The sequence below is a fragment of the Camelus dromedarius genome, chromosome 20 (genome assembly GCF_036321535.1).
Source record: "Camelus dromedarius isolate mCamDro1 chromosome 20, mCamDro1.pat, whole genome shotgun sequence".
Lineage (NCBI taxonomy): Eukaryota > Metazoa > Chordata > Mammalia > Artiodactyla > Camelidae > Camelus > Camelus dromedarius.
This window is the reverse complement of record NC_087455.1, coordinates 6,994,177-7,051,655: the sequence shown is the minus strand read 5'-3', so window position 1 is coordinate 7,051,655 and position 57,479 is coordinate 6,994,177. Positions and strand designations below refer to the sequence as shown.

Here is a 57,479-nt window from a genome sequence, read left to right as displayed (position 1 = left end):
ACCCCCGTTTGAGAAACGAATCTGTCCTATGCAAGCCCCAGAGGGCAAGTCTCAGCTCTGTGCTTGGAAGTCACAGAGAAGGAGACATGGGCCCAATGTAAGGAAGCTCTTGCTGGCAGTCAGAATTATCCAGCACGGGTGTGACCTGCTTCAATAAAAGTTAAGAATAATAATCATATCTAATTCTATGACCTAGCTTAAGCAACTCTTCCCTGTATTTTCATGGAAACTCTGAGATGCAAAGAGGCTGAGAAATCAGTCCGAAAAAATGGAAGCCCAAATCCTGGCTCATTCCACTCTGCCTTGTCCTCAGGGAGGCCTCCAGGCAGAGCTCGAATGAACCCTATTGGAGTGCCACATTGGCAAGGGGACCAAATAGAGCCGAAAGATCGCCTCTCTAGTCCCTGGTAACTCCAAGTTCAGGGATAAGGGAGGGTGCGCCAAAGATTAGTCAACCTTTGGTGAAGAAATCCACGCAAGTGCTTAAAGTGAATTTCTCTTGCGTGTTTCAGTGTGGGAGAAAAAGGAAACCTGAATTTACCAAACCACTAATGTTTGCTAAATCTTATCATTAGCATTTAATGAGCACTTACCAGGCCTTATGCTAGGTGCTTCACTGCCATATCTTATTTAATCCTCAGAGCAAACCTATGAGATGTTATTTCCCCATTTTAGAGATAAGATAGCTGAGGCTCATAGAGGTTACATTATTTGCTCAATGTCTTACCAGTTAATGAACTGCAGACCAGGATTGCAAACTAAGGTTAGTCTGACACCTGAGCCATCTCTCCTCACCCCAAGCCCGGTCAGCCTGCCTCCCCAAAATCAGAAGGTAGAAGAGATGCTTTACTGATAACAGCTTCAATTTTAACTTTGAAAGTGAGTCAGACTGTGATCAAAGCAGGTAGATTCAAATGCTATGATTGCCTATAATCTCGTTAACATGGTACGTACTTTGTATAGATAGAATTGTGGGACATAATGCTGCCCGTGATTATTAGATTGACTTGGGTCACTGATTTATAAAGACCTTTGATCCAAAGCAACTGCAGTGAAAACCTTGCACAGCTGGGAATCACGGATGGCGAGAATGGTCAGCTGTGTAGCTCTGCACATACACATATGCATGTGTTCGTATATACATAGGTATATATCTATTTTCAAACTGTGACTCAATATTTAAGTATTCCTACTGCCATTTTTGTAAGCAACTAAAAATGCATATGAAGAAATGTCTTGGAATTTCCCAACAGAGGAAGAATAGCGCTTGGGCAATCTGTCATGTTTTACAGCGTTCCTCATTTTTCTCATGATTTGTGTAGCGTGGAACGTGTTTATTCAAAGTGAACGGTTTTCATTGCTCAGATTCCCTGTTTATAGCCTTTTTGCCTTAAAGCAATAAATCATCAGTAAAGTGACTTACTGGATTTGATGAGTTTTCTTGTAGATTCAGTTATGAGGAAATGATGGAACATTGAACACACTCAATAAATGTGCGGATGGTGGAAATTAGTTCCCGGATATTTTATATATGGCAATAAAAATAGCTGAAAGTTTGGAAATGCACCAAGAAATATGATTTCTGGCATTCAGAAAAGACCAGGGGTACACCATGTGTCCAAGCTGGAAGTCATCTCACGTAAATCTAAAATGAACATTTTGGCATTCATTCATTCACTCACTTACTCATTTACTCAGTGCCTTTATATATCCCCAGCTACCCTGTGGGTACCTAGAGGTCAGGGACCTTGAGTGCATCCTCTGAGCCCAGCACATGTAAGGGAATGGGGAGCAGGGGTTTGATGGATGGAGAGATGGGTAGATAGAGTAACTGTTGCCAGCTGCCTTAGGAACCAAAAGGAATAAAATGAAGTATAAGGGAGGTTGCATCATACAATGGGAACAGTTCTGACCATGGGAGTCAAGAGGGTCTTTATATACTTTATTCTTTACTGGAATTCCTCACTTACCCTATCTATGCCTCTGTTTCCTCAGCTGTGAAATGCAAAAAACCAAATGATAGTATTTTCCTTACTGAGGGTGATGACGTGATGACGAGAATGCATATGGCAGGCAGAGTTTTAGACTAGAGCTTGGCACATGGTGAGCACTTAGCAAACATGTCTATTATTAGCTGAGTCTCAGTTTCCTCACGAGCCAGGGATAATCCACAAGGCTATAGTAAGAATTCAACTCAATATATTTTGTGTCTGTATATTTTACTGATTTAGTCAGATAGTAAATATAAAGAACAAATGTCACCAATAGTTGAATGCTTTTGTACTTTAATCATAGGCCGCTTGATCCCTTGATTTTTTATCTTTATCTTTTCATATTATGCTGTAATTTGATTAAACACCCAGTTTCTTTAAGGCAGGAAGGATGACATGCTTTTCTGTGTCTCCCAAATCCAGCACAAATCATGGCACACACTCAACTACTTGAACAGATATGCAGATGACTGAGTAAATGAAGTGAATGACACATTCGATACCTTTCGGCTAAGTCCACCTCATCCAAATGCCCCCCCAAAGCACATTATGCTGTTATAATAAACTGCAGGAGAGAATCGATTCCAATACAAAAATGATTGTCACATGAATTATTTCCAAGAACACATCCATCCTGGAGCATCCTTCTTTTTCAAAATTGAAAGTTAGATTGTGGAGTCCAATGGATGCCTCAGATGAAGGTGAATGTGTAGACTTGGGGAGAAATTTCTGATGCTATCATGTGGTTGAAGTTTTGGGAAAATGGGATTCAGGGAAAATGGCCAAAGCATTTGATTATAAAAGTAAGAAAGCAGATAGCAGAGAAGCCATGCTCTCTTCCGCCCCAAATATGAAATAAAAAAGCCAAAGTGTCCTCTGTGTTCAGAGGTCCAGGTTCCAGCCACAGCTGGGTTCTTTCCAACATAGAACTGAGCAAAAATAGATTCCTAAAGAGATGAAAAAGCCAGCACCAAGCCCCTGTACAGTTTCATATATTACATTCTGTAAAGAATGCTTCCAGATCTCTGTGCTAAATCTTGTTTTTCACACAACGCTAACAAAAGTGGGTTTCTTAGTCCAGCCCATAAAGAGGAAGATGCTGAAGTCAGGCTAATTGATAGCAATGAGAACAATGTCCTCCTGCCAGCAGAGACAGAACTAAGAAGCCATAGAAAATGTGGTAAAAGCAGGTCACCTGAGCCCTGGTGGGACTATTTAATGGAGGGACATATACCCCCTCAGGCAATAAAAGGCTTAAATTCCTCCACGTTGTCGGTCCCAGGAACTAACCAGTGTTCTAGGATCCCAAGACATCAGCAGGTGGTTGCATAGCTCTGTGCTCGGCCACTGGTTGGATTCATTTACTTATTATTTACTATTTATTTATTACTGAAGTACAGGTGATATAAAATGTGTTCATTTCTAGTGTACAGCATAGAGATTCATTTATACCTATATATTTATATATTCCTTTTCACATTCTTTTTATTTCCCCCTGGTAACCATAAGTTTGTTTTCTGTGTCTGTGAGTCTGTTTCTGTTTTGTAAGTTTGTACGTGCCTTTTTTTTTTTTAAGATTCCATTTATAAGTGATATATGGTATTTTTCTTTCTCTCTCTGGCTCACTTCCCTTAGAATGACGATCTCCAGGTCCATTCATGTTGCTGCAAATGGCATTTTATTCTTTTTTATGGCTGAGTAGAATTCCATTGTGTGTGTGTGTGTGTGTGTGTGTGTGTGTGTGTGTGTGTTTATACATACACTACATCTTTATCCAGTCATCTGCTGATGGACATTTAAGTTGCTTCCATGTCTTGGCTATTGTAAATAGTGCTGCTATGAACATTGGGGTGCAGGTGTCTTTTCAAATTAGAGTTTCCTCTGGATGTAGGCCCAGGAGTGGGATTGTTGGATCATAGTGTAAGTCTATTTTTAACTTTTTTAAGGAATCTCCATACTATTCTCCATAGTAGCTGCACCAAACTACATTCCCACCAACAGTGTAGGAGGGTTCCCTTCTCTCCACACCCTCTCCCACATTTATCATTTATGGATTTTTAATGATTCAGCTATGTGTTACAAAAGGCAGCAGGGATGTGTTCCATTTTAGAAATAGCTGGACAAACCATTTCTTCTCTGCAAGACTTCGCTTCCTCATCTATAGAGCAAGGATAACGCATCCTCACAGGTAAAGATAAAAAGGGAAAAGAAACTATAATATATGTTAAATAGAACTATTATTCCATCTCTGCAGGGTGCCCCTGTCATGAGGTCACATAGTCAGTGCTTCCTGGGGAAGGCTGGCCATTCAGGAAACATTTCTCAGGGCGGAGATGAGGAAGGGCTTTTCCTGCAACAGTCTGGCTGTCAATAGATTTAATTGCAAAGGACATAGAAATTCACTTGCTTCAACTACATCAATTGCCAGGAGCCATGTGTATGTGGGGGAGGGGCGGGAGTAGTATGAACCCTGTCACAGTTGATTGGACAGCAAATGGACCCCTGAATCAAGCTGAGCCAATGCAATTCTTCCCCTTTAGAGACACAAGACCTGATTGGTTCCAGATCCAAGAACCAGAAGGGTAAGTAGCCTTTGGGTCGGGACCACCGACTTGTGCTTTGGAGAAGCGGGGAAATCTGATCTTAGAAAGCAGGAGGCTGATCTGCTCCCTGGGTTTCCTCCCTAATCCCATCTCCAATCCCATAAAGCCAAGCTTCTCCTTTTGCCCTTGAATTCCATTTGGAACACAGTTGAAGGGTTTCCTCGCAGCCTGAGAAGCCCAAGATGGATTTAGGCCACATTTAGGGGCCAATGAATGACCAATAGTGAGACTGTGTCTGAGAAAGGGAATGAGGAAGGTGGCAGACGGGGGTCTTAGTTGTTCCTGCATCGCTTGCACATGGTTGATGCTGGTGCACACTTGGTCTCTCAGCTGCCACTAAAACCCAAGGGTTCGGGGATCGAAACCAAAACAAGCAGCTAGGAGAACAGAAATAGATCCCCAGCTGGCACAACAGCCTCTGGGCATGGCTTCTCTAAATAGCATCCCGTCCATGCAAACACCTGCAGCAGTTCATTGCCCTCAGTGGAAGCCTGAGCTCCACAGAGCCCACTGCAGCAGATCCGGGGGGTCTCTGTGCCACGTATGCACCCACAGCTAGGATGATTACTTGCTGGCCCTTCTATGCCTGCCTTTCCTTTTATTTCAGACCCTCACACAGATCCTCACACAGAAAAGCACTTACTGTGAATGTAGAAATAAGGATGAGCCTGCCTGCTTCTCCTGCATCTAAAGCAGGGCTCCTTAACCTGGGGTCCTTGGGACCAGAGATCCACGGGTTAACGCAGGGGCCGTGTGCTTGGATGCGGCGAGGGCATGCATCTTTGTTCTTATTAACCTCTAATTGCAGCTTAGCATTTCGTCCTATCTAAACATGGGCCACAAACCCTAATCTCACCAGCTGACGTCACGTATAGTTTTCTTATCACCATTGCGGCAGTTACCTCGAGACGCTGTTATGCTGTCATGCTCAGCGCTACCTTGAAGTTATACTGAAACCTGCCCCTGCACTACTATTTAACGTATGAATAAAGAAGCACGTGCTATATGTCACATAGTTGTACCGTTTGGATAATTATTGTAAATGATCTCTTTCGCAGTATTATGTGTTGTATTTTATGCATTTAACACTCTTCCCGCCTCCCTTCCTGCTGTGCGAGGCACATGTGATCACCCTGCTCACCCTTCCCTGCCGTCAGCTCCTCCTCCGTATCCCAAACCTCTCCCTCAGATATCAGGGTCAGTGAGCTCGCAGATCCCCTCGCTCCCTTGCAGCATGGTGATGCAGACTGCAGAAGTCTTTACAGCCAATCACACACTCTAACCAACTCCTCAAGGTAAGCAAAAGAAAACCAAAAAAATGAAGCGGTGTGATAGCTAGGCGGCGGGTCTTAAGTGTGGGCTGCAGTTAGCAACTTGCTTCAAAAGGAGTCTGGAAAAGCAGAAAAAGTAACTTGACAATGGAGACACCTGGCAAACACTACCTCAGCCAGGGGCTCAAGGTCAACCGTATCCTTAAAAAACCACGTCGACCCATCACACTGATAGCACAAGGCAATAAGAATGACACTGAGCCTCTGTGGTCTTCATGCCGAAAACTCAGAACCCCAATTGAACCGTGAGAAAAACATCCACACAAACCTCAGAGGAGGGCCATTCTACAAAACGCCTCCCCAGGGCTTCTCAAACCTGCCAAGGTCGTCAAAAGCAAGGAACATCTGAGAAACTGTTCTAGACCATAGGAAGCTAAGGAGCCAGGAGACCAAATATAACACGGTACGTGGATGGGATCCTGGGGCAGAAAAAGGACAACGGGGAAAAACCAGTGAAATCCCAAGAAAGTATGGAGCTTAGTCAATGGTAATGCAGCAATGCTGACTTCTTAGTTGTGACCAATGTGCCACAGAAACATGATGCCAATAATAATAGGGGAAACTAGGTGTAAGGTATACGGAAACTCTCTGTACTATCTTTGCTATTGTTTTGTAAATTTTAAACTAATCTTAAAGAAAGACAGGAAGTTATACTGAAACCTATTGTGTTTACATTTTTTTTTTTAAGTACAAAAGCAGAAAGCATGGCTGTGGTTGTCAACCGGTGGACTTTCCACATGCTTTTCTATAATGGAAATAAAATACAAAAAAAGATATTTTCTTCTAAATTATAGGCTGAAAAGCCTTGTCCCTTCGTCACTGTATTATTCAGCTACCGAGCACTTGAAACGGAACTGGTCTGAATTGAGATGCGCTGTGATGTGAAATATGTACTGGATTTTTTAGTAGGAAGATGAAAAGAATGCAAAATAACAATAATTATCATACTGATTCTATGTTGAAATGGTAATATTTTGGATATGCTGGGTTAAATGTATGATAAAAATTAGTCCCACGTGTTTCTTTCCACCTTTATTGATGTGGCTACTTCAAAACTGAGAGCTGCATCTGTGGTTCGCAGTACATTTTTGTCGGACAGCGATGCTCTAAAGCAAAGAATTCCAAAGGTGAGGGGCTTGTGGCAGGAGGCCCCCCCGGCAAGGTAGGACCCATCCCAGTGGACCATCTCTCAGGTAGAGGAAAAAGACACAAACCACTGCAAAGTTACAAATTTATTGGTCTGGAAATAAATACAAATATCTCATTAAGAAACTCCTCTGGAAAGACTTGTACACAATGGATTCTTGTTCTGATTCAGCCACTCCTGTCTCCCAGGTGGTAGGTGGCAGGTAAACTGAGTCAAGACCCCTCGAGGTACCTAGAAGGCTTGACTACATCCTCCCAGTGACCACTAGACCCCAGCGGCTGATTCACAATGTTCCATTCTCTCAACTCAAACTTCCTATAAGGAGATCCATGGTTAGCCAAAATGAAAATCAAAAGGCAGAGTAGTACAGGAACTTGACAGCAACGCTGACGTTGCCCAGAAATGTCAGTGGTGCCACCCCATCCAGCGGAAGGTTAGAGGGGCCAGGAAGAGGGAAAGGCAGGAGAGGGAAGGAAATCCCATGGACTCCACATCCCAGAGTCCTTACATCTTCCAGGCCACTGCTCCCCATGCGAATCCCCACCCCACCAAGAGCAAACAGTTCTATCTGAAGATCCGGGAAGGTCACTAAGTCAGAAACGTTTGGCCGTCAAGTTCAGACTCAACCCCGGTTGCCAAAGATTGGAAGCTGGATTTAACTCAATTGGACATGATTTCTGGGAACCAGATGGGATCAAGCGAAATCACGACTGCTTTGGATTCCATCACAACCACAAGGAATCCTTTACATCTAATCACCAAAACGCCACCCACCCCGATGCCCCTGCCCCCGCTGCACAGAGCTGCATCCCCGCCAGGCACAGCTGTTTGCAATCTTTCCCTCCACGTCAAGGAAAGCAACTGCGAATCTCAGTGATCTTCCCCATGAATGAAAGAATCACTCATTCATGTTTTGGGGGTGGGATGTAGGGGCCGTGGAGGAGGCAGGCAGGCAGCAGAGCCAAAGCCTTAAACCACGATGCCAAACGTCTGCCAAGACCATTTCTTTGAAAAACTGGGAGATGTGGTTGCCTGCTTTTATTGTCCTTAAAAAAAAAAAAAGCCAGAAAAACAGGCTTGTAGGTTTCAACAATAAAAAATGTATATATGCACAAATGTTAAAAATCTATTTCTTCAAGTGAACTACGTAGGTTTGCTTTTCCAAACTCTCTCGGGCCTCCGCACAAATCCCACCTCACTCCCCCACTTCCTGTTTGGCCTGGTTAAATGAGCTTCCCGCAGTTCGCTGCTCTCCCCCTCCCCAAATCAGAAAAGGGGTTGGTTTCCAGAAACTGAGTCTGTTTCATCTTTCCTTGGAGAGGAGACAGGAAGTAGGTGGGCTGGGCTTCCAATCAAATGTCCCTTCGAACCAGGATGCTCAGGTCAGTCTAAGCTTGGATTTACGAAGTGTTTACTGCTGCGTTTCTTGTTTTTGGCAGTTTGGCGTCTCGGAGGGAAGGTAAGAGAGTGGCCACTAGGCACCTCGTTAGTGGAAACAGAACAATGAGATGCTTCTTTCCCTCTGGTCCAGCCCATCCCTCCCTCGGCCAAAAGGGTACCCTCCACAAACCCAATCTAACTTTGTTGTCACCAGAGCTCACTTGTCCAAAATAAGCTTTGGATTAATACCGAGTTACGTGCGGTCGGCAGGCAGGGGTGGGGAGGGGCCGGAGGAGGGACAGCTACAGCGACTGATCCCAGAGTCCAGGGGGCGGCCATCCCCGCAGTGCAGGCCGCCTAGCAGGACACTTCTGTGGAGTTGGGCCCGGCGCTGTTCCCAGTGCCGCCCGAGTTGGGGATGATGTCCAGGCGGGTACCCTCGCTGGTGTGGGAGCGGCTGCGGGTGCCCTCGCTGGTGTGGGAGCGGCTGCGGGCGCCCTCCAGGGATGTGACGCTGGAGCCTGAGGCCGTACGGGACCTCATCAAGCGGGTCATGCTGGCCGAGGGCACTGGGGAGAGGAGAGAGAGGCCGGTGAGGGACGGGAGAACACTGGAGGCACCTGCACGCCGGCAATGGTGGCTGCTGCATGCCCGACCTGGCCGGACACATTTGTTCCTGTCCATCCTCGTGGTGATCCAGCTGTCGGGCTCCCCATCACTTCTGTATCCACTCCCAGAGGTGGAGAGCGAGGTGCAGATGGGGTAAGGACTTTCTGCAACCCCACAGCGGCTGGAACCCACAGCTGGGTCTGAATCCCAGCTCTGTTACTTGCTTAATAGCTGTGTGACTTTGGGAGTGTCCCTCTGGCCCCACCTGTAAAATGAGAATCCTAACACTGACCCCCTGGTGTCAGCACCCGAATGTGTGCCCACCACCCAGTACGGTCAGCAGTCCTAGAGCATGGAGGATGTTAAGGGTCAGCCAGGCTAATCCCTGCAGATCACAGGCCAGAAACCCCGGCCACACAGAAGTGTCAGCTGTCACCTCTTCCCTTGAGAAGCCTGTGAGCTCCCAGGAATGCTCCATGGCATTGTCCAGTCCAAAGGACTTCAAATGCCCTTGAACACAGCAGGTGGCTAGTAAGGTGGAATAAAGAGAAAAATCCCCCCCAACTGTCCTGGGTTGAATAGCATCTCCACCCTCCCCCCCAAACTCATGTCCACTGGAACCACAGACTGTAACCTTATTTGGAAATAGGGTCTTTGCTGACCTATTTAGTTAAGATGAGGTCATCCTGGGTTAGGGTGGGCACCAATGCAATGGCTGGTTTCCTCATAAGAAGAGGAGACAGACACACACCCAGAAGAAGCCAGGTGAAGACAGGGCAGAGACCAGAGTGACGCAGCTACAAGCCAAGGAACACCAAGGGCTGTCGGCAACCACAGAAGCTGGGGTGAGGCAAGGAAGGATTTTTCTAGAACCTCCAGAGGTGTATGCCCCTGCCTACACCTTGATTTAGCCTTGAGAACTGTAGTTCTGTGAGAGAATACATTTCCGCTGTTTTAAGCCACTCAGTTGGTGGGGATTTGTTACGGCGGCCACAGGAAGCTACTGCACCACCCAGGTGAAGCATCACTGCCAAGGCCATGTTGAAAAACGGACGTCACGCAATGAGGCAGCTACATGGAAGCGTTACATTATTTGCTCAGTGAGCATATGTGTCGGCTTTCTTCAGCAGACACCCACAAACAGAATTAATTCTTGCCGTATGGACTCCCTTTCTTAAAGAGCTAGTTATTAGATGTAGAAAAAATCGGGATCGAGTCCACCTCTGTTGCTCAGATATTTTTTCTGAGCCCCTATTTCTTGAGCCCCGATCTGGTGTCTAACCGACCTTGCAGGGTGACTACAGCATGCTGTCGCAGATGCTAAGGGCTCCACCACGGGGAGCAGGCATTCAGTAAACGGCCACTCTCCTTGTCTTTGGTTGATGCCTGAAGGACAACAGCTCTGCCTGTTGTCTTTCCTACAACCTGCAGGACTCTGCTGATGGGGGGAAAAATACAAGGCCTGCCTTCCACCTCCTTTCTCCCCAGAATGCACTTTCAAAGCAGAAATCCAAGCCCAGGGCAGGTCCAAGACAAACGAATCACAATTCATGCCTGCCAGGTGAACGATGGCTTTCTCTGGTTACCACCTTCGCCCACACACTTCCCCAGAGAGAAAGAGGCTTGAAAGGCAGGAGCCCCACAGGCAGAAGTTTCCTGTTGGAAGAGGGCAGTTTGGGACACGGATCTTGCCCAAAGCATGTAAATCAGGCTTACAGGCTCTCAGCCGCACTAGAAGTCAAACGCCTGAGGCCAATCTTAAGACTGCGGTCAGTTTACTAAACATAACATGACTATTTTAAACGAGCAAACACTTGGAAGTCTCAGAGAAAACAAAAATGGAAGTGGTTAGATGTTCAGACTTCCTACTTAAGATGGGCACATGAATTATAACTCCAGGCAGGAGGCAGAAAGAGCCAAAGGAACCACATCAGGGCCAGAACCGTGGCCGACACCACCGTGTAGCAGCGGCGGCTGCCGCCCAACAGGGCGCTTAAACTGGGTGTTGTCTGTCCTGGTCATGGGACTGCAGCTCTGAAAAGGGCTGCATGTGTCTATGAATAAACTATAACCATAACGGAAGAGGCTTCAAGTTCTCTAATAGTGCTTCTTTTTATCTTTCAATTCCCAGTCTAATGATTTAGCAAAGACATGCCCTGTCTTGAATATAAAGCTACTTTATCACCCACCTACTCAGAGCTTCACAGTTTCCAAAGAACTTTCACACATCCCCACTCTGCTCCTTGCTTAATATCTCAAAGTTTCAGTTTCATCATTTGTAAAATGAGGTTAAGAGTCTCTCATAGGATTATTGTGAAGATTAAATGAGCAAAACACAAAGGATTTATTAATCTTTCACCATTACCACCATCATCACCGCCATCACTGCCACCACCATCATCACCGCCATCACCGCCACCACCATCATCACCATCATCACCATCATCACCACCACCACCACCATCATCACCAGCACCACCACCATCATCACCACTACGAGGGGAAATCTCTTAGAAAGCATGTAATCAAAATTAAAAAGATTTTCGTGGTTTCACTGTTTGTTGCCTTCTTGGTGTTTAAAAGGACAGTCCTCACCTAAACCTTACAACAATTCCCTGGTGTGAAACAGCTTCTGCTCAGCCATGGAGGGAGAAGGAGCCACTATGCTGTGAGGAGATACCGGAACCTCTGCACTGCTGCCCACCCTTCATGCACCTAAACCCTTCTTCCCTGACCTGCTCAATTTGCAAAAAGCTGAAGCTGGCCAAGGTGAGACAGAATACTCATCCGAACCTGGTTCCAATCCCCATACCTGCCCCTCGACCCACCGCCTGCTGGGAAAGGCCGTACTCACTGTAGCCCATGCCCTGCACGAAGTACTTGAAGGCCTCGGCAAGCTTGGCTGGCTGCAAGAAAGAAAAGGGAACACGCAGTCAGTCACTGCAGGTCCAGACCACGCGTGGCCACGTGGAGCTGTGCCCGAGGTCACCTTCATTAAAGAGCTTGGCCCAAGACAGAAAGCCATCATGGGTTGATAGGACCAAGAAAAAAAGTAAAGAAAGACTATGGGATAATTCTGGAGACCAAAATTAGCTTTGGCCAGGAAGAAAAGGTTCAAATTCATTTCATAGCTGGGGGACCTTACCCAAGTTACAGGACCAGTCTGAGTAACAGGTCCACAAAGTGTCATCAAATGTCATAGTGAGGTGGGGGGTGAGCAGGCAGTGAAGGAAAAGGGGTCACAGGCCCCAGAGGCCCAGGCCCTCCACCTGGGGAGTGGGGACAGGTGTGACTCACCTGAGAGATCTGTGGGAGGCCGCCGCAATCTGCCATCTGGGAGAGAGAAAAGGTGGTTAACGTCAAATGCCTTGGCGGGGAGATCCCAGCTCCATGGACCAGCTCCCCATGGGCATGCACTCTGCCCACTGCCCTGCCCCGGCCAGGCCCTGTTGAGGGGGCGTGGCCATATTACAGGAGGGAAACGCCCACCCCACCTAGCAAGGCTGCTCTGATTACTGTCTGTCTTGGCATTAAACTCAGTCTTCTCGGCAACTGATACTTGCAGCTTATGATAGACCAGGCGCTGTGATAGGCCCTGTAGATGGTTTCAATCCATTCCCCAAGAATGCTGGAAGGTTCTTATTTTAGAGGCAGAAACTGGGCCAGGGAGAACTTGAGGAATTTGTGAAGTTCTGTCCAGGGTCTCTCTGGCCAGAGAACATTCACTGCATGAGGCCCTGTATACACCATCTGTTCAAAGACCCCTTAGAAGAAAACTGCTAGATTCAAGGCTACAGGTCTGATGGGGTTGGCCACCCTTGGTAAATGCTGCAACTTCCGAAGTTCCTACTAAATCACCAAACCCAAAGCCATTACTGCTTAAAGCCATTCCAGGCAGGTGTGAATATCAAAGCCCAGGGCCCCGGAGCACTTGGGCAGCAGGGTGTGGATGGGGTGAGGATGAAGGAAAAGAACTGGGAGGTCTTGGTAAGGGTGGGTGAGGCTGTGGCCATCCTACAGCCCAGTCTCAAGACTAAATCCCAGAGGCCAGCCTCAAGGTCAGCTAACCTGGGGCAGTCCTCAGCCCCACGAGAATGCAGAGACAAGATACTGGAATTGAACTCCGGGGGCCCATTCAGCAGGGCTGGGGGTGCAGGGGGGAGAGTCTGTTTAGAATCAGGCCCCGCCCACACGATTCCTGTCCATCTCTTTCAGAGTGCTGTAGCCAGCAGCCCATAAACTCCTGGGGTCCCAGAAGAGGGATCCCCTCATCTCTATAGCCTTAGATTATCAGTCAGCGAGCACTCAATAGATGTTTGTAAACAGATACATTAAATACTCATGTCTGTGGTTTCTGACCACCAGCTTCACCTTAATCAGGCACAATGCAAGTTAGCAGAAAACTCAAGGGTTTCTAAGAACAAATGCAAATCCCCATCAATTTCCCTGTACCTTGAGGAGAGTGGTCTTCGTCGGGTCCAGCTTAGAGTTGCACTCCACCTGCACAAGGAGAACGAGAAGAAATTTGCTAATTTTCTACCTGGTGCCAAAGTCATAACCTTTCCCCACTCCTGCCACTATCATCGGAAACTCCAATGTTCCTACGGGCACAGAAGAAAGAATGTAGGCTTTGAGATCAAATATAAGTGGCTTTAAATTCCAGCCCCGCCATTACTAGCTGGGTGACCTTGGACTAGTTACTTAACTTCTCTGAGCCTTGATTTCCTCATTAATGAAATAGGGATAATCTCTTTTTCAAAGTGTGGTGATGAAGATTAGCTAAAATGTAAAAGATGCTCCAGAAATAGTTGCTAAATGAATGGCCTTGTTTAACCAGCTGCTGCCAGTGATTCTATGGATTCAACATCCTCAGTCCCAACAGTTATTCTTCATATGAAATCACATCCACCAAGATGGTTTCTTTCTTCAGTTTGTCAATGGCCCTCTTAAAAGTACATCCAGAAGTGAGTAAAATACCCATATATAACCTGTGATGTTCAACATGCCTACAGTAGAACTGTCACCTCCCCTAATGTGAACAATATATCTTTATTGATGCATCCTATGATTGTGTCCAGTGGGTTAGATTACAAGAAATTCATGTTTCATTAAGACACTCCAGGTCTTTACTAAATGAACTTTTGCAGACCCTGCTCTAGCCCACTGCACAAGACATGTCACCACTCTAGGACTCTGCTCAATAGCCCCCAAGTCTCCCATGTCCCCAGCTATGGCAATATTGGAAAGATGGAGGCCTTGTTTTGCCCCCACAATATCACAGGTGGGAATTAAGGGGTGAAATGAGCCAGAAAGTCTTTCCTAAGCCCTGCTCCCCAGGTGCCTCTCTGCCCTGCCAGATGATCAGGCACCAAGCAGGTCTGAAAGCTCCACCTGATTCCCAAATGGTCTCCTCGCCAGGAAGTCAAGTGGCAACACGCCCATATAAACAAGCCAATGGGAGGCAGATGGGCAGGTGAGGGGGCCTGGGAGAGGAGATAAAGGGCCCACTGCCAAGAAACTAGGGCTGGCAGTCACCAGGGAAAGAAGCTGGCAGCTGGGGACTCTGCCCAAAGGCTAATATGGCATCGAGAAGATGTCACCTGTCCTGATGAGAGCAGAGTTGGGAAGCAGGGTGAACAGGGAGACTTCCTACAAAGTCAGCAAGATTTGGACTGTTGCATTTAGCCCAGAAGCCAGTGGGTGATTTCTACATACCACAGCGTCCACAGCAGGAGAACTGTCCCCAACCACCAACAAAGCAGGACACCTGGGGGCAGGGAGAGAAGAGGGAGTTAACGCAATGTTCACTGAAAGATTCTCACACTCCTGGGCCTGCCAGGCTGGGATCAGAATGCTAAAAAAAATTTATTTTGTTTTCCCCAGTACCATTTGCTTTTTTTTACTTCCTTTTTTTCTCTTTCCTCTGCTATGTTCTTAGGATAAAATGGCTTAAGTAGTCATTTACACCTTAGTATAAATTATGGCCAGAGAATTTCTGCTCCCTGGTGTTTTATTTTCAAGAACTCTCTCCTCAAAGAAGGATGAGTAGGACTTCACCAGCAATCAAGATCAGAGACAAAAAGGACATGCCTGACAAAGGACATGGCATGTGCCAAGATCAGGTGTTAAACATTACAGTTCAATTAAGGAACGGAAAAAAAAAAATCCAGTTGATGTATCCCTGACTGTCTTTTCCTTCTAGCTTTCTATAGCACTTTACGGTGGGTCCTGTGTCTTACTCATCTCCAAGTTCAATGAAGCAAAGCCATAGAGTAGGTGCTTCATGAATTCTGTCTCATGTGGTTAGCATTCCTTGTCTGAGATCCGAGTCACCCCTCTGGATCCTGGGGGCATCCTACAAACCAAACTCCTATATGAGGAGATGAACGAGGCTGTGCCTAATTCCTGGGCGGAATCCATCCAGTTCTCACTGACTGCGCTGTCCTAGGGCAAGGGGGGCAGTCCTGCCAAACTCAGAGCCAAGGTGCTGCCGGCATCTGTGAGCCAGGCTAAAGGGACAGGGCGGGAGGGAAGGAAGAGCACTCACTGCAGGGTGACTGTGTGGGCTCCGGGCATCGGCCGCTCAATCTCCAGGTCCCGCCGGCTATGGACAAGCGACAAACAAATGCATCAGCAGAGCCTCCCCTGGAGGAAGGCCCCTCCCACCGAGCCAATCCCAGGAGGTCCTGCCATTGGCCGTTCTGGCAGACACCCACATCCAGCCTCTTAGGGTCCATACAAGTGGTTTCAGGGAGAGCAGGACTCACGCATTTCCGGTGGAGCCGCTTCACTGTCCCCAAAGTGTGTGTGTGTGTGTATGTTTCTTTTTATTGGAGTAGAAATCACACCTTCATCTACAGAGGATCCGTACCTCCCGTCCCGTTGTCACCACCTCCCACATGGTCTCCAGCCTCTACTCTTAGTCTCAGTCTCACTCTCGCCTCCAACTCTGAGTCCTCTATTTAGTAAACAAGACCATCTTTTTAGAACTCAGACCGGATCCTTTCACTTCCTCATTTTAAATCCTCCTACAGTTCCCCACTGTCCTGTAAGGCCCAGTGTGGCCCCCAGCACTCTTACCTGGAGATGTACCCCAGCCTCTCACTGCCTGGCAGCTCTCATCGTGAGATACCCTTTCCCGGCTCACAGCCTGGAGCCAGACCAGCTGGATTCAAATCACCTTCCTCTGCTCCCTAGCTGTGTGACCTTGGGCAGAATGCTGAACCTCTCTGTGCCTTTGCTTCCTCAGCAGGAAACAATGGTGACAGCACCCTAGTCATAGGGTGTTTCAGAGGAATCAGTCCATTCCTGCAGTATGTGGGGCCGTGGGGGTTGCTGCTGGTCTCCTCTGGGTGCCCACTGCCAGGACGAAAGCCCACCCACTCCAGTTCTCATTTAGTGCTGGCTGAATAAGCAAACAGCTCAGCCTCTGTCTTCAGTTACACCCTGGGGATGTCACCAGTCCCTCCTGCACTGAGAGGCGGGGAGGAGAGGAAGAGGGAACAGACTCCAGCGCCCTTCATGAAGTCAGGTGATTAACATGTGGGGAGACAGAGCCCAGGAGGCTCCTCCCTGTCCTCTGTGGGAGCACAGCGGGCGGAGTTCACTGGGCACTCCAGGTCCTCATCCCTCGCCTCCCAGCAGCCTCCCTGGATTCCCCCCCGCCCTCCCCCAGCGCCCTGCAGCTCTCCCTCTCAGCTTTCCTCACATCTGGCCTCTCCTGAGAGTCAGCCACAGCACAGGCATTTCCTGGAAACCCTCTGAGGTGTGACTGTGTCCCACTCAAGCCTGCACCCCTGGTGGGCTGGAGTGGAAGTTCAGCTCCTTGCAAAATTCTGGGAGGCAACTTACTTCCCCGGGGTCCTTACCGGGCACTCCTGTTCTGGTCATCTATTTCCTCAGGGGCTGCATTTTCTACTAATTTTGTCATCCCCCCTCTCTTGCCCCATGTTCGCTCCAGGCCTACAGAAGGAGCCGGACGTGTGGCCCCCGCGTGGCCCCGCAGCGTCCCGGTACCTGTTGTAGGCGTTGATGAACAGGTGCAGGTTGCCGGGGTTCATGTCGTTCACGATGTGCTGGCGGTAGGTGTGGACCACCTCCACGTTATTCTGCATCTCCTCCTGCGTGGAGAGAGGGGGAAAGGTCATTGTGGGGACTGTGTCCCCGGGCCAGTCTCTACCCTCACCATTCTTCAGGTGATTCAGAGACAACAGACTAATGCCTTCTCCACGAGCCTGCTCTGGAGCCTAAGGGCACCTCTGGGAAAGCGGAAACCGCTGCCCAGGTGCAGACTGATGTCTGGGTATCAGCCAGGAGCAGAAGGAACGCAGATCTGGAGAGACAAGCCCGCCCTGCTGGGCTCAGACTTCAGGCATCTTAATGTGAGGTCAGTCAGATCGGGAGCTTGGCTCCATCACTGCCCCTTTACTGGGCAAGTACTTCACCTCCCTGAGCCTCTGTTCCCTTAAAAAAAAAAAAAAAAAAAAAGACTGTGGATGATATTACCCACCTCACCAACGGTGGGATTTAATAGCGTTTGAGCACTCTGGAAAGCCCACTGTAAACCGTAAAAAATTGATGCAACTGTTAGCAATTATTATGCTTTTAATGGGAAGAGTTGAAAAGAAGTCCATGTTTGAAAAACAAAACCAATTCATGCAATGGGAAATTTCTAGAAAAAAGGGCGATCTTGAATCCCATGAGGGCCAACGAGACCCATGCAGAAGGCCAGCCTCAGCCTTCCCTCTCGCTGGCTCCTTCCAGAATGTGATTTGGGACACAGACAAGTTATTGGGGTGCTCTGTTTCTCATCTGTGCAACATCAGAGGCTGTAGGTTTCACAGAATGGCCTGATGTGATCCAGGCCAAGAAGAGCAGGAGTGGGAGGGAGCTAAGGGGGCCCAGGGTCAGCCCTGAGCTGTGTCAAAAGAGTCCACGATCCTTGAAGCAACAGAGACTAAACAGCTATTCAAAAAAAAAAAAAAATCAGGAAAAAAATAGTCCGAGGAATCGTGCTGGGGTTACAGATCACTGAAACACAACCGCAGAAACTGAGAGGCACCAACAGATACCCTGAGTAATGTGGGGTACAGTCAGGCCAGACTCACCCTGTGCCTGACACCCCTCTTCCAAGAAAATACAGACAGACATCGGTTCTGATCTTTCCCATATTCCTATCAGGTTCAGATTAGACACTCAGAGTGGAGAAAATATGCTGCAGACTGTGAAATGAAGCATACGAAAGGAAGGAGGACTAGTGGACTGAAAGGCCACCCTAAAAGGTATGCCCACATCAAATTCCTGGACCCCTGAAGTGTTTACTTATTTGGAAAAAAGGTCTTTGCAGACGTAATTTAGAATCCAGAGACGAGGTCATCCTGAATCATCCTGGTGAATCCTAAACCCAACGACAAGCGTCCTTGTAAGAGACAGGCAGAAAGAGATTTGAAACAAAGATGGAGGCAGTGATGAGCATGAGTGGGACAAGCCAAGGGGCGCTGCAGCTACCAGAAGTCGGAAGAAGCACGGAAGGAGGACCCTCCCCTAGAGCTGCTGGGGGGAGTGTGGCCCAGCCAGCACATGATTTCAGACCTGGGAAAGAACATATTTCTGTTGTTTTAAGCCACCCAGCTGGCCTTGCTTTGTTACAGCATCCACAGGAAACTAATACAGAGACCAAATATGGTGGGCACAGTTCATCAACTCCAGCGGAACATCTGTTTCCCTGGGAATCATACAATCACATGCCAGATGGCCCCACTCTTCTCAGGAGCAAACCGTGGTGTGTGGACTACACACAGTAAACAGAGCAAGACACTTCGAGCTGGGCAGCTGAGGGGTACTTCAGACCCTAGAGTTGCAGGAGAGCCCCCAGCACATCCTCCAGCCCAGCAGGAGGCGCAAAGCCAGGGCGAGGGGCCACGCTGGCCGGCTGCCAGGGCAGGGCCACACACCACTTGCAGGCTGCACAGGGCTTGGCTTGGCCCGTCCTCTGTGGGGCACCTGCGGGATAATCCATCTGAGAGCCAGGCGCCGGCAGAAGCACAGATGGCCAGCATCCTGCATAACTTACAGGAACCACAATGGAACCAGAGTCATGGGTTCCAATCCCAGCCTTCTCTCCCTGGCTGTGAGACTCACACTTGTCCCTCAACCTCTCTGGCCTCAGTCTCCTTAGCCACAACGTCAAATAAAAACTATTTCTCACATGGCTCATAGAGTTCTTAGGACCAAGCCTGACACACAGCAAACTCCGTGGATATGTTTGCCGTAGGTGTGATGTGTCAGAGTGCAGAACTGGAAATAATCCAAGTGTCCATCAACAGGTGAATGTAGAGGTGAACTGCAGTACATCCATCCCACAGAACATCACTCAGCACTAAAAAGGGATGAACTCCTCATATACCCCAAACAAAGACAGATCACAAAATAATTATCTGAATGAAAGAAACCAGATTAAAAAAACCCCAGCGCATACTGTATGATGCTGTTTACGTAAACACCAATGAATCAACAGTGACTGAAGGCAGAGGAGGGAGAGAAGGCTTGCCCCGCAGCACAGGGGAAGACCTGGGGGTGATGGTATGTTGTTCATTATCTGGGTTATTGGTGTCCATGTATGTCAAAATGTATCAGATTTTCTACTTTCACTATGTGCAGTGTATCGTGCATCAATAAAGCTGTCAAAAGAGACCTCTATTACAGGGAGAGGGAGAGAGAAGGAATGACTTGACGATCGTGGATGAATGATGACGCAGGATTTGGGGAGGGTCAAATGGGGCACCCCCTTGCCGCGTCTGGTTCGTGTCTGAGCCCTGCGTGCCAGGCAGCACATGACTGCTCGATGTCAACAACAGAAGGCCAGGCCATGCTGCTCACCTTTCCGAAGAAGTGGGATATCACCATGTCTGGAAGGGCTTGGGTCCATCCGGAGATCTGAGGGGACAGAGGCAGGCGGGATTAGAAAGCGGGTGTTTGCAGTCATGACCCCACTGCCCTGGGCTGTAGCAGCAGTGCTGGGCGCCCCAGCACCCAGGTCTGAGGACACCCCCTTGACGGGGATGCCGTTACCTGGTAGACCTGGGGCTGCGGGAGGCAGGGCCTGGCCCTCCATCAGTTTCTTACTCTCAGAGCCCCGTGCACAGGAGATGCACGGAAATGTGTGTGAACAAAGGCCCCACGTGCTCCCAGCTTTCGCCATGCCACAGCTCACCAAGTCCTCAGCAAGGGGACCCGTCTGTTGCCTGTAAACACACACTGAGCTCTCCCGGCCTATGTGACAAGAGCTGCTTACTTCGAATTATTCTTTCTGTGTCCTCCTCGAGATGGTCCCTTTCAAGCCAGTTTTCTCTCGGAATATACTGAAGTCACTAAAGATACTGGCGACCTTCTCTTCTCTACCTCTCCCCCCGAATAATGCTCGGTATACAGCAGGAACTCTGCAAATGCTCGGCATACAGCAGGAGCTCCATAAATGTGTGTTGACCAACTTCAGTCTCAGGCAGGGACTGGTAGGGGAGAGAAGCTCTAGATGCAGGGCTCCTAGGCTGACCCGACTGCCACCTCCGAGCTGTGTGGCCCTGGAAGAGCTGTGTGGCAGAGCTGCTGGACCTGAGACCTATCATCTGTAACCAGGGTGCCAGGAATTTCAGAGTCGCAAGGCCAAGGTGAAGGTCACACAAGGTAACTACACATGTCCCAGGGTCTGACCCCAGTGCCTGACACACACTAGACCCCTGAGAGAGGCCTTTTCCTACCAGGGCTGGGGTTGAAAAGAAAGGATACGATGTAGATACCAAAGCCCCACAAACAGTCCTCAGGCTCCATGGTAGCCAGTGGTCAGCACCCCAGGCCCCCACATTTGGCTCAGAAGCCAACTGGCCAACTGCAACACCATTCCCTTTACTGGAAAATAATATAAAAAACAGGGAGTGTGTTCTGCCCCTGAATATCAGGCCAGCAGGAGGAAAGGGCTCCCGCGCATTCTGGCGGGGTGCTCCAGGAAGAAATGCAGTATCAGAGTGGCCGGGATGGGGTGGGGGGAGGAGCACGACTCCTGCGAACCCCTTGTCCCCAGCAGCCACCCCAAGCTTGGGAAAAACACTTTCAAAATGAGAAGCCAGAATCACCCCCAGCTTGAAAGTCTTTGTCCTGTTTCCATTGGAATGGTTTCTCCTCTCCTTGGCAAAGACTAGGGACTTTATGAAAAAAAAATCATTTTTAAAAGATAAACAAGGAACCCGAGGACACCAGCCAGAGCAGAGCTTCCTGAGACAGCTCGGGCCGCCTTTCCAGGCAGGGGTGTGTCCTACTCGCTCTGCGCTCCCAGACCTGCGCTGCTGAGGTCAAAGCGGGCATTCGATGCCTGCTGGAGAGACGGGGCAGGCAATGAGTCCAGCTCGGAGGTGATGTCATGGAGCACAGAGTCCAAGGAAACTGCATTCACCCCCAGTTCTCCCACTGTCTGGCCTTGTGCCACCCTGGATCCCTGGATTCCTAATCCCTGCAACTCTCAGTTTTCCTCCTCTGTAAAATGGGTATAACAATCTCCACCTCCTACAGTGACCGTGAGTATTGAATGAAGTCACACACACATAGCCACAGAGAGCACAAAGGGAAACTGATCAACGTCAGTACATATTAGTTATTATTGTCTTAAAACTAAGTGGCATAGAGTCAGTGCCTAATACATATTTCTTTTTCAGTAGTAATATGTAGGTAACCGGGGTGAGAGGCATCTGTCTTGTTCATCTTTTTATTCTCAGCATCATGATCTAAGCCCAGCATATGCTAAGTCCCTGGTAAATACCTCTTAACCCAGGCTGTGCTGATCAAAGCGGGCTGGGGACCCAAGTCCCACTGGTATTGCCGGCTTGGGCAAGGATGTCCTATTGGAAACTGAATGGCACACGGCTGAGGTCACTTTCACTATTCAAAGCCAAGCAGAGCCAAGCAATCTGCTTTCTTTGCTGGGGGTGATGGAAGGGTAGGGCTTGGAGAGGTCTCTTGACTGTGTCCTCCAGGAAGGGTGGGGCACACCTGTCCCTCTGCAGGCTGGGACAATCCCTGCCCAATCCAAGCCCCCAGCCTCACCTTGGAGGCGGCCCAGTCCATCCAGCCTTCCGCACAAGGGTTCACGTTGATGAGGACGAGGCCTTCCACCATCTCAGGGTTGTTCAGCTGCAATTCAAGATACAGAATGAGAGAGACAACCCTGCCATCTGAGATACTGCAAACTTTAAAAGTCAAACCGAAGATTGAGAAAAGCACCAGAAGAGAGCCCCTGTGGTCCCCAGAGCAGGCCGCTGCTTTCAGCGCCCCGGCCCTGCCGGGTGAGGCTCCCACTTAGCAGACACTACACTGTCCCTAGGGAAATGGGAAGAGAACATCGTAGAAGTAGAGCATGTGCGTTTGGCAGACTTGTGGGACAAGTCACTTCACTCCACTGTCCCTCAGCTTCCCCAGCTGTGAACTGGGTGTGCCATACCATTGACCTCGTAAATCAGACGGGGCACTCAGATGTCCCTCAGTCATCAGTAAGAATTCTATTACTTCTCGGAGACTGAGGGATAGAAATCTGAGATACAGCTGAGAGCTGATTTCATCTGCTCAGAGCCTAGAGAGCCAGACCATTTTGGGTTCACGTCGGCATTGCTAACCTCTAGCAAAGTCCCGCAAGTAACAGGCAGTCGGAATACAAAGTTGAGCATCACTGCATTTTTAAACAATTGTTTGGTAAGGATACAAAGGGCCTGGCAGCACCCACTGGGACCTACAGTGATCATGTTACCACGTGGATCTCTGATTCTAGTTTGGGATCAGCCAGGGTCCAAGAGTTCCCTGACTACAACAACGGGGCGGCTATCACGAGGAAGTAGCAGAGTAGAACAGTCAGCGACGTGAGGACCCGGCCACAATCACCATGAAGTGAGCAAAGACGATGATAAAAATATGTATGGAACAGCATCTCAGTGAAGGAAAAAGAGTCCACTGGTGAGTATGGCACCCCCGCACCCCCATGTGCGTGTGGAACTCCGGACCACACACCCCAATGTGAACTGCGGTTCTCCTTTGAGAAATGGAATTATGGGTCATTTTTTTCCCTTTTGGGATTTTGGGGTGCTTTTTCCAAATTCCTTCCTTAATCTTGAATTAATTTTATTTAAAACCTATTTTTTTTAATGCCAAAGAACTCACAGCGAATCGAGTGAGGATGTAGGCTCCTGCTCCAGTTCCCATGCCGATAATGCTTTTCAGCCTGGAAGCAGAAATAAAAAAGATTCATGTCTTAGAAGGAGAGAATGAGGGGAGCCCGCACAACCCTTTGAGAACCTAGCTCCCCCTTGCTCTGAGGAACCTTGCCTGCCCCAGCGTCTGTCTTGGGCCTCACTGGGGGTGCTGGCAGGCTAGCCAAAGGGGAACCCACTGCCGTACATGCCCTGGAGGACCTGCAGTGCACCATGCTTTATAAGGCTTGACAGAAGCCCATGACCTTGGAGAGACTCGCCCCTTTCCACACTGCTCTCCCGACCGCGGCCAGGCTCTGAGAGCCCGGCTGTCATTTACGAGAAGGCCTATTTCCTGCACTGCTTCTTCCTGCTCCTGAGCTTTAGTTTGGATTCTAGAACTTGGAATGCTAACATATAGCACAGGGAACAACATTCCATATCTTGTAATTGCCTACAATGAAAAAGAATATGAAAAAGAATATATATATGTACACCAGAAACTAACACAACATTGTAAATCAACTAAACTTCAATTAAAAAAACAAAAAAAAATTTTTTTTAATTTAAATTAAAATAAATAAATAAATTGGGCAAGAACTCTGAGGTGTTATCATCATACAAAAGCCTTGAGAAAGAAGGAAATGAGCACTAAAGAAATAAGGGCCTGGATGGAGAAGTTGAGGGCTCACGCAACCCTATTCCAGAATGTTCCATGGGAAAAAGAAAGCAATGAAAGAAGAGAGGGGAGGAAAGGATGGGTGGGGTGGCTGTCATAAGGCGATGGAGTCACCTAGGAGAAAAACTCAACTTGCAAGAGGCAGACGGGAGTAAAGCGGCTGCGGGAGAAAGTGTTTGCAGAGCGTGACAAGCTGATTTCTTCCCTGATCCTTAAACGTTAACCGAAATTGCAGCGGGTGGGGCCAGGGCAAGGCCGCAGGAGAGGCAGCAGCTAGAGGTCACCCTTGTCTGCAAGCTGGTGGGGAAGGGGATCCCAACTCTTACCCAAACTGGTGAAGGACTCCAGGGAGCATTTCGGCCAGCTGATCCATGGAGGGGTACATGTACCTTGGGAGAGGCCAGGGGGAGGCAGTTAGTGAGAGCCCGGACCCCAGGGGAATGAACGGCGCAAACAGGAATGTGCTTGGAGGGCAGGGCCTGTGCAGCAACCAGCCCCGAGCGCCCAGACTCCCCAGTCTCATCTCCGTGGCCCCTGTTCCCAGCACCCCGCCCCACAGGCTACACGGCCTGCTCCCCTGAGCAAGGATGCTCTCCATCCTGATTCCCCCACCTTTTGTTTGTAGAGTGACCCTTTACAAACTGCTTGTGCCATGTTCCAGGCCCAACCCTAGGCCTCCATTAGCATTATAGGCTCATTTAATCTTCACAACAACTCTGTGAGGCTTCGAGGATGTCCCCCTTGGAAAAGTTGCAAACATCACCTATCACATAGGCTAAGGATAAGCAACTTGGCTTCAGGGGACAGGCAGGACTTGGAGCTCTTGGGATTTCAAGGCCCACGCACTCACTTACGACCCCAAAGGAGGTCTCCTGGCAGCCCTCCCGTGGAGCATTTCTGACCTTCAGGAAGCCCTTCCCTCTCTTATCTCCTCTCCCCAAGAGATGCTTAGGAAGGAGCTTGGGAGAGGAGATAGAAAAGGCCAGCCACCCTGATCTGCTGGACCCGGTGGGCTGCTGGGCTTTGGGAAACGGATTCCCAGGGGGATTTTAAGGCACAAGGATGCCTCGACTCACACATCCTCCGGGACCACAGCTCCTGTTATCAGAGGGCTGAGGGAGCTCCCCTCGGCTCAAAACTGGTCCATGACAGCAGGTACAGAGGAGGGTGATCGCAGTGAGGACACACATATGGGTGATTAGGGAGCTGGCAGGTGGCCTGGGTGCACATTAAGGTGAGAGCTTCCCCTTTGCTGGATGCAGGACACAACAGAGTCTCCAACCACCACTCCTTAGCAGGGCCGGGAAAGGGTCTCTTGCTCCCACGGTGCCCGCCTTTCCAACGCGGACGCCAGTGGCCAACCCCCGGCAGCATATGGAGCCACTTTCCACACTGGCTCCTCCCCCTGGGCCAGCAGCAACCGCACCCACCGTGTCTCTCCGAACCCAGGTTTCTCCTTCCCGATTATCTACTGTGTCTAAGCTGGCTGTCCTCTTGGCCTTTGTACCTGCTGTTCCCTCTGCCTCCCCATAAGCAAGTGTGCCTTCATCTCCCCTGAATTTCCAAAAAGGAGCCCAAGGACCTCTGCTCCACCAGGTGCCAACAACCCCAGCCAGCGTTCTTGCCATTTTTTTTTCTGTGTTCCCAGGAGGAACTCAAAGAATTGTCCCTTTCACCAAGGCTGTGGCTGTCATCAGGGAGCCTGGCCCTTTTCATCGAAAGCAGGTCCACCTGACATGCTGTGTGAGAAGCCAGCTCCTGCGAATGTCCCTGATCCAGCCGGCGGGTCCCTGGGAGAGCCGTCAAGATGCCTCACCAGACCAAGATGGTCCAGGTGCTGCGGGGAGCGGGGATGGCACTGACCAGAGGCATTCTCCAATGCCGACCTCGGGGCAGAGGACTCAGAGCGGGCAGGAAGGGTTCCCTTCTGGTCAACAAGGGAGTCATTGGCCTTTCCTCATGCCAGCCTCCTGGCGGGGCAACAGGAGGGCCCCCGTAAGCAAGGCAGACACAGTCCTGTGCAGGAGCCGGGCAGGGAGTCCGCAGAAGCAGGTGAGTGTGACTAATGACAACGGTGACCATGAGGGAGGCAAAGAGTCTGAGGGGGGGGAGATCGAAACAGGGAGATCTGATCACGTGGTCAGGGAGGGCTTCTTGGAAGAAGTGATGTTGAAGGGGACATGGCGGGGAGCTTGAGGACTGAAGAGCACAGGGAACACATTCTAGGCAGGGGGACCAATGTGTGCGAAAGGCAAGAGCCAGGAAGACCCTGGCTGGTGTGGCTGCACATAAATGGAGACATTTTCTTTCTGAAATGGCTATGGCTCGGGTGGGGCCAGCAGCCCCCAGAGAGTGATAGTGGGGGAGCCACCTGACTCTGCGACTTCTTTCCTCACTGCTCTTGGGGGTCAAGTTCACATTCTACTCACAAGATCCCCACTCATCCAAGCTGACTCCAGAGCTGAGAGGAACCCAGCCAGGGACCCCCACCCCTGCTCTGCCGTCTCAGCCTCTGGATGGAGAGAGAGAGTGCATCCTAGAGGGGCCAGGAGACCCTCAACCACGGGAGGCAGAGCAAGCCAGGCCCCATTCAGACAGCAGTTCCCACCAGCCATCCACTGAAGTCACCTGGAGACATGAGGGAACAAATACCCTGCACCAGGCCTCCAGGACGACTGAATAAAAGTCCCTGGGAATGGGACCCAGGTTTCAGAGTATTTTTTAAATTTCCCCTTGGGGAGCTAAGAGCCATAGGGTGACCTCCAGGTCTTTCAGACAATTGTTCCAACCAAAGATGGACACACTGACACATCTGTCTTAATCCACTGTTGTGCTAAGAAGCTTTCAACTCTTAACATAGGTCTCGGTGTCCCTTCCCTTCCTCTGATAAAGGTTAGTTATTAAAGATGATTCAGAACACTAACAAAAAAGGAGATCTCTTTGTGGATACCAGGAAGGCCCCTTGTAGGAGACTTGAAGCCCAAGAACCTGCTCCTACTTTGGTTTGATGGCAGCATGGCGGGGGGCCTCTGAGAGGTCTGCCTCCCCGACGTGACCCAGACTGTCCAGTGCACTCTGTAATTCTGGCCTCAGCCTTACAATGAGAACTGAAAGGCCACGCCAGCCACACGCTGCGGAGGAGCAGGCAGTGACAACACCCAAGAACAAGGCAGCCTGACATTCCAAAGAGAATACAAGTCAGAGTCCGCAGATGGGCTCAAACCCGACTCCCCCAGTTAAACTAGCCAGGCAACCCTGAGCAAGGTCGTGAACCCCTCCACGCCTCAGTCTCTCCATCTAGAGAATGGGCCAGCAGTACTAGCCACGTAAGGATTAAATGCAGATGACATTTGTAAATAAAGATTATTAAGCCTGGCCCACAGGACGTACCTCATCAATATGATTTTCAATCATGTCCTCCCTTTTTCTTTCCAACTTTTGAGATCTTTCTACTATTTAGTCTTGTCAAGGCCCTCTCCCACTTCGGTCCTGCCCGGGCTGTGTACACCTATTAAAAATCCAGCCCAGCCAGGTGGGCGTGGGGCGGAGTCTGAGGCAGGGGGCAGCAGGGAGGGGCGCGGAATGGGGAGTTGTTGTTTGATGAGCACAAAGTTTCAGTTTAGGCTAATGAGAAAGTCCTGGAAACAGATGGTGGGTTGCACCATAATGTGAACGTCCTTAATGTCACTGAACTGTACAATTAGAAACGGTTAAAATGGTAAAGCTCAGGTTATATATGTTTTACCACAATTTAAAAAAAAAAAAAGTATTAAAAGCCATCCACTGTGTCCCCCACCAGCTGTTTGCACCCTGCGTGGCTGTCCGACCCCTGCCCTGGGGCCCGAGGCTCCGTCCTCTTACCCCACGGGGAAGGAGGCAGCCCCGTCCTGCTGGCCGGGCGCGTCCACGTGGCAGACGGCGAAGTGCTGGGTGATCTCCTGCATGTCCTCGGAGTTGAAGAGGGGGTTGTAGCAGGTTTTGTCTGGAGAGCGGGCAGGCGGGAGAGAAGAGGAAGAAGTCAGGGAAGAACAGGCAGCAGCTCATCCTGTCTGCTTCAGGCCCACTCAGTAGGGGGACGGGACTTCCGAGAAAGAGACATCTTTTCTTTACCACTTTCCTCTGGAGATAAAAGGCAAGACTAAGTCACGGGGCAAGGGCGTGAGCATGGAGGTGGACACGGTCAACGACGCTGCTGCCCACGCTGGCGGATGTCCTTAAGCCTCCAGTCAGCACTGGCAGGGGATCCCGTCCCAGCCGCTTCCCCCTCTTCCTCCCGTCCGTCACGGCCTGATGGTCCTCCAGTGAGGTGGGGTCACTCCATTGACCCTCTCTTTCTCTCTGGGTCTCCTAAACCCTCACCTCAGGGATACTGGCCAGGGCACACATGACTTTCAAACAAGCAGGAGTATTCTTATGTGGCCGGGGATGAGTCTCCTAATTGCTAACGGCCTGAGGCAAAGATGGCCAGCTGGTCACCAAACCCTTTCTCTTTTCTTCCCAGACACACAGCTTGTCTACACTTCCCAGCCTCCCTTGTGATCAGAGGCCATCGGGTTCTGGACAATAGCAGGTGGGGCTCAGCGTTCCCTCAAGACACCTGCCACCCAGTCCTCTAGGTTTCGCGCCCTTCCCTTTCTGCCAGATGTGGAGGAGCCAACAGAGGCCTTAGTGACCCCAGGGGATGGCGGAGTCACAGCTAGAAGGAGCCTGGGTCCCCGAATCCCCACGTGGAAGGTGTCCCACAGAACGCTCACTGAGTTGTTCTACGAGTGGGAAGTGAACATATATTGTGTTAAGCCACAGAGGCCTTGGGTCCCTCATTACAGCACTGATGGCACTGTAACAGCGGGGCGTGATACGTTGACACTATCCATCACGCCACGTCCTCCCCAGAGCCCAGTGGAATGAGGTGGTGCACATCGAAGTACCTCACATGGCACCCGGTACGTAATGATCACAAGGGGGACACACAGGGCAAGAAGAGAGAGAAAAGTGAGACTGAAAGAGAAAAATAGTTTTCAGTGGCTGACATCATTCCCAACCTCAAGGAATTACAAGCTGTAGGGGGAAAAAAACAATGTAAATCAGCAGTCTGTCAATCAAAGTGCAAGCAAGCATCCAGCTTGCAATATTCACTGGACCAGGAAGGCAGTAAGTGCCTTCTGAATCATCACAGAATCATTTCTGTCCTGTGTAATTTTAATATTAAGAAGATCTTACTCCATTCCCATCTGTGAAAAATCTACATCTGGTAACACTTTCTGATAATCTTAAAAATCCGCAGTCTACACATTCACAGCGGCAGTGTTCAGCACAGTGGGGACGTGGGAGCAAGCCACACGCCCATTAACTGAGACGAGATAAACAGAATGTGGTGCATTCATACCATGGAATATCTGCCATTCAGCCAAAGAATGGAGGACAGATACATGGTGTGATGTGGATAAACCTTGAAAACATTCTGAAAGAAGCCAGTCACAAAAGACCACATATTGTGTGATTCCATTGATAAAAGAATGTCCAGAACAGGCATATCCTCAGAGACAGAAGGTAGACCAGTGGTTGCCAGGGGCTGAGGGGTGTGGGAGATTGGGGGGATGACAGATAAGAAGACAGGATTTCTTTTCAGTGTAAAAATGTTCTCAAATGGATTGTGCTGATGGTTGCACCACCCCGTGAACATACTAAAAACCATTGCAGGCATTCAGTAAAAGAAGCCCCTGTCACACAGACAGACGGCGGAGGAAGGCAGTGCATTCCAGGCTCTTCCAGTCTGTGGCAAGAGTTCTTCCCAGAACAGCTCCAGGAAGTCTCAGCAAAAAAAAGAACCAGACTCCCCACCACCCACCATCCTGGTCCTCCAGCCCGGCGGGAACCGGCTCCCCGGGGGCACCTCGGGACTTACGGTTCATGCCAATGTCGTGGTACGTGAGGATGACGGGCCGGTTTCCCTTGGGCGTCCCGCACAGTGTGACGTGAATGGAGCCATGCAAGGTCTCGATGTCCTGCTCCTGGGGGGAGACAGCAGACAGACGGGGCTGTCATGGGGGACGTACTGCTGCAGACCCCCAGCATGCATCCCACTGCGTTCCGAGGCAGCTTCTCATCCGGCGGTGGGAGCACTGAGTTTCGGGTGGCAGGCCTCTCTGGCTAGAGGAGCCACTCCGAGCAGCAGACACGGAAGGCGGGTGAGAGCTCAACCAGAGAAAGGGGGTTTAACCCACCAGGGGGCCTGCAGGGCCAGGGTAGGAGGGGACCGAGGTAGTCAGCCCCCCATCCCTTGATGTCAGTGGTTGTCAATCAAAAGAACTTGGCTCAGAAATAAAGAAATACACCCCAATTCTCAGGCTCTACCTCGAGAGTGGGAAAGTTCAGTATCTGTACTTTCAACGAAAACTGGCTCCCTTCTCCATCCCAGGCAGAGCGAGGCCAGGGCTTCCCAGGGCCCTGCTCTGAAGACCCCTGTAGCATCCCCCGGGATGCCTGGGGAACGGCAAGTGCTTTAGGCAGGATGGCGATGGGTAGAAACAGGCACGAGGATGGAGGGGGCTCTGCTCCCTGTCAGGGCCCTGGCCCACCCCAGCACACTGGTCCTCTTGGCCCACCTGCCTAATCACCCAGCACAATGAGTGCCCTGAACACAGAGCCTCCCGTCTCCCCCGGCCTCTCTCCTTCCTCCTCTCAGTGCCTGTTCGCTCCTGCCTATACAAGCGCTGGAAAAATCCACAGACGATGGAGCGACAGCCTGGCCCCCAGTGGGGGCCACAGATCATCTGCTGGGCCCAGCCTTGGCCCTGAAGCCGCTGTGGGAACAATGGTCCACTGTGGGGGCCACATTCTCTATTGTCTGCCCAGCTGACCCACACGGCGCCGTCTAAAAATAGGCCCGGCCAGGCAGTGTCCTGGAACTGGCCTGGGGCATCAGGGTTCAAATCCAAGCTCTGCCTTTCCTCAAGCCCTCTGAGCCCCCAGGCCCCACCTGTAAGATGGGGGCCAGCCACCTCCCCCGGGGTTCCTCTGCGGAGGAGACAAACCTGGTCAGAACACAGCCCCAGGAGGGATGGGCGTGCTCGGTGCACGGTGGCAGAGGGTTTAATGAGGTGCTTGGGCACCACGCTGGTGGCAGATATGGATGTCCATCCCTGGTTGGCATCAGGGTTGCGTCTGGCAGCCCCTAGGCATGGGGATGGGTAACAGATGTTGACTGATCTCTTTGGAGGCCTTAAAGTTACAAAGCTGCGGAACCAGAGCTAAATTTGTCCAAGAAAGAAGGGCTTGCCTCTGTCCTGTTTACTGTGATATCGTCGGGCCCCCGCACAGCTCAGGATCTGTTGGATAAAGACCTGAGGCTCGCACGATCACAGGAAACATAATGTCTCTAGAAAGTCTGTTGGCGCATTTTGGATTCTGGCTCCATTCTGCCCCTTAACTGGCTGTGAGAGTCTCAGCAAGCCCCCTCCACGTAAGTCCCAGGGTTGGTGTGAGACCTCCCAGGACTGGCACGAGCCTCACGGGGCACTGACACTTCACTCTCACGAGGCACCAGGGAAGTGCTGTGACCGTGGCCCTCTGCCTCGCATCACCTGGAACTTCAGCACCGTGGTTAGCCTTACTTGGAAGGGTAAAGAACCCAGTCTCAGAAAGTGGAAGTGGGTGCGGCACGGTCCCCTCCATGCAGGTGGGCTCAGGTAAGGGATACAATTTGCGAAGCACCCACCAAGAGTCAGGTGAGCAGTCCCATTTTATAGACTAAGAAATTGAGGTGAGTTCCCCCAGAGCACCCAGCTTGTCGAATGAACCAGGATTACAGTTCACTTCCTCTGGGTCCTCATACTGGTGTCGGCCCCCATCAGCTCTCCTCTGAGTTCTGTGCCCACCAGCCCTCACAGGGAGGGGGAGGGAAGGCAAGTGTGATCTCTCCCGGGCCCGAGACCCAGTCCTGAAGTCTCCTGCGCATGCACACAAGTTCTCAGCCCGCCCTGATGCTCTCTCCCTACTGGCCCAAACTAAGAAGACAGGCTCTAAGATTGGATGGAGGAATTAAAACACCCACAGACACATCCGTTTGTCCTCTTCAGTCCCTGAGGAACATTCTGTCCTGTCCCTGTGGGGATGAATCACCCAGTTTCGCAGGGGGAGGAATCCACCCTGCACCTCCCCACATTCCCCTAAAGAGCGGGCACCAAGGGACCCAGGACGTCAGAGCTGCACAGTGCACCTTGCGTCCTCTTGCATGGTGGGGAAAGGCCAGGCTCAGGGCTCATCGGGGTTCCTGGTCTGGCTAGGACAGTGGCTAGAAACACTGGTAAGACCCCTCCACCCTCCAGATAGCCAGCCTTGGCTCTTCCAAGTTCAGAGCCAGATCTCAGAAGGCCCTGCTCACAGAGTTTTGACCCAGTCAGGGGCCATGCAAAAGAGAGAGAAATCCAGGCTGCATGGGTTTTCCTCTCACCTCCTCTGGAAGAGTCTAGAAAGCCACTCTCTCAGGGTGCAGAGGGGAGGGCAGGAGGGTGGCAATAATCACTGTTTCAGACCCTGCTCCAACCTTTTTACACTCGCTCCCTCCTTGAATCCACACAACGACCCCACTGGTTAGGGATGGTCCACATCTCCCAGATGAGGAGACTGAGGCCGAGAGAGGGGAATTTGCTCAAGGTCGCACAGCTGGAACGGCGCAGCTGGATCTGAATCTGAAACTGCCCGAGTCCAAAGCCTGTGCTCTTTGATGTCTCCGTTTTAACACCCTGTGCCAGGTGTCCCGCGAAGAAAGAAAACCTTTAATGTGCAACGTGCGCTGTGACTCTCTAAAGAGGGATGCAGGAAGTCAGGTCCCCACTGATGTGACTGTAGGTTGCTTTCTATCTCTCCAGCTTCTCCAAAAACCAGCAATCCATGGGTCACATGCTGGGATATACTGGCCTGTAGACCAGAAAAATAATCTGCTCCTCTCATCCCCCTCAAGTTGCATCTGCCCCCACCAGCCGGAACGTACAGCAGTGCGTCACACTTGGAAAAGCCTCGGCACAAACATCACTTCCTGGGGGTGGCCCTTCCTGCCACCCACTGCACACGGGGCTCGTGGTTCTTGTTCCCTCGGCTGTAGCACCTGCCACAATGACATATCTCTGTCTCAGCTGCCTCCTCAACCTGACTGTGGATTCCCAGGGAGAAAGGCTGGCTCTGCCCTAAACGGTCTGATCTGCAGGAGATACATAGAGATGTACGCATTTCACACTACCTGTAAGCCAGCAAGTTGTGAAACGGCACCTATGCCGGCTGTCTGCATGCTTATAAGCTGCTGAAAACAGTACCTACCACTAAGTATTCCTCAAAGATTTCAGCCATTTGGCTGCCGGTTCTGGCTTGGAAGCTTTGTGAGCTATGTTGTGAGCAGACTATATTGGTGAGCTTTCCAGACATTTGTTTCCTTCTTTATGACAGGATTCCCAGCAATGCACCTCAGAAAAGTCTCCACTTCTCCATCTCCCTTGTAGCCAAGGGTGGTCAGAAGATTCAGTTCTGGCCAATGAGATGCAGAACTTGCTGGAGACTTGAGGAGAATATTTTTTAAAGGATCAAACTTGGCCTTTTGATTATTCCCTTTCCCTCTTCCACCTGCTTACTACCTGGAACATGGGTGAGATGCTTGGGGGTTCAGCAGCCATTTTATGAGCATGAGGACAAAAGCTACATGCTCAGGATGGCACATCAGGAAGCTGGAAGGAGTCTAAGACTGGGTGACATTCATAGCCTGCTATACTAGACCTTCTAGGTCAGCAAAAATGTCAAACATTTCCTTATTCAGGGTACTGTTGATTAATATTAATTCTAATGAGACACCCACCATGTGACCTAGGCCAAATTACCAGACTTCTCTGAGAATTCCTTCCCTCAGCTGTAAACTGAGATCAGTAGCAAACATACCTGCTTACGGAGATGCTCCCAAAACTAAAACCATGGTAGGGACTGGAGAGTGTTGCAAATTGCAGTGTTTCCCTCCATGCTGGTTCTTACAGACGCCTACCCCAGAGGTGATTACTGTGAAGCCACAAGGGCCAGCCCCCATGGTTTAAGTCAACTGGCTGGATGATCTAGAGGAGCTCTGAGACCAGCTGCTGTCGCCTCCCTCTGTAATCCGCCCACCCAGCAGGCCCCAGGGAGACGCTGAACACTTGGGACTAAGAGGATGACACACTTAACCAGGCTCTAAGTCAGCTGGGGAGCCAGGCTGCCCCTCCCCTCAGTCCAGCAAGCTTTGGTCAAGGCATGGCCTGAGGGTGGAGGGTGACCTTTGGAATAATAGGCAAAGAAAGCTGATTTTGGCTCATCAGACGCAGCATGACATCAGGGCTCACTGAGGCAAGAAAGGCAAATCATGAGAACAGAGACTCAAGATAAAACGCCGAAGGCTTGTCCCACCTTTTTATAAAATAACGTACCCCTCCCCATCTTCCTGGTCCATCTCCTGTGCCCACAGCGGGGGAGGGTGGGCCAGGCTGTGCCACAGACCTTGCCCTTCCCACTGGGTAAGGAGCACACGAATCACGAAGAACGATGGGGAGGGATGCGTGTGTGGAAGGAACACAACTGTATCTGCACCGAAGGACAGCCATCCCCTTCCTGGGCAGACTCTACACAGCCAGGTCTGACCCCTGTGCTATCAGGTCAGCCACTTCCCAGATGGCCTCTGGGGCTGAAGCCCAGCTCCCAAAGGTGCACAGCTGCGAGGAGTAGAGTTAAGATTCGCGACAGACCCTGGGGCCCCCAAGTTCTGATCCCTGGCCAGCTGGGACATCTAGAAGAGAAGAAGATCTCAAAGAGGTCAACCCCCACCATTTCTCAGCTTTCCTTAATGTTGTTGTCACACCGAGAAACAGAAAAGTAGTGACAGTCAGGAAACGATGCATAGTGTGTAGGAAGGCGTCAGCCTGGGGATACAGCAGCTGGAACCCACGCCGAGGATGCGCATCTCCAAGCCAGAGAGAATCAGGAGGAACGTCTGTCTGGCGTTAGGGAAAAGAGCAGGAATGGAAGGAGGGCCATCCACGGAGCAGAGGGAGGCAAAGGAGGCCCGCCTGCTGAGTCTGATGCTGAGTTCACATCATAATCGTGACATCTCGGGGACAGAGATACGGTCCCCATTTTTACAGAATAGAAGACGAAGCCTGCAGGAGGTCAGGTGACTGGCCAAGGGCACGGGGCTAGCAGAGACGGAGCTGATCCCAACCCGCAGTCCACTGCACCCATTCTGCGACACCCGGAGATGGGCGTCCACACTAGGTCAGCCTGGTGGCCTGGGCTGGACAGCCCTAGGGAGGCGATCAAAGCCTCACCACAGGGGGGCTGGCAGGTGGGGTGTCCTGTCACCTCCACCAGGAGGGCCTTCCCAGGAAACCCACAGAGGAGAGCAGGAGAGGCAAAGACTCATTTGGCGCTGACCCAGATGCATGCCACCGCCATCTGTTACTCGGAGTTTGCTATAAGTCCCCATGGCTTCCTCGGAAGTGAGGCTGGGGGCGGGCAGGGACGGGAAATGGTGGAGTGGGCTGAGGATTTCCAAGCCTCTGAGTTCTGCCCACCTTCAGTCGGGGGCATGAAAACAAGAAGCAACTGTGTACAAAGAAGGAAATTCGCAAAAGGGCATCATTTCTGTTTTCCCTGTGAGCTGGTCTACTTCCAAGAGAGGGGAAAAAAATCACTGCCCTCACGACGAGGATCAGACATCCCCCCAGGCCCAGCTCCACCAGACTGGGTGTTCCAGAGCGGGAGCCAGACCCCGGGAGACCCTCCAGCCCACCACCCTTCCTGCCCCAGGCCCCTCCATCCCTTCTACCCAAGGGCCCGCCGGTTAACATCAGCTCATTGCCCAGAGATCCCTGGTAAATACACAAACAGAGATTCCCATGGAAACCAAATCAAATCAAACTATCTGAATAGCTAAAGATCTAGGTGGAAGGAATGAGAAATAGAAAATCCACCAGGAGAGGTGATCTGGGGCCAAAGGAAGTTACCCAGCCCACGAGCAGGGATTGATGAGCAGCGGACTCAACTCTGCCGCCCCCACATCACCCCGCCCCCACCAATTATACGGACTCTGGCTCTGCACTTGGGCTCCAGACTGACTCAGGCTTTTCATCTATCTCATCTTTGTGTGACACTGGACAAATCCCTTAAGCCAGCTCAGAGCCTTGTCTCTTCAACAAGGATGGCAACAATATCTTCTCCAAAGGGAAGACTGAATGAAATGATGCAGGAAAAGAGGTCAGCGCAGTTTCTGACATACAGTTAGTGCTCGAGAGACGTCAGCTCTCACCACCCCCATGATTATTATGTATCTAACAGTCCGATGGGCTGAAATTCAGGGCTATCTCTTAGAACCCTTTGGCAAGTTTCTTAACATCTCCAAACTGGTCCCTCATCTGCAAAGGAGAATATCACTTCCTACCTAGCAAGGGAGCCTTGCACGATGGGTGGGCACACAAATACTCATTCACTCCCTCCCCTCCCTCCCCTCCCTTCCCCTCAGGGGCCTTTGACAAAGCCTCCCCACCTGAAGCAGAAGGGGTAGGGCTGGATCCTAAAGCATCTGCCAGCTCTGATATTCTTGGATTCTAGGATTCTAGCCAAAGAAAATAAACCAGAACCCCAAATACTCCCACTTTCCGTACTCATCAAATTTGCAAACACAACTGCCTAGTCTGATGCCAGAAACTTCTCTGCAGAGCCAGATCAAGCCACTTCCTTCCTGCAGCCCCAGCATCTCATACTACTATTAGTTTGGAACTACAGTCCCTAAAAACAGGGCTCACTGCCTGTCACGCTCACCCTAGAGCCCCAGCACCTAAGACAATGCCAGGTACAAAGCAGGCATCTGTTAAAAACAAAGAGAACAAAGGAATGCATGATCAGAAAGATGCCTCCACCTCACAGGAGAGCTCTTGGGATTGGCTGGGCGGGCTCAGCCCAGGCTGGTGCACGATGTTGATGAACCTCATCTTGCTCCCCGGCCCCACGCCGAGGCTTCCCTCTGTGGTCTCCAGGTCCTCACTTTGCTGAGTTCAGAGGACGTAGCACCCCACCCACCCCAGACCGAGCGACCTTCAAGTTGACTTGCACAGATAGATGGCACCAAACTCCTGTTCTCTGCTTTGCCTATTATCTGTGCCTGGGGATAGGAGCGCGTAAAGTGCTTTGCAAACTATCAAGAGGGATATAAAAGTGAGGAACTATCTTCCCAAGGAGCAGATAAACTAGGCTTTCTAGGTTTCTCTGATGAGCAAGATTTTGGAAATCTACAATAACCATATGACCCAACCATTCCTCTTCTGGGTTTACACCCCGAAGAACTGGAAACAGAGTCATTAACAGGCAGTGTGCACCCCTGTTCACAGCAGCACTATTCACAATGGCCAAATGTTGGAAGCAGCCTAAGTGTCAACTGATGGATGAATGGATAAGCAAAATGTGGTCCAGATGTGTAACGGAGCATTATTCAGCCTTAAAAAGGAAGGTCATTCTGACACATGCTTCAGCATGGATGAAACTTGACGACATCGTGTTAAGTGAAATAAGCCAATCACAAAAGGACAAGCACCGTGATTCCACTTATGTGAGTTACCTAGAGGAGTTAAATTCATAGAAACAGAAAGAAGAAGGGTGGTTGACGGGGGCTGGGAGGAGGGGAATGGGGAATGAGTGTCTTACGGGGACAGTTCCAGTTTTGCAAGATGGAAAGAGTTCCAGAGATGGATGGTGGTGATGGCTGCACAGTATTTTTTCACAACAGAGTTGGCAGACATGCCGTGTCATTGAGTCAACACTGGGGAACATCACATCAGGGTCCTCGTCATCACTGTCCTCCCTACACTGCCACTTACACAAGGTTGGAGCGACTTTCCCCGCTTTGCAGATGAGGACACAGAGGCTGAAAGGAGGGGGAGCATCTTGCTCTGGGTCAAACAGCCACAAAGAGGGCAAACCCAGCTGCTGAACGCCTAGTCTGGGGGAATCTGTGGGCTTGAACTTGCGGGGGACGGACATCACAGGGCTGCCGCAGGAAGACAAAACCACAGAGCTAAAGGCTGCTTCCTTGGCGGTAGGGTCACAAAAGCTAACATTTCAATGGCAAAGAAAGTAGGTTAGCGGCTCCCCCTCCTCCCAGGGCCTCGCCCAGCCCAGCCCTGAATGATCCTCCCGTCCCTGGGGCTGCCACTCACAGACTCAAGTCCCTAGAGCCAATCCAACTGCCAGGCCATGGCTGCAGCATCTGTCCAGCTCCACTGCCCTGTGACCCGCCTCTCCCTGTTCTCAGAAGGGTGGGAAAGGACCAGGTGTAGGATCAGATGTCATCACTCCTTGCTCCCCCACTGCACAGCCCTGGACAAATGACTCCCCTTGTTCTCTGTCCTTCCGTTTCCCCAGCTGTAAAACGAGGGGCTGCATGAGATAAACCTAGGACCCCTGGGGACCGATTCACCTCCTGCTTTCCCAGAACATCCCCCACATGCCCAGAGTCCTGGGAGACAGAGACCAACGTACGGAGCTCTAGCCTGGGGAAGGGAGAAGCAGAGACGGCACAGTAAGAAGGCAGGCTTCCTTCCCGCTCAGGCAAACGTGGGTGTGAGTCCCAATCCCAACACTCTGGGGTCAGTTTCCCCATCGGAACGAAGAGGATAATAGTACCTCTGCCTATGCTGTTGTTGCGGTGTTGCATGAGATTTTGGCTAGGAAGCCCTTAGCACAGGGTCTGGCTTGCAGGAAGCACCACTAAACCCGCCTCATCAGGCGTGGGCAGAACAGGAAGCTCTCAGGGCTCGGAGAGGGAGGGCCCAGGGTCTGGTGCCACCCTCCCGTCACTGCAGGGTGACCTGGGGCAAGCAACCTACCAACTCTGACTCTCTTCTTAAACAAGCATAATAAAGAGTAGAACCAGAGGCCACGTTCCATGAGACCACACCCTCCTTGAAGGCCACAGTCAGTGTCCTCGGTGCTAATGCAGCCAATGACATGACCGGCTCGGGTCCCTCCCTCCTCTGATGGCCTACAAGGTGCAGGGACCTGATGGTCTGAGTCACAGGGGAACGAGCCAGACAGACACAGTCAGTGATGGGGGGGGGCGAGTGACTAGCTTGGGGCCTAGGCTACTCAGAGCTCCCTCCCTGGGAGGGACATAGACCCAGGGAGCTGCCCCACCCATCCCAGGCCCCTCTCCCGTTTCTATGCACAAAGGTGGGCTGAGCCCGCCAGGTAGCCCTGCTTCCAGCTCCAGTGGAGCTGCAGACTGAGCCAGGACCACCCCGCTGCACTCCTACCCAGTGACCCCAGAGGAGAAACTGTGCCTGGACGTCTGACCATGTCTCCTCTCACCCCCAGGCATGGTGGCTCAGGGGTCCCCAGACCCCAGAGTTTAAGGGTCACTTCCACACATCCATCCATGCCTGTAACCTGCATTGTTGCAGACAGTGTGGCCTTTGCTTTCTAAGCAATGAGCTCGGCTGTGAACAGCACTGGTGTCGGCGTTATCACAGGGGGTGGGGGGCTCAGGGGACCTGAAAGCTGGGGGGCCTCCCTGGCTATGCGACCTGAAGGCCCTTGTATTAGGTGATACCAGAACCCCAGGCCCCCTAGGGCTCTTGTGGAGATTAAATGAGTGCCTTTAATTCGATAAATACAATTAAAGGCAGCATGCTTAGAACAGTGCCTCCGCACATAGTGAGTGCTCAGGAGCATTAATTCTTACTGTTAGGCTAATTTTACAGATGGAGGGTCACTTGTTCAAGGGCACACACCTTGCAAGGGTCAGCTAGGATTAAATCTGGTTGGCCCGACACAAAAAAAAAAAGAGAAAAAAGATGCTTTTGTTCGAGATGGCATGATGTCTCTGCCATGGCCTGACTGTGGCAAGTTTCACTGTCCAGGTGGCTCAGTTTCCTCATTCATAAAGTGGGGAGAAGCCAGCCCTGGTCCGAACTCACCCACCGCAGGGGTGTGGGGATGCTGGGGCAGCAGCGAAGCTCTAAACCCAGGGCTGAGTCGGAAATTCTTCTGAGGGATGAGGGCGTCTCCGTGCTCAGCTGCTTTTAATCACAGACTTCAGGGGTCAACATCCACCCTATCCCTAGGAGGCTGTCAAAGGAGGTTTCATGGTCAAGTTGCACAGGGCACTATGCTAGCCATGCGACCGAGAGCCAGGCATGCTTGGCCTCTGAGCCTCAGTTTTCCCAGCTTTAAGAATGGAGACAGCGATCTTCACTGTATAACTCGGTTGGCGTTAAGTGGGGTGTCCCCCGCAGAGTACAGGTGCCACGCGTCTGTCTGGGTGTCCAGGGGGTGCACAGTGGTGGTGTAATAAGTGTGTTCTGAACAAGCTGATGTTACACAGTGGGATGTACTGGCCTCAGAGAACAAATGCCAGGGACAGAAACCAATACCTCGGGCACACCCCAGGGGTTCCACAGGGCCCGAGGTCAGGGTGGCCCCCAGGTACAGCCGGGATGACACGTAAGCACATTAAAGCCCACACACCTTGCGTGTGCTGTTCAAGGCCCCCAGGACCTCAGACCAGCCAATGATTCCAACTCCTCCCTCTCTCCCTACTTCCTTCCAAAGACAGCGCCAAGATCCCCGCCTCCGATGGATGGTGGGCCAAACACTGAAATACGAGATTTAGGAGGAAGAGTGAAGCTATTTTGGGGGGATGGCGATGAAATCTGTGATGGAGACGCGGAGCTCGGAATGGGCCGGGAGCCGGGGACACCTGTGTGACATGCAGGGAGAGGTGCAGGTGAGCTTGTCAGCCGGCATCTGGTTTGTCTTCTCCCGGGAGCCTACAAGACCCAGATGTGCCCAGGCTTCCGGCCCCACCCCCAGAGCCTGGCCCAGCGTGGGGCCCACGTGGCTCTGGGACAACGAGTCCAGGATCTACAGTTCCTGAGGTTCTGACCCACCCCTCGGCCAAGAGAGGCCAACTGGCTCTCCTGAAAGCTAGTTCTTGAACACACTTCCAGACACCACCCCCACCTTGCTCTCACACCAACCCAGAGCAGAGGTGGAGCCAGAAAACCAAGGGGAAGGCTCGTTTCACTTCCCAAGCAGAGCCAAGAACATCAAGCCTTTGCTTCCGTCCCCTCCCGCCGCAGGGTCCCAAGCCCACCCAATGCCTCGCCATTTGCCCCGCACTCGCCCCACAGCTCTGCCCAGCTCTGCAGGGTCAAAGGGGGCCATATCTGACCCGCTTTCACAGTGGGTAACTGGCTTGCTGCTTCCTTGGCCAGAACTCAAACCAGCTTTTCTCTGGGGAGAAGGCCCTGAGTGTGGGGAACCAGCTGAGCTCACTTGCTTCTCTCCCTTCACCCCTAAGGTCTGAACACGAATCTACTTCAAACCAATGGGAGAAGGAGGGAAAGAGAAGACAGAGCAAGAAAGGGGGAAGGGAAGCCACTTCTTCTACTTGCCTGAACATCAAACTCTTGCAGGAGGCCGCTGATGGTCTGTGGAGAGAAAAGAGAGACAGTTTGATCAGTTTCCTGGGGAAGAGATGGAATGTCAGAACACAAGGACCTCTCCACGCCCTGAATCTATTGTATCTACCCAACGGCCTCTGTGGGGCTTCTCTAATTCCTTACAGAGAGACACTTTTCGCCGCAAAGAATAGCAACCTCGCAGAAAAGTAGACACATTAGCTGGATTCTGTTCTGACTGCAGCCTTGGTGAAAAAAAAGATCTGAAGGTCTAAGCATACCACAAGCTTGAGAGATACAAGACTGTAATTGCCTATTAACTGATGTCTCTGTCTCCACCCATGTACTACACCTTTAAAATTCAAACCTGACCATGTCACTGTCTTTACATTTCTTCCACAATAGCCCATCATCTGGATTAAAATCCAGTTTCTCGTGGATGGAGGAGGAGAGCAGAGCACTTCCCTCAATCCAATAATTCTGAGTTTCCAGCCCAAATTCCATCTTTCACCAGAGTTGTCAGTGGCAGGCCAGGCCGAGGAAGACAGCAATAGGGCGCTTGTCACCTGGGTAGCAGTGAAAATCCCACTCAGAGTTGGAGCGGGAGCCATGCTTGGCCAGTGTTTCCAAGAAATGTTGCTGGCACGTGTTCCTCCCGACTCAGAGATGGAGTTCAAACACCCTCTGAAAGCAGAACCCCAGCAAGACCTACCACCACTCACCATGAAAGAAGACAGCTCAGCAGAGCCAAGGGCAAAAGAGGTGAAGGAAGGGGAAGGGGGCCCCTCGGGCTAGCCAGGAGCTGGGAGATAAGACGGTAACAAACGCCTGCTGAAGGAGATTAAAATAACTTCACATCTCCTGGTCTGGGGTTAAGAACGTCAGGGAGGTCTGCTAAATTCAGGTGGAAGCAAATGTGACCAACAACACTTTGTGTGGTGTGTCTGTGTGTGTCTGTGTCTCTGTATTGGTAGGAGGGAGTAGACCAGCTACTGTGTACAACCCTAATCTTCAAAATGTCAACAGGAGTGCAGTGGCCATCCAGACTGAGGACAGACATCAGGGAGAACTTCCCAACAGCTAGCCTAATTAAAAACACTTTGCTGAGTCAATCCAAGGAATCGGAAGGTTTACTTCCATCTAAACCTTGAAAGAAAAGGTAAATATCTACTTAGAGATAGACTGACATGTGACCTGGAGTTGATAATCTCTTAGATATTTGTTTCAGGAATAAAATTCTCCAAGGATGCCACTAGACTGCCTGAAATATATAAATGCTGTGTTTAAAAATGCATTTGCCCTCGGACCCAGTGATGCCACTTGGGGAATTTATCTTTGAGATGCACCTGCCGTGTGTATGAAATGATGTAGACGAAGGATCCAATGAGCATATGAACACTGTGTAGCACTGCTGGTAACGGTAACGTGGACCCAAGGGTCCACATACAGGGCACTGGTCAAATAAACGTGGTGGAATCCTGCGGCACTGGAAAGAGAGAAACAGGTGCTCTATGGACTGATGTCGGAAAGGTCTCCAACATGTGTGGCTGAATAAATAAAGCAAAGTGTGGAATAGTCTGTCATGTGGTTTTTCAAAAGGGGGAGATAAGACTATGTTGATATGTATTTGTATCACCTAGAGGGGTTTTGTTTGTTTGTTTGCTTTTTAAGATGATGTCAAAGACCCCGACGGAAGACAAATAGGTTTGGAGCATGCATAGTGAATAGTATGACCCTCTACCTTCCTCCCCCTGTTGTTGTGAGTAAAGCTTTATTGGAACACAGCAAGCCCGTTCACTTACACATTGTCGAGGGCTGCTTTCATGATGTAACTGTAAAGCAGAGTGGTCGCAACAGAGACCATGTGGTCCTCAAAGCCTAAGATATTTGCCTCTGGCCCTTTATGCAGAAGACATCTGCAGACCCCTGGCATGGCAATGACATCAAGCACTCTGCAGCTTCCCCTGGCCTGGCTTCTACTCCTGGACTCAGCTTCCTCTTCTGGAAAATGGGAACAATCACAGAACCTAGTCTAATCAACCAGTCTTATCCTTTCATTTAGCACAAGATAACCCACGAAATACGACTGGCCCAGAGACAGGCATGCAGGATGTGGTCCGTGTGTGTTAACAAGTATTTTTCGAAAGCGTTTAGTTGCCCTTGGAGTAACTTCACTTTTGAACCTGAGCTTTCCTTTTTAAAAATGGTGTCTCATCACAGGCAGTTATAAGTCTCAGTGAGGACGGCGATGTGAACATAGTTTAAAAATACAACGTCAACTGTGCAAATGAAAAGGCTTTTCGCATCCATCATCAGAACAACCAGTCCCGGATGGATCATGCCAGGCCAGGCTGCAGGGCAGGGGCTTCTGTTTCCAAAAGAAACTGCCATGAAAAGCTTTGACCAAAAAGATGGTAATAATTACAGCAGCAAGAGCTCCTGTGCCCTGCTGGTTCCCTCTGAGGCAGGCATTCCCTCTGCATGAATTAAACCACTCTATCCTCTCCCTGGCCCCACGATGTAAGTCCCTGTGTCACTGTTTTAAAGTTGGGTATCTGGAGCATGATGAGATCGAAGGATTTGCCAGTGGTCACAAAGCTGCCAAGTGTCACAGGCAGGATCTGAACCCAGGTGGTCTGGCCCCAGAGTGTGTGGCCTTAACCTTGAAGCTATGGGGCAGACAGAGCCAATGGGCAATGGGCCTCACGCTGCAGGTTCTAGAAACACAGGTTGTCAGAGGTGGAGGTGCTGGGAGGAACTCTGGTTCAATGCTCCTACTTTACAACTGAGATCAGGGAGGTAGGAGCGAAAAAGCCAGAGGTGGGCGAGAGGTCGGGTCCACAGTGCCCTAGCACTCTGTGGCCACACTGGGACTTGAACTGTTACCTCTTGTCCCTTTGCATCCCTGGACAAGCTGACCTGTGGGAACAAGGAAGCGTGGACATGGGTGTGTGTGTGCTCACGTGTGTACGTAGATGTGTGCTGCATTGTGCACACATGCACGCCTGTGTGTGAGTGTGTATGGGGTGGGGGGAGCCAGGAACATCTCCACTCACCTCCCCTTTCTCCACCAAAGGCTTCACCTCAGCAAGGTCCACGTCCTGCAGCTCCCGAGACATGTCCCCACTGTCACCGGCCTGCAAAGGAACAGAGGCCAGGAGGTTAGCACTTCTGGCTGAGAGATGTTTCCAGAAGGGAGCAAATCTGAGATCAGGGAATGAGGCTTCACTGGGCCCGGCCCAGCAGCTCCTACCTCCTGCCCACGGCCCCATCCCACTCTTGTCCCTGAGGGCCCGGGTAGGAGATTTCCTGCAATGGCGGGAAACTGAGGCTTAGGGATGAAAGTACCCTCAAAATCAGATCCTCACACCCAGTCGAGGCTCACTACCACACTAGGGACGTTTCTCCTGCATTTTAGAAGGAGACCCACATCTCTGATCCCCAAGTCAGGCAGTCCCAGGTTGAGAACCAAAAGGAGACAAAAGGTCACGGAGGCAGCTTCATCCTACATCCTCCTCAAACCAGCTCCAGCAGAGGGGTGGCTGCACAGATACCTCGCGTCCACCTCTGTGCTGGGTGTCCTGCTCCACGCTGGGGGGAAGAGGGGTTGGGGCGGGGAGCACCTTAAGCCAAGGGGGCCAACAGAACTGAACACTCAGTAGGATTTTGAAAGAAAAAGGAACTTTGAGGGGAAAAGCACCTCATGAGTCAGAGCAGGGATGGGGAAGAAGGGTGGGGGGGGCGGGCGGACAGGGTGGGAGGGCAGGGGTGGGGGACAAGGGTGAGGGGTAGAGGCCGGGGTGGGCCAGAAGAGGTCCTCCTCGGCTCTGGCACGGGGCAGGTGCAGAAGGACCAGGAGAGCTGGACTGGGCAGAGTTAGGGATGCTGGGGTGCTGCCGTAATTCAGTCCCTGGGGAGCGAGGTTTGAGTGGTAATGTGCACTATGTGCACTTCCGGGAGCTTAACTGGGGACCAGGAGACGTAAACACCTCTTCTTACTGATGGATAGTCAAACTGGAAGGATGAGGTGCCCACCAGTACCGGGGGGAGGCACAAAGGGCCCAGAATGAGGGTCCAGTGCTTCAGGCAGACGCAGAAGAGACGGGGGAAGGAGCAACAGAATCTCTGGTTCACAGACTCAGACCTTCTGAATCGGGAACCTCAGCGAAAACCATTCTGATCGAGGCCATCACAGTATTTTCCAGAGTGGGAGCCTGGCCCCAGGCTCACCAGGGCCCCACAGATGTAACAGCCAGAGAGAGTGCAAGCCTCTGAACTTCCAGCCCAGCGCTCCTCTGAAGACCCAGCTCCCCGAACCCAGAAGAACCCTCTTTGTGAAACACCTCTCAGAGCTCGGCGGGCACCAGAGCCGGGGCCGCCCCGCACCCAGCCCCGTGCCAGCACGTGGCATTCCGTGGGCAGATCCCCTGGGATGCTCTGGTCTGCGGCCCCAGCATGATTTTCCCCTGCAGATAACCAGCCCCACAAGAATGCCTTTATGCAGCCTTTGGAGTCTAGGCTCCAGAACATTCCGAAAACAAAGTCGGTTTTATATCTGTGAGCATTCCTGGGCCGCTGCCAGCTCGGAGGCAGGAGGCATGAAAAGCCAAGGTCTGCTGGCCTTGCTAATTCAGCGAGTTCATGGTCCCGAGACCCTGGCCGTGGGACACCTCGCCTACACAGCCCAGAGAGTTTTCCAGAAGCCCAGGGCTCTGGCAGTGCCACCCTTCGTGCTGAGAGTGAAAAGACTTCACATTTCCCAGGGGCCCTTTCAGAACCTGGGGGTGAAGTCACAGTCTCCCACTGCCCTGTGGGCGGGTCCCGGCGGGCATCTTCAGCCCCACCTGGGAGCTCCCAGGGCAGGCAGCCCACCTGGCTCGCTCCCTTCCCTACCTGTAGCTCCTAGCGTCATGGCCAGGTGCAAAGTCCAACCTCGACTTGCTTGTTGAATAGACAGATGAACAGGTTTTATGCAGCCTCATAAGCGATGTCTGTATTAAATTCACTCTTCCGTGGTCACTAAACCACAAGAGTGAAACGCCGTGAAAACAAGCCTACATTTATAAGGCCTCGAGCACAGGCTGCAGTTCAGCCCAAGATGGTCAGTTGTCCTTGACTCCCAGACGCTGCGATCCTGTTAGAGTTAGCCTCCACCCGCCCCACCCACCATGCTCCTCTAGAACAGGAAAGAGTTCAGTTTCAGTCTTCACCACTTCGCTGATGTGCTCCTGGCGAACTCTCTTTACCCCCCAGTTTCTTTCCCTTCCTACGACCCAGCTTCCCAGGCCCCGTGAGACAGTGGGTTGAAAATTGGCCAGCCTCCCTTCAGTATCAGTGTTTGAGAGTCGCTGCTTTGAGGAGTGGGAGGGGGCCTCGTGGAACCCCGCCCCGGGTGTGCTAAGGCTCTGGGGAGGCTCAGAGGCGACACCAGGGATAACCCTCACAGTGTTTGTCTACACCAGGGTGATTTTGTCCCCCAGGGGACATTCGGCAGTGTCTGGGGACATTTTTGATTGTTGCGACTGGGAGATGCTACTGGCGTCTCATGAGTGGTGGCCAGGGAGGCAGCTCTCACCCTGCCGAGCATAGGACACCCCGGCAGCAGAATCGTCTGGTCTCAGTGGTGAGGAGGCTGAGACACTCTGGCCGAGACCAAGAAGCAGCCAGTAAGGGATCCGGGACTCTGAAGTCTGCAGGGAGACTGGATAAAGCAGAGAGAGCATCAGGCGGGACTCCTTGTACCTGGGGGAATCTGCAGCTGATAACCACAAATGTGCTGGCAGGGAGAGCTCGGCCAGGCCCTCCGCCTAGGTCACGGTCTGCAATCACCAAGGCTGCCCAAACTGGCTGCAGAAGGTGGTCTCTGCGTCTTGGTGGTCAGCCTGCAAGGGGCAGGGGGACAGCTGGCTGCCCTCCGCCCAGTTCTGCCCACTTAGGCCAGCTGAGGGCCAGCCCTTACCCTGTCTCTGTTGCCTCAATCCAAGAACTTTGCAAACTTTTGTTTCAGAAGCTGTTTGTCTAAAGGAAATCTTACAAGGAAGCTCAATACATAAAATCAGGTTTGTTATTTAAAGAAGATGACAGTCTTTGGATGAAACCAGGGACACCTTCCAGCAGCCCCTCATGCTCCCCTCCCCTCCCTCTGCCCCTCCCCACTCCCCACGCAGCGAGACCAGCCCTCAAAGACCATCTGAGTTCCAGGAAGTCCAGATTGACACCGCGATTTACTCAGAGGTGGCTTCCTGCACACAAGGCTCTCACGCACCAGATGCTGAGCAAAGCGAGAAAGTACCAAAAATAGTTTTGTTGACAAAATTCTACAATGTGACAAGTTGGGGACAGGGCCATAGATGAAAAGACTCAGTCCTGAGCCCAGAGTTCGCCGAGTCCTGGGGCCGGGTGCCCCACCCCTGGGTCCCGCAGCACCTGCTCGCCCACCAAGCCCAGTCACAACCATCCATCTCTGCAAGAGGGAAAGCTCCGCCCAGGGCAGGGGGGCTGTGGTCCTCCCCACACCTCTCCTTAGGTGCAGCCTCTCCACCTGCACCGCTCATCATTCTGGGCTGTGGAGGCTCTCACGGCACTGCAGGAGGTTGATGGATGGGAGGTGACCTGGCTGGGTGCTCTAGCTGGTGCCCCTGCCCCTCCTAGGTGCCACTCAGAGCCCACAGCAAGATCCTTCCCTGGGCTTGAGGCCGAGCGCTGGATGCCCGTCCCTGCCCCTCTCCTCTGCCTCCTGGAAAGTCCCGGTGCGGAGTGTCGGACTGAGAAGGGCCGAGGCAGTCGTTCAGTGGACACGGGGTGACATGGCAAGGCCATGTAGGGCACAGGGCACAGTGGGTGGGAGCCCAGGGGTCTGACTGTTGGCTGTCTGCTCTACCCTGCAAGACGGGGGATGGTGGGGCACCCGCCAACCATGTCTCAGCACAGAGGGAAGCCACTCCAGATAGGAAATTAGCGATGCTGGTCAGTGAGTAACGAAGGCCCAAGTCGGGGGCAGGCAAATGCCTTTCTAGTTCAACATACCCAGGAGACAGTCAGCAATTGGCCAGGCCTCACGGGTCCAGGGGAGCCAAACCTCAGATTTGCCTGGAGGAGGGAAGAAGGTGACCCTGGGAACTGGGAGGCTGGCGGGCAGAGGCATCTCAGGCAATGAGGTCACGTGAAAGCTGTTAAGCAGTCACTAAGAGAGTGAGGGGACACACGGAGCCTGGGATTCTTAAAAGCCCTGGTGGAGCAGCAGGAACACTGGCTTAGGAGTGGGGCCGTGGGAGCCCTGCCCCTCTCGCCACGTGACTTTCACCAAGTCATTCATCCCCTCCCTGGACCTTGACTTCCCATCTGCAAAATATGCAGTGTGTGTTCTACGAACATCACATGGTCCCAAAGACACTCAGGGAGGACGGGAGCCCAGGCTGGAAAATGCTGCACCCTGACCAAAGGGCCATGCACCCTGGGGTCTTACCAGGGCCCCACATGGCTCGACTCTGCCTGGATCCGCCTGCCCTGGGGCCCTGGAAGAGGCTCTCCTTCCAGCCTCAACCCCTTCCTGTCCATGAGACCTGAGTGTGTAAAACCAAGACCTCCAGCTCTGGCTTCCTCTAACAAGCCACTTGAGGGGACCCAATCAGCTTTCCCTCTTGAGCAAGTTCTCTGGGGCCCCTAGAACTCCCCCAAGGCAGGGCAGAGGTAGGTGTCCAGCAGAGAAACAACCAGGATGTGTCCTGGGAACCCCAAGATGCACCCACCTCGGCAAGAGTGACTGAAACCCAGCACAGACAGAGCACGATACAGCAACACTCCAATGGTGCCTCCCGGGCTCCAAACTCTGTCCTTCCTTTGAGTTTCCCAGGAACCCACACTGTTCTGTGTGTTCCTCAAGGAGGAACTGGCAGACGGTGGGTGTGACCCTCCCAGCTGACAGACAGGTCACTTAAGGCTCAAACGCCAAGGCCCCCAGGACTTCCTAAAGGCCTAGACTCCATCCTTCGATGTGGGTGCAGGTGCTCAGGGAAGGGGTGGGCAGACCACAGCCTCCCAGAAGTCCTTCAGTGAAGCAGAGAAAGAGAGGGACCAGGGACTGTTGATAAGTTTGCATCGATTGTGACTGTCAGGAACTGGCCCAGATTTTGTCCCCTCCAGAACACGCCTGGTTTCCAAGCCACATGAAAGCACTGTTCTTTCCAGCACACTGGGCTCTTTATAGAACAGAATTTAAAAGGGGGTGGGGCAGGGGGATCAATGCACGCTACTGCTGTCTGCTCTAACATCTCCCCCGAATACAGCAGTCCCCAGAAGATTCCAGAGAACAGTCCCATGTCCGCCTCAACCTCAAGGAGAGTAGCCTTGGGGTACGCCTTGCCTCCCCGATTGCTGTGGATGCGTGTGGTCCTTTCTTTGCCAGAGAGATTTTGATATCAAGTTACCAGGCAGTTCCCGGGTTCTCTTGATGTTTTCTGGACCTTTTGAAACCCAAGGCTCTGGGGAGGGTGAGGAAGTTGGTGGCCTTAACTCTCAATGTTTTTCTTACGTAATCAACCTAGTAAACATGGGTGGGCTCACTGGACCTTCAAGAAAGTTCCCCCGTCGAGGGCAAGGGAAGTCAAAACCAGGGCCTTCAAAAGCCAGTAAAATGGTGCAGATGCTACTGCCGGAAAGACCAGCAGACCATCCCAACTCCTCGCTTTGCACGGAGGCTGCAGCTCAGGAGCCTCTCACCGACTGTCTGATATGGAAAGAATGCGAAGGGAATCACTAAGGAGGAAGCAGACCCCAGCTGCCTCCTTCCCTGGGTACCAAGCTGTAGCTGGAATGGAACTTCTCTGTGTTCAGCCAGAACACAGAACTAGCGAGAAGGTCAGGCAGTGGATCTGGAACACAATAGCAGGAAGAGGGAGGGGTCAGCGATTCGTCCTCGCCCACCCCCTTCCCTGCACCACCCAGGATCTTCCTGTAGGTTCACAGCGGGAGTTTTGGCAGCCCAGCACTTGTTTGGCAGAAAGATCAGACCATCCGCAGGGACAAGCAGAATAAAGAAAGTCCGAAGGAGGATGCTGGTTGGGTAGCGGATTTTTCTGTGAATCTATGGGAGAAGCATGAGCGGCACCGGCTGGTCTGTGACATCATTTGTTGAAAGCACACAGACAGAGCCAATACTAGCAAAGGACATGGATGGAGACGCGTCCTACAAAACCCTTTGTCCCCGAGATGGGATGATCGCCATGCTGACAGGATTCTTCTCCGAACTGGTCTTGCTGCTTCTGTCCTCTGGAGGATCTGTTAATCTTTCCCACACAAGATGACCCAAGTTATTTCTTTAATAAATGGAGGTCTCTTTTGGACCAACGTTAATTGAGTGCCTGTTAAGTCCCAGGCTCTCAGGTCTCCAGGAAAAAAAGGGTAAAAAAGGAAACACAGCCCAGAATGATCCAAGAAGGGCGTGCAACCCAGCTTGCCTGCCTGGAGGGGAAAACCAGGGGGGGCTTTCCGGAGAAGGAGGTGAGTTCAATGATTAATGAGAGAGGGGAGGAGGTGAGGGTTCCCAGCTGGGAGAATCTTCAGAATTACCTCCCTCTTAAGAATGCCTCACACTCACATCCCGAAAGTGCTGCTCAGAACCTTCTCAAAGCCAGCAGGGTGGAGTTGGGGGTCAAGATGGGGGAACAGGATGGAGCCCTGGTCCCCATCCACCTCTTTGAGCAGAGCTGCACATGGGTGTAAAATTTATACTTGGACAGAGGTTTCCACAGGTTTAGGTGGGGCAGGAGAGGGGGTGGGAATCTATAAAACAAAAGATGAGATCCCCAGACTGCTAATGAGCCTCATTTCCCAACACTTGGGTTGGAGGAACATCCCACTGGACTGGAGATGCCTGGAGATGGAGCCTGGCGGGGCAGGGTTGGGAGGTCTTCAGTAGATATTCGGTATGAAAGTCAAAGACTGGGTCAGAGAGAGACCTGTGTGGGGACCCGGATTCTGTAATCTGATCTGCAATGCCAAGTCAGACTCCCCAGGACTTCCTGGTTCTCTTCTCAAGGTGCCTACCCTGGAGAACTGGGATTCGCGCACACTAGATCAGAGTCCCCGGCCTGCCCTGCACACCCTCCTCCAAACAGCCTGGGCTGGCACAGCAGGGGCCAAGTGAATGCTCAGGGAGTTAACCACTTCGGGCTCTGCAGCAGGGATGACCGTCCCATCCATCTCTGTCCCTGAACTTAAAGAGCAAGTGGAAGGGCGGGGGCTGGGACCAGACTGAGATCAGGGAGGCAGAAAGGGCAGTCTGAGCTGAGTCCAAGAACCCAAGTTCATGCTCCAGAAGGGTATGGACAATCTCAAAGGGCAACACTGCACAGGAAAGTCTGGGATGGCTCACTTTGAACAGGACCCCATCATTTGATTCTGGACAAGCAAGTTACCTGCCGGGAAAGTCTGGGATGGCTCACTTCGAACAGGACCCCATCATTTGATTCTGGACAAGCAAGTTACCTGCCCGAGCTTCAGTCTTCTGACCTGAGAAATGGCAAAGATGTCTCCTAGCTCAACTGAATGAGGCGATGCCCTGAAATCACAAGGCACTTTAGATAGATAAGAGCTGCTGATGGAGCGCTGTGTCCCCAGACCCTAGAGGTTTGGGAAAAAAGAGTCACTGCTGCCCTATTTGTCTCCCCTGTCCATCATTCTGGAACAGATACCCTCTACTCTGGCTTCCTTCAGTACACCCTACTCCCAACCCAGCCCAGGGAGCTTTGAAACAATGCAGATTCCTGGCCTATCCCAGATCCACCAGGCCTGGAAATCTGCATTTCAGACAAGAGTCCCATTATATTTTTGTGAAGTCTGCATAAGCCTAGCTTTTTGGAAAAACTTTAAGAAGCAAACCATGAGCCTGGCATTTGGAGGCACTCCCACTGGCCTGGGTAAGTTTAGAACAAAGGTCTCTGACACTGAATGCCAAGAAAATGCCTTGAGAATGTCATTTGTGGAAATGATTGACAGCAAACTCCCACCTGGTGTCCCCACGTGCCGAGTCCAGGTCTGAGCTCCTTCCATGGATTAGTTCTATTAATATTTACACGTCCCGGTGAGACAGTGTCTGTTATTCCCATTTTACAGAGGAGGAAGCTGAGGCCCAAAGCTCCTGATTGCCACCCTGTACTTTTCACTCAAGCCTTTCTGCAGTCACCCCAACATGCTGACATGACAAAGAACAAAGGCTTTGAAGTCTGACTCTCTGGATCCTAAGCCTGGCTCGCCCCCTTTTAGTCATGTGGCCACAGCCAAGTCCCTTCAATATTCTTGGCTTTGGTTTTCTCATCCATTCAGTGGTGCCAATCCAGCCCAGGCAGAGCTCCTGCAAGGATCAGAGGTGATGCAGCTGATCTGGAGAGAGAGGTCCTGCCCCACCCTGGCCCTTCTGCCTGAGTCAGGCCCCCTCCTTGCTAGAATCTTAGATGCTGAGTCATCATCTTGGCTTCCCTTCTGAAGCCCAGGGCCTTTTGAGTCATGCCTTGGATAGGAATCTCTGGAGTGAGATCCCAAGGAAGGACGGCAGCTTCAGGCCATCAGGAAAACACAATGTGATCTTTCTTCCCCATCCACACCAAGGCAGCTGGGCCAGGAGATTTCAGTGCACTGAGGGAAGAAGAGGGGATCCCGGCTCTTCTGAGTTCTGTGGTCCAGCCTGGAGGGGGCGGTCCAAACCCCATCCACCACCACTTAGCAGGGCTGTAGCCCTTTCTCACTAGACTGATTCTGCTAATCTCTAAAGAACATGCAATCTACACTTAAAATCAACCAATCACCCACACTTTGACTGGAAAGTTTCCTCACTAGAAACTCAGTGGAGATCCAATTTATTTTTATCCCTCTGACAAAAGAGGGACACAAATCAAGACTGAGACCTCCGTGCACCACCTTCAGTCCCAACCAGGAAACCCCCGGAAAAGGTTCTAGAGAGCCGATGTCCTCTCTAGAGTTTTAGCTCGTCCTTGGCAAGTTGTTCCCTGTCTCTGGACCTCAGTTTCCATCTGTATAATGGGAAGAAGTCGGACCAGGAACTTGGGTGAGTTTTTAATTCTATTCCAAATGATCAAACCAACCATTAGTGATCCCGGACTTGCTTCTCAGGAGAGGAGACCCCAACAGATGCTCCGAGGTCTCCTTGGAAAGCCCAGTCACATGTTACCACCCAGAAGGTCAACTGCCTCCTTGGGACTCTAGCTGTGGGATCAGAGGGGAATAGGGCAGAAGGGAAAGAGCCTTTCAATTCATTCCATGTCTGTATTCCATCTCCTCCCAACTGCCTGGCCCTGGGTCAGGTGCCAGGGTACAGGGCGAGGCAGGCAACGTCTTTCTTCTCACTCTCTAATGGGAGACAAGGACCCGGAAAGCTAAGAAGTCACAGGTCTGGAGACAGCCCAGGTTTTGCTCCTTATACCAGAGCACTGTCTCTTTGGAGGTTCCCCATCACTTCCTGACCACCTGTACCTCACCTACTCCCCTGACCCCCACCCTATACCACCCCAGCACTTACACCACAGAGGGCTGTGCTCTGCACCTTCACCTCAGTCACTCCCTGGCTGGTGGGCCCCGAGCAGGCAGGTGCTGGGGTTTGCATTCTCTGCACATTGTTTATTTCCATTCATGTTTGTGAAACTCAGTAAAGACTCAGGAATTTGTACATAGGAGGAGGTCGGGGTGTAAGATTTGTCTTGAAACTGCATTTTTCACAGCAAGAACACAGTTTGTGTTTAGAGATTTTGTTCATTAGGAGAAGATGAAATATGGCTGAGGGACATTACCGGGAGGCTAAAGCCCTCCTGCGTGGCCACTGGCTGAACTGTCTTCTAATCTTTCATCTTTCCTAGTAACTCAAAGGAACCAAACAAACTGAAGTGCCCGGGACATCTGTGAAGAAGAGTTCGTTTTCCACACAAGATAACCGGGCCCTCCCCCACCAGCTGCCAGGCACCTCCCCCTTCCAAGCCACAGACCGGTGCTGCCCCTGACCCACAGGAACATCTGACAGCAGAGGCGACAGACGGGAGAGTGGGGGAGGTGGTGGGGAGTAAGGGAAAGATCCACTAAATCCCAGCGTCAGCCACTAATTTGACCCAAACGGGGACAGCGCGTTTCCCCCGGAGCCCACCACGTCGCACTCGCCCTGCCCAAGGGTGAATCAGAGACCGCGGCGGATCTCCCGGGAACGTCGGAGCAACTCCAGCTGTTCTCCTCCCTCGAGGGCAGGAGACGCTGGCCCCGGAGGCAGGGGAGAGAAGGAAAGCGGGGGAGGGTGGGCGGAGGCGAAAATGACGCCACTCCAAGCCCCAGCCAGCGCAGGGCCGCCAGATGCCCACACGACCCCCAGGCCCAGGCCACCTCTTCTGAGCTGCCACGGCGGGGGGACGCACCCTGCCCAGCCGCGCTCCTGCGCGTGTCGCACGCGCTGTAACACACTTCGGACCCTCCTCCAACACACACACACACACACACACACACACACACGAGCGCGGGCCCCACTCGGGCTTCTAGTCTGAATCGGCCCCCGCCCCTCAGAAGCACACTGGTTCTGGGCACAGTCTGGGAACCAGACGTACCCACGCCCCCTTCTCCAGCCTCAGCCCCAGCGCCTCACCCCTCCCCACCTCCTTTTTACACACGGGCGCTCAATCTCTCCTTCCGCAGACACCCCACCCCAGGGACACACCCCATCCCACCACACACACACACACACACACACACTCCAAGTCCCTCCTCCACCTCCCATTTCCAGCGCGCCTCCCGACCCATGGCGCCAGCTGCGCTCTGGAAGGGCCTCGGGAAGCGCGATCAAGGTGTTCCCCGCGCGGCTCTCCTCCACCCCTCCCCGACCCTCAGAATCCCACTTCCTCAGCTGGGGGAAAGCTGAGCAGGGACCTTTTTTTCTCCTCCCTCCAAATCGAAACACTCTATTCCAGCAGTGCCCGCGCCCCGAAGCCCCTCCTCGAGCTCGTGCCACGGGTTCCCCAAGCGCTCGCAGCTCGGAGGGACCACAAAGGGCGGTCCAGGAGCTGCAGCAGCACTCACGGGCGACCGATCCCTCCCTGCCTGGCAAGAAGAGGGCGTCGGGCTTACCGAAGGTAGAGAAAAAAGGTAAAAGGAGCCGGAGCTAGGCTGAGACGTCCAGAGCGGACGAGGAGAGCCGCGAGGATGGGCGTGTGATGCCGAGCCGGAGCGCGGAGCCAGGCGAGGTTTGTTTATGCCCGGGAGGAGGGCGACTTTATAGGCGCCGCGGCCCCGCCCCCGCGCCTCGCCCCGCCCCGCCCCGCCCCGGCCCTCTCGGGCCCGGCCCGCAGCCGGGACACACCCCTCGCCCGCTCCCTCTTCCCCGGCGCTCCTCCCGCTCCCTCCCGCGCGCCTGACGGTGCAGGGGCCGCGCGCGGCGGGCGCCCGCCGAAGCCGCCGCCTGTTGCGCAAGCCTGAGTAGGGGCGCGGCGGGGAGGGGCCTCCTGGCGTCGGCTGCGGTGCGCCTCTGCTGTCCCCTCCCTCGCCCGGAAGGCCGGGGCCTCGGCGTGTGCCACGGGAGTGTGTGCACTGGGGATGCGTTTGTGCGCGGGTGCGTGTGCATCAGGACTTCCGTGTGTCTCTGTATGACCGAGCAGCCTCCATGTGCGTCTCAGAGTTTCTTCTTTCGAACCCCATTGCGCCACGCCCTGACATCCCTTGTGACCGACTCCCCTACTTCCTCCAGATCTTAGCTCCCGAGACCCAAGCGTCCGTTGGCTGCCTTCTCGCCGCTGCCTCCTTTGCTTCCCAGACCCGCTCCCTGCGATTCTCACCCTATGCCCCTTCCTTGTTGCGTCAGCTCTCCGCTGAAATCCTCGCTCCCTTGAATCAAGTCCATCTTGCTCATCCCGCCCTAACGCCTGGGACCCCATTCTTCCCATCCACCTCCCTTTTCTAAGCCTACTCGCCCTTTCCCGCCCAGGGGACCTTCTCACCGCCCCCAGGACTAGGGCTGGAAGGGAAGAGTCTCACTCTTTCCTCGCCCGATTCCCAGAACTTGTACTGAGAACCCTTTCCATGCTTAGCTGCCTTCTCTGCTGTCTGTTTTTTGCCTCTGTGTTCTCAACCCGCTCTGCACAGCAGAATCCCGGGCGGAACCTTTTTTTTAGATGATCCGTGCCCAGGCTCCACCCCAGGACAATTTGATCAGGGATTGCAGACCAGGCATTGGGGTGTTTTAAGAGCTTCCCAGATGGTTCTAATGTGCAGCCCGGGTGAGAATCACTGCACTGGGAGAACATCATTTTATGGGTAAAGAAAGACCCTGTTATTGTCCCCAGGCCCTTTGCCCAGACTTGTGTTAGGAGGTACCTGCGCCCCTCTCCAACCCTCCCTCTGCCTGCTGATGGTGAACCTCCTCCCTTCATCAGCCTAGGTTTTGCTTAAGGCAGGGAAACTGCTCTCCTCTGTGCATCCCATTTGCCTCCATACACCCTGATATTTACCTGTTCTGTCATTCCATGTTGAGTTGCTGCTGGGAGCCAGGTCCTGTGCTCAGCTGCTTGGAAAAGGACTGAGAAAACAAGGTCCTTTCCCGTGGGGTCATTTCATAGGAGTCTCAAGTCTCAGTTTCCCCATCCACACAACAAGAAGGTTAAGCTGAGCACCTTCATTCCGTAACTGGATTGAGCACTAACTATGTCCAGTCTCTGTTCTAGACACCGGGGACATGGTCATGAACAAAGAGTTTGCCACCTCCAGAGCGTCTCTGTTGTCTGAAGACCCTCCCAGATCCAGCAGTCAGTAGGACAGCTTTCTTTTATCCCCCTCACATTCATCCATTTCCCCACATTTTGGCTCAACATTTATTGAGCCTGGCAAATATATAGAGGGTAAAGTTCAAAAGAAGAGTAGGCTGCCTACTCCTTCAGAAACAACTGGGTGCCTTTGTGTGAAGGCTGCAGAAAAGCTTTTTCCCAGGGGAAGCCACTCCCTCCCCTTTAAGGAGGTCTGGGGGGCAGAGCACACAGAGCAGCCTGGGCCTGCAGCAGGGCCTACAGCAGGAGGCTAGG

The 57,479-nt window shown here is 52.0% G+C and overlaps 1 protein-coding gene across 1 annotated transcript; it reads right to left on the bottom strand.

The window, feature by feature from the left end:
• Positions 1-7,142: 7,142 nt before the first annotated feature.
• Positions 7,143-55,680, bottom strand: NDRG1 (N-myc downstream regulated 1). The gene is made up of 16 exons (XM_010988803.3): positions 55,537-55,680; positions 44,481-44,561; positions 41,419-41,454; positions 29,871-29,976; positions 27,827-27,947; positions 24,292-24,354; positions 23,258-23,318; positions 22,154-22,240; positions 19,940-19,996; positions 17,078-17,181; positions 15,609-15,665; positions 14,777-14,828; positions 13,514-13,561; positions 12,359-12,394; positions 11,916-11,967; positions 7,143-9,021 (listed from the first exon to the last, which is right to left on the bottom strand). Exons 2-16 carry the CDS (start codon positions 44,541-44,543, stop codon positions 8,810-8,812), a joined length of 1,155 nt encoding a protein of 384 aa, XP_010987105.1. The 5' UTR covers positions 44,544-44,561; positions 55,537-55,680; the 3' UTR covers positions 7,143-8,809.
• Between the last annotated feature and the right edge of the window lie 1,799 nt (positions 55,681-57,479).

Excerpts from the sequence above, each read along its gene's own strand:
- NDRG1 (XM_010988803.3), bottom strand. The coding sequence starts at position 44,543 with ATGTCTCGGGAGCTGCAGGACGTGGACCTTGCTGAGGTGAAGCCTTTG. Across the intron at positions 41,455-44,480 it reads CTTTGGTGGAGAAAGGGGAG|ACCATCAGCGGCCTCCTGCA; the intron begins GTGAGTGGAGAT and ends TTCTCTCCACAG. Across the intron at positions 15,666-17,077 it reads TTCATCAACGCCTACAACAG|CCGGCGGGACCTGGAGATTG; the intron begins GTACCGGGACGC and ends GCTTGTCCATAG.